Source organism: Tripterygium wilfordii, chromosome 10 (genome assembly GCF_013401445.1).
Source record: "Tripterygium wilfordii isolate XIE 37 chromosome 10, ASM1340144v1, whole genome shotgun sequence".
Taxonomy (NCBI): Eukaryota; Viridiplantae; Streptophyta; class Magnoliopsida; order Celastrales; family Celastraceae; genus Tripterygium; species Tripterygium wilfordii.
In genome coordinates, this window is record NC_052241.1 from 7,841,747 (window position 1) to 7,902,694 (window position 60,948).

At 35.9% G+C, this 60,948-nt stretch overlaps 2 protein-coding genes across 2 annotated transcripts; one reads left to right on the forward strand and one right to left on the reverse strand.

Annotated features, from left to right (window-relative positions):
- Window positions 1–20,134: 20,134 nt before the first annotated feature.
- LOC120007336 (serine carboxypeptidase-like 47) lies at window positions 20,135–45,692 on the forward strand. The gene is made up of 9 exons (XM_038857534.1): window positions 20,135–20,418; window positions 20,532–20,700; window positions 43,506–43,625; window positions 43,713–43,856; window positions 43,928–44,057; window positions 44,302–44,390; window positions 44,484–44,742; window positions 45,384–45,519; window positions 45,608–45,692. The coding sequence occupies exons 1-9, from the start codon at window positions 20,135–20,137 to the stop codon at window positions 45,690–45,692; spliced, it is 1,416 nt and encodes a 471-aa protein (XP_038713462.1).
- A 6,558-nt stretch (window positions 45,693–52,250) lies between these two features.
- Window positions 52,251–60,434, reverse strand: LOC120007337. Its single transcript, XM_038857535.1, has 8 exons — window positions 60,230–60,434; window positions 59,772–60,185; window positions 59,568–59,686; window positions 59,279–59,490; window positions 52,794–52,850; window positions 52,627–52,687; window positions 52,506–52,573; window positions 52,251–52,326 (listed from the first exon to the last, which is right to left on the reverse strand). The coding sequence occupies exons 1-8, from the start codon at window positions 60,432–60,434 to the stop codon at window positions 52,251–52,253; spliced, it is 1,212 nt and encodes a 403-aa protein (XP_038713463.1).
- Between the last annotated feature and the right edge of the window lie 514 nt (window positions 60,435–60,948).

Consider the following 60,948-nt stretch of genomic DNA (forward strand, 5'->3'; position numbering starts at 1 on the left):
GATGACGGTGCAGATGAAGTAGTCACACCCATACCGAAACCAGGGTAAGGAAATGGTAAACTACGGGGGTGCAGGCAGGGCAAGCAGAGAATGGAACTAATTCTGAATAATATTAGGCTAAAAGTGATGACGAGGAAAGGTGCCCAACTGAGGACTCCTAAACTGTTGTCGTATGCCAATAAGGTTTCCTCCTGCTTTTTTAGCAAGAGCCTGAGCCGCCAATGGAGACTGCGACATGAGCATTTTAACAGGAAGCCGGATCTCCTCCTTGAGGCCTCCCAAATAATAGCTCAATTTGTGTGTAGCTATCCAACCTAGAATACGGACAACCAAGGCCTCAAGCCGAGCTATTTACTCATTAACAGTGCCCGTTTGCCTAACTTCATCAGCTCTTCCAATGGATCTTCAAAGAGCCCTGGGCCAAAACAGATTTGCAAGGCATCGACAAAATCTATCCAAGAAGGTGTTGAGTGAATTGTATCCTGATTGGTCTTTTGTTTTATGGTTGATGTCTATTTTAGTCTTTTGCTTTAAGGGCTCTTTAGTCTTTTCCTTGTGTTAGGGTTTATTATGTATGCTCTTGGTTAGCCGCATTAGTGATGTGTACTGTAAGAGAACTATCTCTATGTTGAGACTTGCAGTAAAGAAAATTTAGAAAATTTGGTAAAGTTGTGTTTGAATCATTGTGTATTTGCATCTATTTGTGATTTTTGGTTCATACAGACTTAACAGAAGGAGCATGATCTAAAGTTTGAAATTCACTGGACCAGACCGCTGCCCACCTTTCTATATGGTAAGAGGCAATCAACACCTTTTGAGTCACCAGAGTGTAATAATAGGTGAAATACTGGTTGGCATGTTGAAGCCACACTATTGGATAGTCACCAGTATACTTAGGGAAATCCAATCGAGGATTCTGATTCTGCCAAGGTCCATTATCCACATTAGCCTGATTCTCCCTTCCCCGTTCAAGTACAAGACCTTCTATAGGGGGCCTGCAGCGATGGTGGGTCGGGGGTTGGAGTAGGAACAAGATGGTCTTTGAGAACTTGAATCGCCAAATTCTATGCATCCAAATGGGCCGTGAGGGCTGCAAGAGCTTCAAGGATATGGGACTGAGCTTCGTTTTTAGGCATCGTGCAAGTCTTCGTCATGAGAAGGATCGATGTCTTCGATACCAATTTGTCACACATCCAAGTATAATAGGAACCAATCAATAGGGTAACTTCACTAATAGGGACCAAAACTGATGTGTATATATATATATATTGCTATAGGGAATTATAGAAAGGATTACAAGCAAACTGTAAAGGAAACCAAGGTAATGCCTGTTCAAGAAGGCAACTCTCTAGAAAGCCAACACAAGACAATATCCAAGACAAGCCAACCCTAGAAACGTAAACAATATAAATACCAAGATAACAACTAATCCAAACCATTCATTAACATCCCATCTAATGGCTACTAGGCTAAGAGGGAACAAAAGAAACAGTGTCGCTTTATGAAGTTTGTGAAATGTGGACAGTCAAGAACAATCCAGTTGTTAGGAGGGTCGGTTGGGCTACCTTTCATAGTGGGTGCCGGTAATGTGGCCAGACAGTGTAAACGGGTTGTTGCCGGTGTGGGGAGGTATGTAAGACAGACGAAATTAGGTTAATGTTTTTTTTTTGTTGTGCATCATGAGAAAGAGAGAAATGATATATATTTAGGTTGAATTTAAGATTTTCTTTATTTCAACTTTTAAGCCTCTAGTTTTATGTTTTCCAAATTTAACCTCTCTTGTTTTATAGAAATTTCAATTATCCCCTTAACAAAACTTGGGATTTTACAGAATATCTCTTTGGTTTCTTTAGTGGTAAGTATTAATGTGGGGATCATTTTGTAATTGTTTTTCATCTCTTAGGAACAATAATTTTAAAATTTTTATTAATTTAGTTGCCATACAAAGTACCAACTATTTTTATTAATTTTGTGGATATGGATGTTGGATTTGTAGGTGTGTCAGGGCTTGCTGTCAGCTTAAAGGATTTGATAGGATTGTTGTAAGATTATTCATCAAATTTGACCTCTGCACCAAATAGATTATGCGTAGTTAGAGAACACAAGGCTGTTGGTTCGAGGTTTGACTTCTGCGAAAAGGACTTAAAATGTCAGGAGTGTCAATCTGGAAAAAAGGAGGAAACAAAATATTATCACGGGAATGAAACGAGCTTATATTCAAAGGAAATGAAAAATAACATATTGCTGGAATGCATCAGGATCTTCATTGAAAAGGGATGCATCCTGGGATCTAGGTGTACTTTACAAGCTTACACTAAAGACGTAGCTGCGGAGGTTGAAAAGATAAATCTAAGATCTAATTGGCGCAGAGCCATGCTAAATAAAAAGATATGTGGTCGGAGTCATGCCTAAGAAAACAAATAAGGATTGAAGACGTTGTGTTTGTATTTGACACGGGGTGATTTGCTATTTATTATTCTTCTTCTTTTATAGTGCCAAGTGATGGACACTTCTTATGTTCTTCCTCAAATATTTGTCGTGGTACATAATGGGGATAGTGGTAAGACCACTTTCTTGTTACTGGATGGAGTGACTGGATTAGTGGGCTTCATAACTGTAATCTTATTTTGAACATAGGAACAATGGTAGCATCTCTCTGGTCATACTTCTTCTTTGAGGAGGGAATGAACTCTCTTTGAAAGTCGTGGTATTCTCTGCTTCATGAGTTTTCAAGCATCATGATCGAAAATATGGGAACATGGCTCATGACAATCATTCTATTATAGCTTTTGCACGAAAGATCGAGTAAAAATGTGACCTTCTGTGCTGTCTAGGACGAACATGGTTTGAGATTCGTAGGGTCGTGCTTCAGCTGAAAGCAAGTTTGAGAGAAAACTGGGACGTTCAACTAACAAAATCTCGTTTCTCCAGGACACTCTTTGATATAATCCTGCTTAAATCTCGATAGTTACTCGACAAACCACATTTGAAAAGGATTTATCCATTAAGATCAAAATTCCCTTAATTGTAGCCTTTTGGATAGTAAATCTTGGACAGTCCTGATTTATGGGAACTAATCCTTGGATTATAGGTCAACAACCAATTAGAATGTAAAATGAACAATGGTTAGTAAAACATTCTCGTTGCCTCTGTCGCGTGTCCCCAAGAGATTGAACATTTTTTGTGTATTATGGGACCTACCTTGCCATGTGTTAACTGACGTGTAGAGTTTGATTTTGGTACAAACAATGCCCCCTTCAAACCATCCACTTGGAACAATAAAATGATTTAATTTTTGATACCTTCCATTAAATGCGCAGCTTCTGCAATTTTGAACCTATTTTCACCCAATCAGCTAAACTGCCACAACTTTCACTGTAGGTGTTTCACTTCCACACAAAGTCTAACAGGAGTAAAAATTTTTACCGCTTCTCCGAGCTTCCCTTCAACCATGTCCATGCATGGGCTACTTACTTCAAAACCTCTCCAATCCGCCTTTGGCCCACTGAGGACCCACGTTGTGGAGCCTAGTTGGGTTATCTATATCCCCATCTTGAACATCTATGGAAGAGACTGGGTATCCATGATTTCCTTCTAATTAGTGAGCAAAAAGTTCATGTTGAAACCCAATTCTAAGATGCGGGAACCAATTGTTTCCATTTTAGGGCTGGATTCATGAGCCCTACTCTCCAAGACCTTGCTTTTATTCTGGGAATAAAATTTTATTGTCCTGAAGCCAACAATGCTATTGAGCCTCTTGAGAAGGCTTCTTTTTCTTACCCAAAGGTGAAGGACATATCTTAATCCTATTGGCTGAAGACTTTTGTAAAAGATAAAGACAGTTTCAATTGAGGAGCATACCTGTTTCTTGATCTTTTGCTTCAACTATTCCAAAATTACTCAAGACTTTGCCAAGCTTGCTCTTTGTTGGGCTCACGGTGTAGTGTACTCCTTTGCTCCAATGGTTATGGCGCTAGTTTATCGTGCTAAACGATCCTTCATACACTTTGGCTTTGAAAGCTGCCCTGATCCCATTGGATTATGCAACTCTGGCTATGGGCATACTTCAAGCCATTATGCCCTGAGCAGAACCCTACCTCTTTAGACCTGGACTGTTTTGGTTTGTAATTCAAAGGAATGGAGCCTCTGGGTCATAGCTTTAAGGATTGTTTCTCCTATTTTTTACCAAGATTTCTCCTAAATAGCTATTTTTTCTTGGTTTCCCTTTGATCAAAGGCAAGCTCTAGATTGACTGAATACTGATCCTAGTGATATGGACCATAAATTCCCCCATAATTTGGAAGAACTCCTAGCCACAATGGCTCCTGATCCAGGGTTGAATGGCTCTGGTGACTCTGGTAAATTTCAAAAGTTTATTGTTACGACATTCTTTCTACTGTAGGTAGTAAATGTTGATGTTGTTTGTTGGTTTTGTTTAGGCCTCATCTATGGACAATGATAGTCATGAAGTCCATTCTGCCATGTGAACAAGAATTCCAGCAACTATTCAAAAATTTGGAAAAACCGTGGTTGTTTGGTCTTTGGCCAAAAGGTCTGGGGTTGGACAACGACTGAGAACCTCGAAAAGGGCTCTTCCTTCTATTAGTCCTCCAAAGGTTTACACCATTTTTGATTCTTCTGAAAAGGTAGCTCATCTGTTGTATGTGAACTATTCTACAAATTACTAACCTCGAGAGTAATCCCTTTAGTGACTTTTGCATGTTGATTATGATTCTCCTCCTTCTTAAGCTCCTCCAACTCTTAAACAAAAGAAAAGTACCCCATTTGTTACTCCTCCAAGGGTTGTTGATGTCCAAGGCTTTTTGGCCAAGTTGGCCAATCGGACTCTAGCCTATATTCCTCGAATTCCAATTGCTGGGACTTGAAGCTCTTGTTGCCTTGAGCCACTCTATAAGGATAAGATAATTGCAGCGAAGAAGCTTCTGAAGATTCTTGATGCCACTGAGCTTGAGGCTTGCCTGCACCATTCAATTTTCAACAATCTAAAGATTGCAAGAGAAGAGACTCTTCAAGCTTCAATTTTGTCTAACCCTATTCGTGGAAGGCTCCTGAAAATTTCAAAGGATCTTCCCATTCTCATCACTGACTTTAGCAGCAATAGTGCTCGTCTTTCTAAATTAAAAGCTGAAGAAGAAAAGAAGAACTTGATGTTAAGCTTCTGAGTTTGGGCAGTGAGTTGTAATCTTCTTTGCTTGCCGAGGAAGAGGAGTAGTGGACCATTAAGGAGTTGAAGCAAAGAATTGTCATCCTCCAAATTGAAGTGAGGCTGCAAGAAAAGACTCTGGCTAGGATTTCTCAAAAGAATGCTGTCACCTTCAAGGATTCTGAGGCTACGCATGCTCAGCTAGATGATCATGCAGCTACTATTGCCAGTGAAAAGTCTTTCATTGAGGTGAATATTATAGCTTCTATTGCTAAATGGGACCAGCTGAAGGATATATGTGATGAATATTCCTTATAAACAAGTTTCTCCTTCTACTACTATTGTGCCACTGGCTAGTGATGAAGCTGTTAAAGATATCTTTGGAGGTGCTGCCTGATAACCTTTCATCCTATTGAATTAATAAACTTTGATGACTGACCGACACCTAAGTATGTGTGTACTTACCCCAAGTGTAGGGTATTGGCAAGTAATAAAACCAGTGAGTCCAGTATCATATCCACTAAGAAGCAATGCAAATTTGGTGGTGAATGAAATGCAAACAACTCACTAACATTAAAAACTCAATGAATATCAAAATAAACACAAGTAAGAAATATGGTCGAATGACTCAGTAGCATAGGCAATTTGTAACCAAAATTAAACAAGATTTGATTTAAAACAACTAATTAAAAACCCTAATCTGTCCCAGTGGCTACACGGTTCTCATACTCAAGGTATCATTACAAACATGCACAACAATTTACAATTCATTGTGCTATACTATCAATCAAGCATATGCAAAAGGAATTGGGATGTCAGACTTCGATTCCTACATGGAGGCCATCGAGCCTCTTGGTCTACGATGAACTCAAAGGGATAATCATATAATTTTATGGATTAATGTCTCCCTTTGGGGCTCAGCTTATCTAACACCCTAGTTTCACACTCAAAGACCAATAAACCATAACTCTCCCATGCACATTCTGTAATTAACCCAAAACCCCATCATCAATACACATAATTAGTAGGTATGCAATGGAAAACTCAATTAATTAAGGAAATCATGCATTGAGATTTCACAATTCTCAACCAAACTCGTTAGATTAAATCCTTAGACTAGACAATCCAAGAATACAATTAAACATTTCATTCTCATAAACTCAATCACACAACTATCACGAAATTAAAAGAGAGAGATCGAAGCTATGACTCTTAAAGGATACCTTGAGCAATAGAAACCTTGTACCCACCGTTCTGAACTAGAAACTAGAAAGAGAACTTAGTCAATCATCATAATAAAGATAAATATCTATTTTATAGAAGAAATCCAATGTTTACAACCAAAATCACAAGAAACAAGGTTAAACCCTATACAAAACTACAATAAGGCACAATGTTGTAGAATGGAAACAATGATGCAAAACCCCAAACTTAGGGGTTTTTCCCTTTATTTACAATGGAAAATGCCTACATACCCTTATAAAATCATCCCCCTTTGGTTACAAATAAGATTTGCCCCAAACACTTAGTGGATGTGTCTTGAAACTTGCTCTTTGCCAGAATTTGGAGAAGACTCTACCATCGACTTTGCCTAAAGGTGTTCAAATGGAATATGGGGTGTCTGGACAGATGGATATGGTGTCTGAACACTTGAGCTGGATCAAAGATTGGAACGACTTTGTCTTGATTTCTTCATGAAGTGTCCATACGACTTGTTGTGGTGTCCAGACGGTTGGCATCCGGACAAATCTTTTTGGTGTCGAGACACTTGCTGCTTTAAATTCTATTGAAGCTACTGACTTTTTTTAGCCTGTAGCTCTGTAGGTGTCCAGACATCACTATTAAGTGTTCGGACACTTGATGAATTTCTAATTCCTTTCTTTAGCTCCAAAAGTCTCTAATTCAGTCGTTTTAGCTTGATTTTATTCAAAACAAAAGAGAAAAAACTAGAACATCCTAATTAAAGGATATTAGGATCTTAAAATAGAGGTCTGACCAATGACTTCTTCCCCTTATTTCTATTTTCCCCAGGTTTCCAATGAGGTTCATTTGAATGCTCTTGGTAACTTATTAGATTTTTATGTTTTTTGTTTTATAGGCTTCTTGGTGGTGTATTTTTGGATTTTTTTGAACTCTTCTGAATGGTTAATGGTAGAACAATTTGGATACTGGTTTGGCTTCCTGAATGACGGGATTTGATTGTGGATTGGGTGGAATGGATGGGGCTTTATTCTTGGTAAAGGTATTTTTTGGCTTTTTCTGCAAGGTAGAAGATTAGCACAAAACATACTTATTCATAACTTCCCATAGAATAGGATAATACCTTTTGAGATACTTCAAGTTTATACAATGCTTGTGTCGAGTTTCGTTTAGATCTTGTAACCAATAAACACCTCTTTTCTTCACTTCTGTCACCTGATAGGGTCCTTCCCAGGATGGTGACCATTTTTCATATGTTGAATCTCTTTGACTAATAGGGAAAATAGCTTTCCAGACCAAATCAGTTACAACAAATGTCTTTTCTCATACTATCTTATTGTAAGACTTTATAACTTTATGCTTCTGAACTTGAAAAGATGATCATAAGTAGTAAGTCTGACTTCATCAAGTCCTTCCAACTCTGTGATCATGCCTACCCTTGTTGATTTGGCTGCCCTTCTGAACTTGTAGGAGGTAATTGATTCTGCAAGGCTACCCATTTTGATTTGATCGCCATTTCTATAGGAAGAACTGCATCATGCCTATAAGTCATCATAAAAGGTCTAGCTCCTATTGTTGTCTTTTTTGATGTCCCGTAGGCCCAAAGAGCTTTTGAAAGAGCCTCATGCCAAGCCCTTGGCCTATTTTCCACCATTCTCTGAATAATATTTTTCAGCACTTTGGTTACTAGACTTTGCTTGGCCATTACCTTGAGCATAATATGGTGTAGAATGTAAAATTTCAAAATCAAATTGAAGTCCGTATTTTTGCATTCTAGCCAATGCTCACTTGAGATCTACAAGGTGTTCTCTATGAGAAGGGTACTTCAGCACCACATCATTAGTGTAGATTTCTATGAACTGGCCTAGCATGTCATGTAAAATAAAATTCATTGCTCTTTGATATGTAGCTCCTGCATTCTTCAGGCTGAATGGCATCACCACCCATTCAAATGCCCCCTAGACACCTGGGCACCTGAATGCTATTTTATGTGTATCTTGTGCTGTAATAAAAATTTGGTTGTAACCTGAATATCCATCCACGAAGGATAGGACTTGGTATTTTGCTGCTCAGTCCACCAGCATGTCTACCTTAGGCATAGGGTACTTGTACTTTGGTGTAACAAGATTTAGATTCCAAAAGTCACTATAGACTCTAATCTTTCCATTCTTCTTCATTACAGGGACTGTTAGATAACCATTCCACGTACTTTATAGTTCTAATGAACCCAACCTTGAGAAGCTTTCCAACTCATTTTTTCCACCAATGTCACCTTATTGACATTCTTTTGGGAGGTTGTTTGTGCCGTCTGTAACATTCCTTGATTGGTAACAGATGTTCAACAAGCTCCCTTGAGAGGCATGGTATCTCCCTGTATTCCCATGCAAAATAGTCTTAAAATTCTTCAAGTAATTAAATCATATCTTTTCTGATGTCTGGAAGCAAGAGTTGGCTGATGAACAACGGTGGTGAAGATTCTTTTATTCCAAAATTAATTTCTTCTACAGGATCTTGAATGTCAGTTTTCAGGTCATCTAGCTTAGTTGGAGCTGCTTCAAGTTCCTTTATCCAGATAGTATGATCTTCTAGTTGGTCCTCTTCAAAGACCATTTTAGTTGCACTTACTGGGGAGTCAGCCTGAAACAAACTCTCCTAACATTTTTCTCCTAAATAAGAGGTAATCTTTCGCATGGTGACCTTCAAGGCCTGAGCCTATTCAACTTATGTCAGTGTCTGGACATCATTAACTTCTTAGATGATAGGGGAAATCGACCTGCAAATTCTAGTCATTAAAGGTCTAAAAACCTAAGTATATATAGATTTTACCTCTTCCATGGATGAATCCTTCTTGAAGGTAAGTGATTTGGGTCTGCCTTGCTTGTCCAGGCTTGTAACTCTGAGATTGTCAATATCTTCATCATAAAGCTTGGCTTCTGCATAGTTTGCTAACGCTAAAAATGGATTATTGTTTGCCTTATCACTTATATGTCATTCTCATTCCAAAACACTACACATTGGTGTAAAGAGGATGGAACTGCCATGCAGGAGTGTATCCAGTCTCTTCCCAATAGGAGGTTGTATGAAGAACGTGAATTATCAAAAAGAATGTTACGATCATGGTCCTGTTACCAATAGTGAGGTTTACAACCAAAATACCCTGAGCTATAGATATACCTTGTACAATGATAGAATGTCACTAGCAACGAATAGAACTCCCTCTTCATTAGACTGCCTAGATGGGAACTGGGCAAGAATGTCACCAGCAACGTATAGAACTCCCTTTTCAATAGACTGCCTAGATGGGAACTAGGCAAGCTCTTCAAATTGCTATTGAGGATGGTTGGCAACATTCCTCTCTTTTTGCCATTTCTTTTTCAACCTTCTCTTCTGAGTCTTGGTAAGTGTGGGTTTGTCCTTTGGATATTGAACCTTTACCTAAACATTGACAGGAGAAGCTAGAGGTTTGACCATACTGGACCTTGGTCAAAATGAACGATGATGGACTGGCCTTCCACAGAACCTTCTAGCTCACTTGATCCCTTTTCCACTATTACCCTGTTGAAATCAGTTAGAACCTTCTAAGTTTACCTTTCCTGCATTGAACTTGCCCCCATATCTTGAACCCGAGCTTGAAGTTTCTAACTTCTGGAAATAAGTCTTCAGTCCCTTCTCTAGGTTGGGATGAATATTCCTTCTCTCTATAAAGTGTGTCTCTGATTGAATATCCTATCTCTGCATTCTCAGTAAATTCTCAGTCTTCCAGAAGGTCTCATTGGTTTCTACCTTTGTGAAAATTATTGATTGTACCGTAACTCCTTAGGATTTGGTGTCTGAACATGAGGTATCTGGTGTCTACTTGGAGGTTTCACCTTCTAAACATCTTCCAAATTCATCTTCGGTCTTGAGGTTGATATAGGCATGTGGCATATGTTGACTGAAACCATATGAGCTCCTATCTCCATAGGAAATGGATCAGAGTCACTCCATTTGATGGTTCGGGAATAATAAAGTATCTTCTCTCTATCCTTGCTTGAATTTTATTCCTGAAAGCCACACAATCATTGGTAAAGTGACTCCAATAATTGTGGTACTTACATTAAGTTTTCTTCTAAATTTCTTTATGGGGAGGAATTCTATGCCCAGGATGTAGTTTGATCATCTTGTCTACCAAGAGGCAGTCAAAGATCTTCTTCGTTTTGGATACATCATAAGCATAGAATTTGGTTGACTTGGATGATCTTACATCTAGTTGCTTAGGAGGTTATGACTTGACAATATCATTGCAAATGTAGTACTTATTGCTTAGAATCTCGGCTACAGCCACCTCCTAGTTAAGATCATCATTGACATTGGCAACCATATAGTTTGAGTCCCTATAGTCGGTTTCTTTAGATGAATTGGCCATGTCATGTTCTTCCTTAAGGACTTTTTTTTAGCGAACAGATCTGGCAGTCAAGTGAGAAAAGTCTTGGAAGTCAAAGTCGTCGAACTTCTTTTTGAATTGAACAAGCATCCCTTCGACTGCTTCTCCCTCTGAAATCTTAGTGTTGCATCGAAGTCTGGCTTCTTTGAATCTGGTAAGAAACGAATGAATTGGCTCTTTTAGAAACTGAGTATCCTTGACAAATCTGCCACTGTGACTTCTGGTTCTTTTTTATAGAATGCTTATGGAAAGAATCTTCCATTTCTATCCATGTATCAATAGAGTTAGCGGGTAACTTGATATACCAAGAGAAGACTACCCGTGAGATAGTTCTTAAACAATTTGAGCTTGTGATCGTCCTCCAGGCCAACTTTATCACACTGAATAGTAAAATGACTATGTGTTTCACGGTTGATTGTGCATCTTTTTCTGAGAACAAATAGAAATTAGGAAACCAAAATCCTCTTGGAAGTTGAATATTGTCTAATCTCTCAATTAAAAGCCTACGGTATATGGGTCTCCTTAAACACATAGGGTCTAGCATGTCCTCAACTATGTTCATGACCAGATCTCTATTCACCGCCTACTGAGGTTGTCGCTGCATCATCTGTGCCTGGTGATAATGTTGCACAAAGCCAAACGAACTCTGCCCCTTGAGCTCTGTATAGAGTTAAGGTTGGTGTTGCTTATGTTGTTGTTGAAAATAACGCTCTCTCTAAGAATCTCTAAGAGGTGTCACTTGAGGGGGCCTCTAGTTTGCCTCATTCATATCTCTTTGCTCGTTCACTGTTATTCCTAAGGGAACATTCGTGCTGCCAATAATAGGAACAACAGTAAGTGGAGTTAAGAAAGTAGGGCATAAAGGATCACCTGAAAACTCCTTTCTTGCGTTCCAAGGTCTAGAATATTCCACATTGGAGCTAGAGAAATAGCTATAAAAACTAAAGTTAGGTTGGTCACAACAGGGTGGTCATTGCTGCTACTGGGATTCGACGATGATTGGCTGACCTTCAGCTTGTTGGTTAGCACTGTTAGGAATTATTATGACTGCTAAGGTAGAGTTGGCTGTTGAATAGCCTACATTGACTACTGAGGAACATGTGCTAAAAATGCAACTTGAAGCGAGCTTTGCTGCATTGATTGAAGAACTTGTCGAAACTTTTGGGAATTCTGTTGAAGAGCCTCATGATTCTGTAAAAGAGTCTACTAACAAGCTTGCTGCATGTTCCTGGCTATCTTCTCCAAAGTCTACATCAAACTGTGGTTTGTCGAGAAGATTTCTCTGCTTAGAAGTTTGACGAGTACAGGGCCCATATTACCTACGCCTTTGTCGAAACGAGTGGGTTAGAAGTTGTTGTGTGATTCTCTTGGTAAAGGTAGTGAAAACGGGTCTTCGACTGGTTTACCTATTGTTGCCTTTCCAGTTCTCTTTGTTATGACTACAAGTAACTGAAACTTCAGGTCCCACCGGGTGTGACAAAAATATGTTGGTTATCTTCTGCTATGGACAAGAGATCTCACAATTTCAGCTATTGCGAACAAAAGTTTTGTGGATATTGATATTGGATTGCAAGTGTGCCAGGGCATGCTATCAACCCAAAGGATTTGATAGGATTGTTGCAGGATTCGTCTCATAATCTAACCTCTGCACCAAATGAACTGTGTGCAGTTAGTGAACACAAGGTTGATGGCTCATGGTTTGCCTTTAGGGAAAATGACTTAAAATTCTTGGAGTGTCAATCAGGAAAATATAAAGAAACGGAAGACTATCACCTGAATGAAAATATCTTCAATTGAAAGGAAATGAAAAACAACACATTGTTGAATTCATCAGGATCTTCATTGAAAAGGGATACATCCTGAGATGTAGGCGTGTTTTACAAGCTTAAACTAAAGACATAGCCGCAGAGGTTGAAAAGATAAATTTAAGAACTAGTTGATGCGGAGCCATGTTAAATAAAAAGATAAGTGGCCGAGCCATGCCTAAGAAAGCAAATAAGGATTGACTACGATAGGTTTGTGTTTGACGCGGGGTGGTTTACTGTTTATTCTTCTTCTTCTTTTACAGTGCCATGTGATGGACACTTCTTCTATTCTTCTTCAAGTATATGTTATGGGACATCATGGGGATTATGGTAAGACCATTTTCTTGTTGCTAGATGTTGTGATTGGGTTAGCGGGCTTTATAATTGCAATCTCATTCTGAACATGGGAACGATTGGCAGCATCTCTCTGGTCGTACTTCTTCTTTAAAGAGGGAATGGACTCTCTTGAAAGTTGTCATAGTCTTTGCTTTGTGAGTCTCATGCTTCATGGTCAAAAATATGGGAACATGGCTCATGACAATCATTTCGTTGTTGTTACTACACAAAAGATCGTGCAAAAATATGACCTTCTATGTTGTATAGGACAAACGTGATTTGAGCTTCATGGTGTCATACTGCAAATGGAAACCAGTTTGAGAGACAACTGAGAAGTTTAGCAAACAAAATTTTATTTCTCCAGGACACTATTTTTGATATCTTGTTGTAGCCTTTTGGATAGTAGATCTTGGACAGCTTTGATTTTTGGGAACTAATCCCTGGATTTCAGGTCAGCAACCAATTAGAATCTTGAAAAATTAATAATGGTTAGTAAAACATTCTCCTTGCCTCCGTCATGTGTCACCAGAAGATTGGCCGCTTTTTGTGCATTGTTCGACTCACCTTGCCACATGTTAGCTGACGTATAAAGTTTGATTTTTGTCCAAACAACTTTATAAACATTTAATAAAACTTAATTTCATGCTTTGAGAATTTGTCTAATCTCAATGGTTGGCATAGAGTTTTTTGTCAATAAACATCTAGTTTGGTCTAATCTCAATGTCAGGCATAGAGTTTTTGTCAATAAAAACATCTAGTTTTTGTCTAATCTCAATGTCTGGCATAGAGTTGTTGTCGATAAAATCTCTAGTTTTTGTCTAATCTCAATGTCTAGCATGGAGTTTTTGTCAATAAAACATCTAGTTTGGTCTAATCTCAATGGCTGGCATAGAGTCTTTGTCAATAAAAACATCTAGTTTTTGTCTAATCTCAATGCCTGGCATAGAGTTGTTGTCGATGAAATCTCTAGTTTTTGTCTAATCTCAATGTCTGGCATGGAGTTTTTGTCAATAAAACATCTAGTTTGGTCTAATCTCAATGGCTGGCATAGAGTTTTTGTTAATAAAACCTCTAGTTTTGTCTAATCTCAATACCTGACATAGAATTTTTGTGTGAGCTGTGAAGTTGAGTTAATGAGTTGTATATCACATTTTGGTTTATCATGTCCTAAAAACAACATATTGTCCTATGTATCCATTTTTAACGGTAACATTGAAAATAAGAACCTTAACATAGTTATTTGCTCCCGAATTCCTTTTTTAAAAATTCAAAAAAAAAAAAAAAAACTCCCTATCTCCCAATTTTAAGAGTTCATATTTGATTTTTTTACACACCCATCCCGATTAATAACCCAATAAATACCCAAGTTCTCAACTTCTTCCCATTCTTCTTCACTACAGGGACTGTTAGATAACCATTCCACGTACTTTACAACTCTAATGAACCCAACCTTAAGAAGCCTCTCCAACTCGTTTTTGACCACCAATGTCACCGCATTTGACATTCTTCTGGGAGGTTGTTTGTGCCGTCTATAGCATTCTTTGATTGGTAACTGATGCTCATCAAGCTCCTTGGAGAGGCCTGGCATCTCCTTGTATTCACATGCAAGACAGTCTTAAAATTCTTAAAGTAATTAAATAATCTCTTTTCTAATGTTTGGAGGCAAGAGTTGGCTGATGAACAACGGTGGTGAAGATTCTTTGGTTCCAAAATTAATTTCGTCTAGGAGATCTTGAATATCAGCTTTGAGGTCGTCTAGCTTTGCTAGAGCTGCTTCAAGTTCTTCTAGTATGATCTTTTGGTTGGTCTTCTTCAAAGACCAATTATGTTGCATTTGCTGGGGAGTCAACTTGAAACAAACTCTCCAAAGCTTCAAGGCCTGAGCTTGTTCAACTTCTGTCAGTGTATCGACATCATTCACTTCTTGGATGATAAGGGTAATCAGCCTACAAATTCTAGTCATTAAAGGGGCAAAAACCTGAGCATAGATAGATTTTACCTCTCCCAAGGATAAATCCTTCTTGAAGGTAAGTGATTTGGGTCTGCCTTACTTGTCCAGACCTAAAACTATAAGATTGTCAATGTTTTTATCATAAAGCTTGGTTTCTACACAGTTTACGAACACCAAAAATGGATTATTGTCTACCTTATCACTTATATGTCATTCTCATTCCAAAACACTACACATTGGTGTAAAGATGATGAAATTGCCATGCAGGAGTGTATCTAGTGTCTTCCTAATAGGAGGTTGTACGAAGAACGTGAATTAATCAAGAAGAATGTAGCGGTGATGGTCCTGTTGCCAATAGTGAGGTTTACAGCCAGAATACCCTGAGCTATAGCTATACCTCGTACAAGGATAGAAAGTCACCGGCAACGAACTAAACTCACTCTTCAATAGACTACCTAGACGGGAATTGGCCAAGCTTTTCAAATGGCTGTTGAGGATGCTTGGCAACATTCCTCTCCTTCTGTCGTCTCTTTTTCAACCTTTTCTTTTGAGTCTTGGTGAGTGTGGGTTTATCCTTTGGATGCTGAACCTTTACCTAAACATTGACAGGAGAAGCTAGAGGTTTGACCATCCAGACCTTGGTTGAGATGAACTATGATAGATTGGCCTTCCACCAAACCTTTTGCTTCCCTTGACCCATTTTCCACTATTGTCTTGCTAAAATCAGTATGAACCTTTTAAGTTTACATTTCTTGTATAGCTTGCCCCCCATGCGTGAACCTGAGCTTGAAGCTTCTAACTTATGGAAATAAGCCTTCAGTCTCTTCCCTGGGTTGGGACAAATCTTCCTTCTCTCTGCAAAGCTTGTCTCTAATTGAATATCCTATGTCTGCATTCTCATCAAATCCTCATTCTTCCAGAAGTTCTCATTGGTTGTCGCCTTTGTGAAAATTATTGATTGTACTAGAACTCCTTAGGATTTGGTGTTTGAACAGGAGGTCTCTAGTGTCTACTTGGAGGTTTTGCCTTCTGAACATCTTCCAGATTCACCTTTGGTTTTGAGGTTGATCTAGGCATGTGGCATATGTTGACTAAAACCATGTGAGCTCCTATCTCTAGTTGAAATAGATCATAATCCACTCCCTTTGATGGTTCGTGAACAATAAAGTCTCCTCTCTCTATCGTTGCATGAATTTCATTCTTGAAAACCACAAAATCATTGGTAACGTGACTCCAAGAATTGTCGCACTTACATTAAGTTTTCTTCTGAATTTCTTAAAGAGGAAGAATTCTATGCCCAGGAGGTAGCTTAATCATCTTGTCTGCCAAGAGGTAGTCAAAGATCTTCTCTGTTTTGGGTACGTCATAAGCATAGAATTTGGCTGACTTGGATGATCTTGCAGCTAGCTGCTTATGAGGTTATGACTTGACCATATCTTTGCAAATGCAACACTTCTTGCTTAGAATCTCAACTATAGCCACCTCCTGGTTAAGATCATTATCGACATTGGCAACCATTGCTTCTCCTTCTGGAATCTTAGTATTGCATCGAAGTCTAGCTTTATTGTATCTGGTAAGAAACGACTAAATTGGCTATTCTTAAAACTGAGTGATCCCTGAAAAATCTGCCACCATAACTTCTGGTTCTTCTTTGTAGAATTGCTTATGGAAAGCCTCTTCCATTTCTATCCATATATCAATAGAGTTAGCAGGTAACTTGATATACCAATATAAGACTATACCAAGAGATAGTTCCCAAACAATTTGAGCTTATAATCGTCCTCCGAGTCAACTTCACCATAGTGAATAGTAAAATGAGCTATATGCTTCATGGTTGGCCGGGCGTCTTTTTCGGAGAACAAAGAGAAATTAGAAGGTTGAAATCCTCTGGGAAGTTAAATGCGGTCTACTCTCTCAGTACAAGGCCTACAATACATAGGTCTCCCTAAGCACCTAGTCCTGAACTATGTTCACGACCTGATCCCTATTCACCGCTTGCTGAGGTTGTCGCTGAATCATCTGTCGCTGGCGGTAATGCTGTTGAATGCCAAACCTGTCTAGAGGTAAGGTTGGTGTTGCTTCTGTTGTGGTTGAAAATAATTGTCTCTCCAAGGATCTGCTGGAGATGTCACTTGAGAGGGCTTCCGATTTTTTGCTTCGTTCATTTCCCTCTACTCTTTCACTGTTGTTCCCAAGGGAACATTCGTGATGCCAATGATAGGAATAACAGTAAGTGGAGTTAAGGAAGTAGGGCCTAAAGGCATCACCTGAAAACTCCTTTCTTACGTTCCAAGGTTCAGAATATTCTACATTGGAGCTGGAGGAATAGCAACAAAAACTGAAAAATGGGTTGGTCACAATAAGGTGGTCATTACTGCTACTGGGATTTGACGATGTTTGGCTAACCTTCAGCATGTTGGTTACCTCTGTTAGGAATCATTTCGACGACTAAGGTAGAACTGGCTGCTGAATAGTCACATCGACTGCTGAGGAACATATGCTGAAAAGGCAACTTGCTACGAGCTTTACTGCATTGATTGAAGAACTTGTAGAAACTTATGGGAATTCTGTTGAAAAGCTTCATGATTCTGCAGGAGAGTCTACTAACAAGGTTGCTGCATATTTCTGTCTATCAACTCAAAATTCTGTATCGAACTGTGGTTTGCTGAGGAGATTTCTCTGCACAAGAGTTTGACTAGTACAAGGCTCATATTACCTTCTTCATTGTCGGAACGACTGCCTGGAAGTTGTTGTGTGATTCCCTTGGTAAAGGTGGCAAAGACGGGTCTCCGACTGGTTCACCTATTGCTGCTTTTCCAATTCTCTTTGTTATGACTATAAGTAACTGACACTTCAGGTCCCACCAAGTGTGCTAAAAATATGTTGGTTATCTTTTGCTATAGACAAGAGATCTCACAATTTCGGTTGGTGCAAACAAAAGTTTTGTGGATATTGATATTGGATTGCAGGCGTGCCAGGGTTTGCTGTCAGCCCAAAGGATTTGATAGGATTGTTGTACGATTCAGCACATAATCTAACCTTTGCACCAAACGAACTGTGCACAGTGTGAACACAAGGTTGATGGCTCGAGGTTTTCCTTTTGAGAAAAGGACTTAAAATGCTTGGAGTGTCAATCTAGAAAAAAGAAGGAAACAAAAGACTATCACAGGAATGAAAATAGCTTCAATTGAAAGGAAATGAAAAACAACACATTGCGGGAATGCATCAGGATTTTCATTGAAAATGGATACATCCTGGGAGGATGTAGGCTTGCTTTACAAGCTTAAACTAAAGACGTAGTCGCAGAGGCTGAAAAGATAAATTTAAGAATTAGTTGGCGCGGAGCCATGTTAAATAAAAGGATAAGTGGTCGTAGCCATGCCTAATAAAGCAAATAAGGATTGAAGATCATGGGTCTGTGTTTAATGCGGGGTGGTTTACTATTTATTCTTGTTATTCTTTTATAGTGCCATGTGATGGAAACTTCTTCTGCTCTTCTTCAAGTATCTGCCATGGGACATCATGGGGATAATGGTAAGACCATTTTCTTGTTGCTGGATGTAGTGACTGGGTTAGTGGGTTTCATAACTACAATCTTCTTTTGAACATAGGAACGATGGGCAGCATCTCTGTGGTCGTGCTTCCTCTTTAAGAGGGAATGGACTCTTTTGAAAGTTGTGCTAGTCTCTGCGTTGTGAGTCTCAGGCGTCATGGTCAAAAATATGGAACATGGCTCATGACAATCATTTCGTTGCTGCTTCAGCACGAAAGATCGTTTAAAAATATGACCTTCTATGTTGTGTAAGACGAACGTGGTTTGAGCTTCGTGGAGTCATGCTACTGCTGGAAACCAGCTTGAGTGAAAACTGGGACGTTCAGCTAACAAAATTCTATTTCTCCACTACACTATTTGATATAATCCTGTTGAAATCTCAGTAGTTACTTAACAGACCAAAATTCCCTGAATTGTAGCCTTTTGGATAGTTGATCTTAGGCAACCCTGATTTCTGGGAACTAATCCCTAGATTTCAGGTCAACAACCAATTAGAATCTTACAAAATGAACAATGGTTAGTAAAATATTCTCCTTGCCTCCGCCATGTGTCACCAGGAGATTGGTCGTTTTTTGTGCACTGTTGATCCGCCTTGCTACATGTCAATTGACGTATAGAGTTTGATTTTGGTACAAATAACTTTATAAACAATTAATAAAATGCTAAACCATCTTTTATGTCCTTGAAGTTTCACCAATTTCTCGATTATGTCCTTGAAGTTTAAAATTGATCTATTATATCCTCAATGTTACAAAAACCAACCCAATTCTATCCATGCCCATTTTCCGGCGATGTAGTTGATGGAAATTATATGCGTGGCAATTGCAGCCCGCATATTCACAGCGTGACATTACACATGTTCATGGCCAATTTTTTTAATAAAAGAAGCCACGTAAAATTATACTAATTTTTTAAACTTCCCTAATTAGATATCATCTCTGTTTTTCTTCTTCATTGCCAAATCATAGTATCGAACTTCTGTTACCGCCATCGCGACCGTTGTTGTGGTCTCTGAACAACCTTTATCTTCATCGCTCTCCTCCTCCTAATCGCTATCAGTGGGAGGCCGTCCTCTATGTAATATACTACCGATTTGTTTTAATGTAAATCTTTCATCGATTCTCCGATTTTATTGGGTTTACCCTGACCCAAAGGCATAATTTTTACAAGAAAAAAAAGGGGCAAAATCCTTAAAAAAAATGGTTAAGAGCACGCACCTGGGTTGTCAAGAACAAGATGGTGGGTCTTTTGAATTGATTGAGAATCTATACTGTTAACCTTTAGTTTAGTTTGTTTGTATTTATTGGTCTTTTAATCAATTTGGGCCTGACATAGAGTTTTTGTCTAATCTCAATGCTTGGCATAGAGTTTTTATCGATAAAAACTCTAGTTTTGTCTTATCTCAATGCCTGACATAGATTTTTGTGTGAGCTGTGAGGTTGAGTTGATTAGTTGTATATCACGTTTTGGTTTATCGTGTTCTGAAAACAACATATAGTCCTATGTATCCATTTTTAACGGTAACATTGAAGATAAGAACCCTAACATAGTTATTTGCTCCCAAATTTTTTTTTTTAAAAATTCAAAATAAAAGAAACTCCCTATCACCCTATTAAGGGTTAATATTTGATTTTTTGATACACACCTATCCCGATTAAGAACTCAATAAATACCCAAGTTCCCAACTTCTGTACATATAACAATGTCCCCAACTTCTGTAACCATCTTTCTCTCTTTGCTAGTTTTTTATCTCTTCTCCCCTTCATCGTTCACGTATGCCCGATATGATCCTACACCAAATGCCGAAAGAGTTATAAACTCGCTTAATTTATTTTCTGATCATGATGTCAATATCGTCAATGATGATTCCTCAAGTCTTTTGGAGAAGAGATTCAAGTTCCCTTCTCTTCCTTACTCCAAACCCAATATTGAAGATCTTGGACATCATGCTGGTTATTATCGCCTTCCAGGTACTATAGGTGCAAGGTAATTAAGAAAGTCTTATTTATTGTATGATAAATGAATGTTTTAGTTTCTTCAATTTATTTTATATATAAAAGATTAATCTAAATATTTCAAAATTTTCTCTATTTTTGAAGGATGTTCTACTTTTTCTTTGAATCAAGAAACAATGAGACTGACCCAGTAGTGTTATGGTTGAGTGGTGGACCTGGAGGCAGTACTAGTATTGCATTATTTTATGAAAATGGTCCATTTCATATCGCAGAAGACTCATCTCTCATATGGAATGATTATAGTTGGAATAAGGTACTGTGTTATGATATTATATCATTGATTTATGGATTAGAGTAACAACTATAATGATCATTGTCCTACCAAAATAAAACGATAAATTTTATATGATGACCACTGAATGTCTTAATGTAAATGTCAACCTCATGTTGTCACCAAAAAGTGGCCCAAGGTGGTGATGAGTTGCAAGTGTGCCAAGGCTTATAGTTTTCTACACTAATTTGAATAAAATGCACCGAATGTAAATAAGACTTCTATCTAGACGATTGAACGAACTAACTTGGAACCTCAATAGTTCTAGGTTCCCCAACTCCACTGTAGTGCGCTTTGTTGAGATTGGAATGAAAATGAATAGATAGACACCAAGAACAATTTCCACAACGATGGTTGGCATTGAAATTTGACAATGAATAAATACAAAGGAATTTGGAATAAACAACATGATATTTGCGCAAAATTGACAAGGATTTGGAAAGCAATTAGAATGCTAGAATGCTCGGAAGCTTGAAATTGTCTTTGGGCTTGAGTTTTTTGTCTGTCTGTCTGTCTGACTATTTGTGTGTGTGTCCCCTTTTTCTCTATCTGTCTATTAGCTTTTATACTTTCTCTCCTTTGCACGAAAATCTCCATGAAACCATGATCTTACTGCAGTTAACCTTGATTTGCTCCATGCTCTGTCAGTTTGAAATTAATACCACCTTCTCACAACAACTTTCCTCACTTCTCTCATATGCTGCCACCTGGACCACCTCCCTCTAACTGCCACAACCTTTTTCACTTTACACGGGCCACTTTCAACACACATCTTCTTGGACAGTTATACTCATCAATTGGGCCTCTTTTTATCAACAAAATGGGCTTATAGGCCGCAAGTATTTTGGACTCTAACAACTATAATAGGTTGTACATGCTACCTCTTGGACTTTATTATTGGACTGCACCGTGGGCTTTACATATGAACTAAACCCATTAGGCCCAACATATTTTTGGTGCCAACACCTCTACATGAGTTCAATAGAACGTTGATTTGTTTCCATCCATTTAGTGCTTAGTTGATGTTACATAGGTTGAACTTTGAGATTGGAACATAGTACTTGAACACCAAAAGGAGAATTAAGAGTGTCGATGAGGGTTTTTTTTGTTGGACCAAGACTTAGTGTCTAGTCAACATTGTGTTTTTGATGATTGTGTATGATTGTATACTAAAATGTGTGTGAGCATGCTTGACTTGAACATATCCTAAAATGCTAGAAAACATGCTTAAATGGTTATTTGGTTAATTGTTTAGTATCTTAATTGTGCATATACAAATGAAGGCTTATGCATATCTCTATGTGAATTTGGTATCTATATATTTTTTAGATAGTGCTGGAAATTAAGTTTTGAAAATAAATATACATGGACTAAGTTAGGGTATTAATCTTCTAATGATCATAATTTATCTTACTTAGGTCCAAATTACTTGAAACTTGAACCACATGCACATGAAGGTTTAATATATGTTCTAGGACTATAATCATGAGAAATTAAGTGCATCACATATATATTTGGTCATATGCTTAAATTCCGCCAAAACTAGGTTTTACCTAATTTTGTGCATATGTGTTCTTTGTGAACGTAGTGAACCAAATGAACTCCGATTTAAATGAAATTTCGTTTGCATCTTAGTTTCATCACTATGAACATATTTGACTTAGTAAAGTTCAAGAGAAAATGTCATTTACACTGAGTTTGCAAAATAACATTGAATTTACACTTAGAATTTATCGGTTTCACTATTAGTGACTTATTTGCTTGGTTGAGTGACCAAACGATTTCCAATTGTTATGAAATTTTATGTGGACATTCTAATATATATAAAATGATTTATCATGCAGTAATACGAATTTTCTGGGTTGTTTTTCTAATGTAATTAACCTATGCGCTCTATATGAAGCTCTTTGAGCTTACATGCAATTGGGGAGTTCTACCTCCTATTTCTTTGTAGGTTAATCATCATGAGGATGTTATATCACTCAGAATTCAGTTTGCTCAAGGGAATTGAAGTCCGGTTTTCAAGTATGAGCTTGGATCTCTAGAAAACCAAGAAAAACCTATGTTCATCAACCTTCCACTAAGGCATTTTGATTGATGATTGGAACTAGCCTTAGGGCTGTATAATATGGATATATTGGTGCTGCCAAATTCAGAGTTTGAAGTCAAGATTGGAGGGACATGTTTGGTCATGTGAAGGATCTCTTATCTTCATCAAACAAGATCTTGCACATGCTTCCTTTATTGAGGTCAATGATAAGATTTTTGTGAGAAGAAAATTGATGAAGCTAAAGGACAAATGCAATGGTTGAAATTTGTAAGAGATGAGAAAGTATATTTTGCAACTAGACAAGACTTAGATTATGAAGATATTCTTGAAGACTACAAGCTCCAACGGTACACTAATCTATGGCCGAGATTGAATTGTTTTGAATTATGAATGGATCAGATTACAACAAGACTTGAAGGGTTAAGATGACCATTTAAAAGGTGAATCCAATGGTTGTGCATAAGACCATATTCTTGCTTGCAATTTTTGACTTAAAAGAAGATCTTACTTGATTTTTGGAGTCAAAGATGGTTGCAAGTTGCTACACATTTTGTAGGAAATCATTGGAGATACCAAGGCCAAGATTTAGTGTAAGTTTGATCAAATGGTCAAAGATGACAAAATTGTTGGAGATACCAAGGTCAAGATTTGGTGCAAGTTTGATCAAATTGTCAAAGATGGCTGCAAGTGCACATGACAACTCAAATCTTGGAAAGCTAGACTTGGAAAATAATGCAAGTGCAACGGCTACATATTGTAAGGTCAAGATTTAATGATCTATTCATTCAATGGCCAAGATTTGCACATGTAATTGAAGGTCGAGATTTGAAGATAGAAAAAGATCCAATGGTGGAAATCACAAGAGCTTGGTAAATTATAAAGAGGGGTTCTTCCTCATTCCAACTTGGAGAAGCCAAAATTATATTGAAGAAATTCTTGCTCTCAAAGCTTTCAAGCTAGTTTGTGCCATTGAATCCAAGCTTCTACCCAAAGCCACTCTAAAGGCTTCCTCACTATTTTGCTTTTGCAAAGAGGGAGTGCTTCTCATTTGGCTTCTTATTTTCAGATTCGAAAATCCTCATTATTCTTCATTTTCTATCCAACCCGTGAGGTTATATTGTGATTCTTGAGTGTTCCTCAACCCTATTTGCTTAGTGCAAACCTTGAGTGAACTATTTATACCGAACACTTGTAAAAGTCCCTTCATTGGGCAAAAACCTTGTTGAGGTTGAGTTTAAGGGAGTGCTTGAAACCCTTGGTTGTAAAGTTTGAAGATTATCTTGAAATCTTCAGTTTTAAGGGTGACCTAAAAACCCTTGTGAGTTTTGTGGAGCTCTTGAGAAAACCACATCCTTAGTGGAGGTTGAAAAATCCTAGGTTGGTGAACCTAGGTAGTAGATGTAGGAGAAGAGTCTCCGAACTACTATAAATTGCTGTGTGGACTTTCTTGATTGCATTGCTTGCTTGTTGATTGATTAAGTGTTTTGATTGCAGAATTTTCTGAACCACTAGTCTGTCCGTGCACTGTTCACATAGCTAAACTTTGAATTTTAATCTGAATTTTTGATATAGTATTCATTAGGGTGTTGTGATACTGCATACCAAATTTCATTGAATTCTGACTTGATTTGCTAGGTGAAATTTGAGTTGTTAAATCTATGCGCAGTGTGTTGTTTAAAAAATCTGTTTTTGCAATTCCTTGATTATTTGATAATTGATCATTCACCATATTGTATCACATCTTGCATTGAAATGAATATTGATTAAGATAATCATTAGAGTCCAAATTTGTGTGCTAATTGTTAATTGACATTGATTTCCTTTTAAATTTTAAAAAGAGATTCCTATCGGAATTTGGGGACACAATTCACCCCCCCTCTTGTGTTAAGTACGATCCATCAATTGGTATCGGAGCCGGTTTGCTAAAACATAGGATTAACACCCTTATTAGCATTTTTATGACTTACACAAATTTGCATGTTGAGGCCGAAAGCCTTTCTATGGATATTCCACCTATCTTTGATGGTGACTATCCATTTTGGAAGAATAGAATGCGAATATTTATTAAATCTAGAGGCATAGACGTATGGAGGGTAGTAAAGGATGGTCCTCATTGTCCTAGTAGGAGTAGAGGAGATGAATGGACAAATAAGGACATTGAATTAATGTGCTTAAATGTTTATGCTATTAATCTCTTTCATATCTCTCTTAGTAGGTGGGGACTTGACCATATTTCCGGATATACAAATGCAAAGCAAGTTTGGGAAATGATGGAAAGAAAGTATGAAAGGTCAAATGGCGATGTGTGCCTAGTGACCAAAGTGGAGGAGATCTCTAGTGATAAAGAGGAAGAAATCAAGGCCAACCTTTGCTTGGTGGCAAAGGAAGAAGAGTTATCATCCATTCCGGATGATATGGTAAATGATTCTACACTACCCACTTATGATGAATTGAGTAATGTGTATGATGAATTATGTGATGCTCATAGTGACTTAATTTCTAAATACAAGCATGCTACAAAAGAAATATCTAGGCTTGTGAAAATTGAGAAATCACATGTGGATGAGATTAATGACTTGAATGATAAGTATGTTGATCTAAATGCAAAGCATGATAATATATATTTATCTCTTGATGCTTTGATGAAAGAAAATGAAAATCTTAGAAAGCAATTATCTATGCATGCTTCTAGTAGTAACATGGCAAATTGTAATACTTCAAAGATTCATGATTTGGATGCCTTGCGTGCTAGAGTGAATGAGTTAGAACAAGAGTTGAGAACATGGAATGAACATGAATGTATAATTTTGAACAACTCTACTTCTTTGCAACTTGAGCTTGATGATGTGAAAGAAAAGTATAGGATGTTAGAAATTCAATTTTCTAAATTCTCTATGAGTTCATCAAAGCTTGATGAGTTGCTTGCCTCTCAAAGACACTACCTTGATAAGAGTGGACTTGGATTTGATCCTACGAAACTCAAAGAAACCTTGAGTAGTGTTAGTACCATAGCCAAGCCTTCAAAAGGCAAGGCCAAGCTAGCTCATCCCATGGGTGAGACTAGTACCTCTAGGGAAACTCATCCTAGACTAAGGAGAGTTCACCTAAGGAGGTTGTGGGTGCCAAAGGGTTTGTGTGATATTGATGTGAAAGCATATGTGAAGAATTCTTTTAATATTAATGTATATGCAATTGTGGCCACTAACCCTAAAGGATCCAAGGTTTGGATACCTAAAACGTCTTGATCACACTTTATTTAGATGTGCTATCCATTGATACTAGACTTTATTGATTTGTTTCTCTTTAAAAAAAATAAAAAAAAAAAAAAAAAAAATTGAATGCTAGAATCTAAATGAAGGGGCTGCCCAAATATGATTTTTAATGATTGTCATTGAAAACGATTTTATTAGGTTATATGATGCTTGGTTGTTGTATGAGAGTTATGCATTTATACTATTTTTAATCTTTATTGAAAAAGATTGCAAATTAAGCATGAAATGCATGATATGTATGACAAAGGTTGAATATGAGAAAATCATTGAACAAATTATTTTTGTAATTTTTGTATGAAGAGAAAACCTAAAGTTATCCACTTTAGGAGTTTTAATTTAAAGATGCTACTTCTTGAATACAAAAGAAAATCTGGAGAATTTTGATGATAAAAGTGATATTTGTATGCTTCTTGATTACTTATCTCTTTCTAGTGCACACAATGCTTTTGATGCTAAGCCTAGAATGGTTAAGGAAAGTGTTTGTGTTAATTTTTATGATATATCCACACTTGAGGTCAATGTGCTTGTAGAGAAATAATTTTCAGATTTGAAGGACCTTGGACATCCCAAGGAGTTAATCTCAAATGGTACCCGTGGGGTACTTATCTTGGATGAGGATGCACCATTGGTAAAGAGCTCAAAAGAAGATGAAGATCTCAAATGATGAAGCAACACCAATTGGTGAGGAAAGTGTGCAACCCTTGGGGGAGCAACTCTAAATCAAGGAAAATATATTCAAAACATGGACAAGCACAAACACTCTAAGGAAGGAACAAATATTAAAGGAATATCATCAAGATGCTCAAACAAAAAGCTAGGAGGGTTTCGACGGTCATTTCTTAAACCTTTAAACTCCTTTGCATTATTTTTGTTAGATGCTTAACTTTAACTCAATTGCATTTGGAATGTTTGATTTTGGATGATATATGCTTTAGACATGATTAAATGATGATGATACGTGCATTAAGTTTGAATGAAGCATCATGGGTGCATATTTGCTTAATTGGTATCTCTTGTTGTTTTTCAATTCATTGGTATGCATGATTGAAGGGGGAGCATGCCCTAAGTCTAGAAATTCATGTTTTATCATTAATTGAAAAAGATAGAACGTATGTTAAGTTTTTTAAGTGAACTTGTTACATCTCTATAATTTGGAAGCAATATGTGGAATACATGACTTCTAGTGTGCTTTTATTACTATTCATGAACGCATGTATTTGGTTGGTGTCAACTCCTCTCCCTATTCCCTCTTGATTGACTACATTATAGGGAAGAGATAATGATTAGAAAAGATGCATTAAAATGACATATTCTAAATTGGTATACTTTCATGCGATATTTAGTATTTGAACTTTTATTGACGAAACATACTTATCTTGTATCAACCATGATGCATCCTTAAACTAGTACTTGAACTGATATATGAAATGGTTTATAGACCAAAGTTTAAGGGGGAGTGCATTTGGCATGTTTTGGTGAGAAGTATGTATGCTACTATACTTGAAGTGAGGGGGAGCTAATATGAACATTACTTTGTACTCGATCTATAGCTCACTTCATTTGCATGATTGAAAACAATTAAGAATTTGAGTATAAAATGAGAATTTCAATTAAACCTTAAGATCTTTTTGATAATTACAAAAAGGGGGGAGAAAGAATATAGTTTTTGGATAAAGATTGTAGTTCTTAAAAAAAAAAAAATGATACATCTTTAGAAAACTACATTGCACATTTTGGAATCATCAAAAAGGGGGAGATTGTTGGACCAAGACTTAGTGTCTAGTCAACATTGTGTTTTTGATGATTGTGTATGATTGTATACTAAAATGTGTGTGAGCATGCTTGACTTGAACATATCCTAAAATGCTAGAAAACATGCTTAAATGGTTATTTGGTTAATTGTTTAGTATCTTAATTGTGCATATACAAATGAAGGTTTATGCATATCTCTATGTGAATTTGGTATCTATATATTTTTGAGATAGTGCTGGAAATTAAGTTTTGAAAATAAATATACATGGACTAAGTTAGGGTATTAATCTTCTAATGATCATAATTTATCTTACTTAGGTCCAAATTACTTGAAACTTGAACCACATGCACATGAAGGTTTAATATATGTTCTAGGACTATAATCATGAGAAATTAAGTGCATCACATATATATTTGGTCATATGCTTAAATTCCGCCAAAACTAGGTTTTACCTAATTTTGTGCATATGTGTTCTTTGTGAACGTAGTGAACCAAATGAACTCCGATTTAAATGAAATTTCGTGTGCATCTTAGTTTCATCACTATGAACATATTTGACTTAGTAAAGTTCAAGAGAAAATGTCATTTACACTGAGTTTGCAAAATAACATTGAATTTACACTTAGAATTTATCGGTTTCACTATTAGTGACTTATTTGCTTGGTTGAGTGACCAAACGATTTCCAATTGTTATGAAATTTTATGTGGACATTCTAATATATATAAAATGATTTATCATGCAGTAATACGAATTTTCTGGGTTGTTTTTCTAATGTAATTAACCTATGCGCTCTATATGAAGCTCTTTGAGCTTACATGCAATTGGGGAGTTCTACCTCCTATTTCTTTGTAGGTTAATCATCATGAGGATGTTATATCACTCAGAATTCAGTTTGCTCAAGGGAATTGAAGTCCGGTTTTCAAGTATGAGCTTGGATCTCTAGAAAACCAAGAAAAACCTATGTTCATCAACCTTCCACTAAGGCATTTTGATTGATGATTGGAACTAGCCTTAGGGCTGTATAATATGGATATATTGGTGCTGCCAAATTCAGAGTTTGAAGTCAAGATTGGAGGGACATGTTTGGTCATGTGAAGGATCTCTTATCTTCATCAAACAAGATCTTGCACATGCTTCCTTTATTGAGGTCAATGATAAGATTTTTGTGAGAAGAAAATTGATGAAGCTAAAGGACAAATGCAATGGTTGAAATTTGTAAGAGATGAGAAAGTATATTTTGCAACTAGACAAGACTTAGATTATGAAGATATTCTTGAAGACTACAAGCTCCAACGGTACACTAATCTATGGCCGAGATTGAATTGTTTTGAATTATGAATGGATCAGATTACAACAAGACTTGAAGGGTTAAGATGACCATTTAAAAGGTGAATCCAATGGTTGTGCATAAGACCATATTCTTGCTTGCAATTTTTGACTTAAAAGAAGATCTTACTTGATTTTTGGAGTCAAAGATGGTTGCAAGTTGCTACACATTTTGTAGGAAATCATTGGAGATACCAAGGCCAAGATTTAGTGTAAGTTTGATCAAATGGTCAAAGATGACAAAATTGTTGGAGATACCAAGGTCAAGATTTGGTGCAAGTTTGATCAAATTGTCAAAGATGGCTGCAAGTGCACATGACAACTCAAATCTTGGAAAGCTAGACTTGGAAAATAATGCAAGTGCAACGGCTACATATTGTAAGGTCAAGATTTAATGATCTATTCATTCAATGGCCAAGATTTGCACATGTAATTGAAGGTCGAGATTTGAAGATAGAAAAAGATCCAATGGTGGAAATCACAAGAGCTTGGTAAATTATAAAGAGGGGTTCTTCCTCATTCCAACTTGGAGAAGCCAAAATTATATTGAAGAAATTCTTGCTCTCAAAGCTTTCAAGCTAGTTTGTGCCATTGAATCCAAGCTTCTACCCAAAGCCACTCTAAAGGCTTCCTCACTATTTTGCTTTTGCAAAGAGGGAGTGCTTCTCATTTGGCTTCTTATTTTCAGATTCGAAAATCCTCATTATTCTTCATTTTCTATCCAACCCGTGAGGTTATATTGTGATTCTTGAGTGTTCCTCAACCCTATTTGCTTAGTGCAAACCTTGAGTGAACTATTTATACCGAACACTTGTAAAAGTCCCTTCATTGGGCAAAAACCTTGTTGAGGTTGAGTTTAAGGGAGTGCTTGAAACCCTTGGTTGTAAAGTTTGAAGATTATCTTGAAATCTTCAGTTTTAAGGGTGACCTAAAAACCCTTGTGAGTTTTGTGGAGCTCTTGAGAAAACCACATCCTTAGTGGAGGTTGAAAAATCCTAGGTTGGTGAACCTAGGTAGTAGATGTAGGAGAAGAGTCTCCGAACTACTATAAATTGCTGTGTGGACTTTCTTGATTGCATTGCTTGCTTGTTGATTGATTAAGTGTTTTGATTGCAGAATTTTCTGAACCACTAGTCTGTCCGTGCACTGTTCACATAGCTAAACTTTGAATTTTAATCTGAATTTTTGATATAGTATTCATTAGGGTGTTGTGATACTGCATACCAAATTTCATTGAATTCTGACTTGATTTGCTAGGTGAAATTTGAGTTGTTAAATCTATGCGCAGTGTGTTGTTTAAAAAATCTGTTTTTGCAATTCCTTGATTATTTGATAATTGATCATTCACCATATTGTATCACATCTTGCATTGAAATGAATATTGATTAAGATAATCATTAGAGTCCAAATTTGTGTGCTAATTGTTAATTGACATTGATTTCCTTTTAAATTTTAAAAAGAGATTCCTATCGGAATTTGGGGACACAATTCACCCCCCCTCTTGTGTTAAGTACGATCCATCAATTGGTATCGGAGCCGGTTTGCTAAAACATAGGATTAACACCCTTATTAGCATTTTTATGACTTACACAAATTTGCATGTTGAGGCCGAAAGCCTTTCTATGGATATTCCACCTATCTTTGATGGTGACTATCCATTTTGGAAGAATAGAATGCGAATATTTATTAAATCTAGAGGCATAGACGTATGGAGAGTAGTAAAGGATGGTCCTCATTGTCCTAGTAGGAGTAGAGGAGATGAATGGACAAATAAGGACATTGAATTAATGTGCTTAAATGTTTATGCTATTAATCTCTTTCATATCTCTCTTAGTAGGTGGGGACTTGACCATATTTCCGGATATACAAATGCAAAGCAAGTTTGGGAAATGATGGAAAGAAAGTATGAAAGGTCAAATGGCGATGTGTGCCTAGTGACCAAAGTGGAGGAGATCTCTAGTGATAAAGAGGAAGAAATCAAGGCCAACCTTTGTTTGGTGGCAAAGGAAGAAGAGTTATCATCCATTCCGGATGATATGGTAAATGATTCTACACTACCCACTTATGATGAATTGAGTAATGTGTATGATGAATTATGTGATGCTCATAGTGACTTAATTTCTAAATACAAGCATGCTACAAAAGAAATATCTAGGCTTGTGAAAATTGAGAAATCACATGTGGATGAGATTAATGACTTGAATGATAAGTATGTTGATCTAAATGCAAAGCATGATAATATATATTTATCTCTTGATGCTTTGATGAAAGAAAATGAAAATCTTAGAAAGCAATTATCTATGCATGCTTCTAGTAGTAACATGGCAAATTGTAATACTTCAAAGATTCATGATTTGGATGCCTTGCGTGCTAGAGTGAATGAGTTAGAACAAGAGTTGAGAACATGGAATGAACATGAATGTATAATTTTGAACAACTCTACTTCTTTGCAACTTGAGCTTGATGATGTGAAAGAAAAGTATAGGATGTTAGAAATTCAATTTTCTAAATTCTCTATGAGTTCATCAAAGCTTGATGAGTTGCTTGCCTCTCAAAGACACTACCTTGATAAGAGTGGACTTGGATTTGATCCTACGAAACTCAAAGAAACCTTGAGTAGTGTTAGTACCATAGCCAAGCCTTCAAAAGGCAAGGCCAAGCTAGCTCATCCCATGGGTGAGACTAGTACCTCTAGGGAAACTCATCCTAGACTAAGGAGAGTTCACCTAAGGAGGTTGTGGGTGCCAAAGGGTTTGTGTGATATTGATGTGAAAGCATATGTGAAGAATTCTTTTAATATTAATGTATATGCAATTGTGGCCACTAACCCTAAAGGATCCAAGGTTTGGATACCTAAAACGTCTTGATCACACTTTATTTAGATGTGCTATCCATTGATACTAGACTTTATTGATTTGTTTCTCTTTAAAAAAAATAAAAAAAAAAAAAAAAAATTGAATGCTAGAATCTAAATGAAGGGGCTGCCCAAATATGATTTTTAATGATTGTCATTGAAAACGATTTTATTAGGTTATATGATGCTTGGTTGTTGTATGAGAGTTATGCATTTATACTATTTTTAATCTTTATTGAAAAAGATTGCAAATTAAGCATGAAATGCATGATATGTATGACAAAGGTTGAATATGAGAAAATCATTGAACAAATTATTTTTGTAATTTTTGTATGAAGAGAAAACCTAAAGTTATCCACTTTAGGAGTTTTAATTTAAAGATGCTACTTCTTGAATACAAAAGAAAATCTGGAGAATTTTGATGATAAAAGTGATATTTGTATGCTTCTTGATTACTTATCTCTTTCTAGTGCACACAATGCTTTTGATGCTAAGCCTAGAATGGTTAAGGAAAGTGTTTGTGTTAATTTTTATGATATATCCACACTTGAGGTCAATGTGCTTGTAGAGAAATAATTTTCAGATTTGAAGGACCTTGGACATCCCAAGGAGTTAATCTCAAATGGTACCCGTGGGGTACTTATCTTGGATGAGGATGCACCATTGGTAAAGAGCTCAAAAGAAGATGAAGATCTCAAATGATGAAGCAACACCAATTGGTGAGGAAAGTGTGCAACCCTTGGGGGAGCAACTCTAAATCAAGGAAAATATATTCAAAACATGGACAAGCACAAACACTCTAAGGAAGGAACAAATATTAAAGGAATATCATCAAGATGCTCAAACAAAAAGCTAGGAGGGTTTCGACGGTCATTTCTTAAACCTTTAAACTCCTTTGCATTATTTTTGTTAGATGCTTAACTTTAACTCAATTGCATTTGGAATGTTTGATTTTGGATGATATATGCTTTAGACATGATTAAATGATGATGATACGTGCATTAAGTTTGAATGAAGCATCATGGGTGCATATTTGCTTAATTGGTATCTCTTGTTGTTTTTCAATTCATTGGTATGCATGATTGAAGGGGGAGCATGCCCTAAGTCTAGAAATTCATGTTTTATCATTAATTGAAAAAGATAGAACGTATGTTAAGTTTTTTAAGTGAACTTGTTACATCTCTATAATTTGGAAGCAATATGTGGAATACATGACTTCTAGTGTGCTTTTATTACTATTCATGAACGCATGTATTTGGTTGGTGTCAACTCCTCTCCCTATTCCCTCTTGATTGACTACATTATAGGGAAGAGATAATGATTAGAAAAGATGCATTAAAATGACATATTCTAAATTGGTATACTTTCATGCGATATTTAGTATTTGAACTTTTATTGACGAAACATACTTATCTTGTATCAACCATGATGCATCCTTAAACTAGTACTTGAACTGATATATGAAATGGTTTATAGACCAAAGTTTAAGGGGGAGTGCATTTGGCATGTTTTGGTGAGAAGTATGTATGCTACTATACTTGAAGTGAGGGGGAGCTAATATGAACATTACTTTGTACTCGATCTATAGCTCACTTCATTTGCATGATTGAAAACAATTAAGAATTTGAGTATAAAATGAGAATTTCAATTAAACCTTAAGATCTTTTTGATAATTACAAAAAGGGGGGAGAAAGAATATAGTTTTTGGATAAAGATTGTAGTTCTTAAAAAAAAAAAATGATACATCTTTAGAAAACTACATTGCACATTTTGGAATCATCAAAAAGGGGGAGATTGTTGGACCAAGACTTAGTGTCTAGTCAACATTGTGTTTTTGATGATTGTGTATGATTGTATACTAAAATGTGTGTGAGCATGCTTGACTTGAACATATCCTAAAATGCTAGAAAACATGCTTAAATGGTTATTTGGTTAATTGTTTAGTATCTTAATTGTGCATATACAAATGAAGGCTTATGCATATCTCTATGTGAATTTGGTATCTATATATTTTTGAGATAGTGCTGGAAATTAAGTTTTGAAAATAAATATACATGGACTAAGTTAGGGTATTAATCTTCTAATGATCATAATTTATCTTACTTAGGTCCAAATTACTTGAAACTTGAACCACATGCACATGAAGGTTTAATATATGTTCTAGGACTATAATCATGAGAAATTAAGTGCATCACATATATATTTGGTCATATGCTTAAATTCCGCCAAAACTAGGTTTTACCTAATTTTGTGCATATGTGTTCTTTGTGAACGTAGTGAACCAAATGAACTCCGATTTAAATGAAATTTCGTGTGCATCTTAGTTTCATCACTATGAACATATTTGACTTAGTAAAGTTCAAGAGAAAATGTCATTTACACTGAGTTTGCAAAATAACATTGAATTTACACTTAGAATTTATCGGTTTCACTATTAGTGACTTATTTGCTTGGTTGAGTGACCAAACGATTTCCAATTGTTATGAAATTTTATGTGGACATTCTAATATATATAAAATGATTTATCATGCAGTAATACGAATTTTCTGGGTTGTTTTTCTAATGTAATTAACCTATGCGCTCTATATGAAGCTCTTTGAGCTTACATGCAATTGGGGAGTTCTACCTCCTATTTCTTTGTAGGTTAATCATCATGAGGATGTTATATCACTCAGAATTCAGTTTGCTCAAGGGAATTGAAGTCCGGTTTTCAAGTATGAGCTTGGATCTCTAGAAAACCAAGAAAAACCTATGTTCATCAACCTTCCACTAAGGCATTTTGATTGATGATTGGAACTAGCCTTAGGGCTGTATAATATGGATATATTGGTGCTGCCAAATTCAGAGTTTGAAGTCAAGATTGGAGGGACATGTTTGGTCATGTGAAGGATCTCTTATCTTCATCAAACAAGATCTTGCACATGCTTCCTTTATTGAGGTCAATGATAAGATTTTTGTGAGAAGAAAATTGATGAAGCTAAAGGACAAATGCAATGGTTGAAATTTGTAAGAGATGAGAAAGTATATTTTGCAACTAGACAAGACTTAGATTATGAAGATATTCTTGAAGACTACAAGCTCCAACGGTACACTAATCTATGGCCGAGATTGAATTGTTTTGAATTATGAATGGATCAGATTACAACAAGACTTGAAGGGTTAAGATGACCATTTAAAAGGTGAATCCAATGGTTGTGCATAAGACCATATTCTTGCTTGCAATTTTTGACTTAAAAGAAGATCTTACTTGATTTTTGGAGTCAAAGATGGTTGCAAGTTGCTACACATTTTGTAGGAAATCATTGGAGATACCAAGGCCAAGATTTAGTGTAAGTTTGATCAAATGGTCAAAGATGACAAAATTGTTGGAGATACCAAGGTCAAGATTTGGTGCAAGTTTGATCAAATTGTCAAAGATGGCTGCAAGTGCACATGACAACTCAAATCTTGGAAAGCTAGACTTGGAAAATAATGCAAGTGCAACGGCTACATATTGTAAGGTCAAGATTTAATGATCTATTCATTCAATGGCCAAGATTTGCACATGTAATTGAAGGTCGAGATTTGAAGATAGAAAAAGATCCAATGGTGGAAATCACAAGAGCTTGGTAAATTATAAAGAGGGGTTCTTCCTCATTCCAACTTGGAGAAGCCAAAATTATATTGAAGAAATTCTTGCTCTCAAAGCTTTCAAGCTAGTTTGTGCCATTGAATCCAAGCTTCTACCCAAAGCCACTCTAAAGGCTTCCTCACTATTTTGCTTTTGCAAAGAGGGAGTGCTTCTCATTTGGCTTCTTATTTTCAGATTCGAAAATCCTCATTATTCTTCATTTTCTATCCAACCCGTGAGGTTATATTGTGATTCTTGAGTGTTCCTCAACCCTATTTGCTTAGTGCAAACCTTGAGTGAACTATTTATACCGAACACTTGTAAAAGTCCCTTCATTGGGCAAAAACCTTGTTGAGGTTGAGTTTAAGGGAGTGCTTGAAACCCTTGGTTGTAAAGTTTGAAGATTATCTTGAAATCTTCAGTTTTAAGGGTGACCTAAAAACCCTTGTGAGTTTTGTGGAGCTCTTGAGAAAACCACATCCTTAGTGGAGGTTGAAAAATCCTAGGTTGGTGAACCTAGGTAGTAGATGTAGGAGAAGAGTCTCCGAACTACTATAAATTGCTGTGTGGACTTTCTTGATTGCATTGCTTGCTTGTTGATTGATTAAGTGTTTTGATTGCAGAATTTTCTGAACCACTAGTCTGTCCGTGCACTGTTCACATAGCTAAACTTTGAATTTTAATCTGAATTTTTGATATAGTATTCATTAGGGTGTTGTGATACTGCATACCAAATTTCATTGAATTCTGACTTGATTTGCTAGGTGAAATTTGAGTTGTTAAATCTATGCGCAGTGTGTTGTTTAAAAAATCTGTTTTTGCAATTCCTTGATTATTTGATAATTGATCATTCACCATATTGTATCACATCTTGCATTGAAATGAATATTGATTAAGATAATCATTAGAGTCCAAATTTGTGTGCTAATTGTTAATTGACATTGATTTCCTTTTAAATTTTAAAAAGAGATTCCTATCGGAATTTGGGGACACAATTCACCCCCCCTCTTGTGTTAAGTACGATCCATCAATTGGTATCGGAGCCGGTTTGCTAAAACATAGGATTAACACCCTTATTAGCATTTTTATGACTTACACAAATTTGCATGTTGAGGCCGAAAGCCTTTCTATGGATATTCCACCTATCTTTGATGGTGACTATCCATTTTGGAAGAATAGAATGCGAATATTTATTAAATCTAGAGGCATAGACGTATGGAGGGTAGTAAAGGATGGTCCTCATTGTCCTAGTAGGAGTAGAGGAGATGAATGGACAAATAAGGACATTGAATTAATGTGCTTAAATGTTTATGCTATTAATCTCTTTCATATCTCTCTTAGTAGGTGGGGACTTGACCATATTTCCGGATATACAAATGCAAAGCAAGTTTGGGAAATGATGGAAAGAAAGTATGAAAGGTCAAATGGCGATGTGTGCCTAGTGACCAAAGTGGAGGAGATCTCTAGTGATAAAGAGGAAGAAATCAAGGCCAACCTTTGCTTGGTGGCAAAGGAAGAAGAGTTATCATCCATTCCGGATGATATGGTAAATGATTCTACACTACCCACTTATGATGAATTGAGTAATGTGTATGATGAATTATGTGATGCTCATAGTGACTTAATTTCTAAATACAAGCATGCTACAAAAGAAATATCTAGGCTTGTGAAAATTGAGAAATCACATGTGGATGAGATTAATGACTTGAATGATAAGTATGTTGATCTAAATGCAAAGCATGATAATATATATTTATCTCTTGATGCTTTGATGAAAGAAAATGAAAATCTTAGAAAGCAATTATCTATGCATGCTTCTAGTAGTAACATGGCAAATTGTAATACTTCAAAGATTCATGATTTGGATGCCTTGCGTGCTAGAGTGAATGAGTTAGAACAAGAGTTGAGAACATGGAATGAACATGAATGTATAATTTTGAACAACTCTACTTCTTTGCAACTTGAGCTTGATGATGTGAAAGAAAAGTATAGGATGTTAGAAATTCAATTTTCTAAATTCTCTATGAGTTCATCAAAGCTTGATGAGTTGCTTGCCTCTCAAAGACACTACCTTGATAAGAGTGGACTTGGATTTGATCCTACGAAACTCAAAGAAACCTTGAGTAGTGTTAGTACCATAGCCAAGCCTTCAAAAGGCAAGGCCAAGCTAGCTCATCCCATGGGTGAGACTAGTACCTCTAGGGAAACTCATCCTAGACTAAGGAGAGTTCACCTAAGGAGGTTGTGGGTGCCAAAGGGTTTGTGTGATATTGATGTGAAAGCATATGTGAAGAATTCTTTTAATATTAATGTATATGCAATTGTGGCCACTAACCCTAAAGGATCCAAGGTTTGGATACCTAAAACGTCTTGATCACACTTTATTTAGATGTGCTATCCATTGATACTAGACTTTATTGATTTGTTTCTCTTTAAAAAAAATAAAAAAAAAAAAAAAAAAATTGAATGCTAGAATCTAAATGAAGGGGCTGCCCAAATATGATTTTTAATGATTGTCATTGAAAACGATTTTATTAGGTTATATGATGCTTGGTTGTTGTATGAGAGTTATGCATTTATACTATTTTTAATCTTTATTGAAAAAGATTGCAAATTAAGCATGAAATGCATGATATGTATGACAAAGGTTGAATATGAGAAAATCATTGAACAAATTATTTTTGTAATTTTTGTATGAAGAGAAAACCTAAAGTTATCCACTTTAGGAGTTTTAATTTAAAGATGCTACTTCTTGAATACAAAAGAAAATCTGGAGAATTTTGATGATAAAAGTGATATTTGTATGCTTCTTGATTACTTATCTCTTTCTAGTGCACACAATGCTTTTGATGCTAAGCCTAGAATGGTTAAGGAAAGTGTTTGTGTTAATTTTTATGATATATCCACACTTGAGGTCAATGTGCTTGTAGAGAAATAATTTTCAGATTTGAAGGACCTTGGACATCCCAAGGAGTTAATCTCAAATGGTACCCGTGGGGTACTTATCTTGGATGAGGATGCACCATTGGTAAAGAGCTCAAAAGAAGATGAAGATCTCAAATGATGAAGCAACACCAATTGGTGAGGAAAGTGTGCAACCCTTGGGGGAGCAACTCTAAATCAAGGAAAATATATTCAAAACATGGACAAGCACAAACACTCTAAGGAAGGAACAAATATTAAAGGAATATCATCAAGATGCTCAAACAAAAAGCTAGGAGGGTTTCGACGGTCATTTCTTAAACCTTTAAACTCCTTTGCATTATTTTTGTTAGATGCTTAACTTTAACTCAATTGCATTTGGAATGTTTGATTTTGGATGATATATGCTTTAGACATGATTAAATGATGATGATACGTGCATTAAGTTTGAATGAAGCATCATGGGTGCATATTTGCTTAATTGGTATCTCTTGTTGTTTTTCAATTCATTGGTATGCATGATTGAAGGGGGAGCATGCCCTAAGTCTAGAAATTCATGTTTTATCATTAATTGAAAAAGATAGAACGTATGTTAAGTTTTTTAAGTGAACTTGTTACATCTCTATAATTTGGAAGCAATATGTGGAATACATGACTTCTAGTGTGCTTTTATTACTATTCATGAACGCATGTATTTGGTTGGTGTCAACTCCTCTCCCTATTCCCTCTTGATTGACTACATTATAGGGAAGAGATAATGATTAGAAAAGATGCATTAAAATGACATATTCTAAATTGGTATACTTTCATGCGATATTTAGTATTTGAACTTTTATTGACGAAACATACTTATCTTGTATCAACCATGATGCATCCTTAAACTAGTACTTGAACTGATATATGAAATGGTTTATAGACCAAAGTTTAAGGGGGAGTGCATTTGGCATGTTTTGGTGAGAAGTATGTATGCTACTATACTTGAAGTGAGGGGGAGCTAATATGAACATTACTTTGTACTCGATCTATAGCTCACTTCATTTGCATGATTGAAAACAATTAAGAATTTGAGTATAAAATGAGAATTTCAATTAAACCTTAAGATCTTTTTGATAATTACAAAAAGGGGGGAGAAAGAATATAGTTTTTGGATAAAGATTGTAGTTCTTAAAAAAAAAAAAATGATACATCTTTAGAAAACTACATTGCACATTTTGGAATCATCAAAAAGGGGGAGATTGTTGGACCAAGACTTAGTGTCTAGTCAACATTGTGTTTTTGATGATTGTGTATGATTGTATACTAAAATGTGTGTGAGCATGCTTGACTTGAACATATCCTAAAATGCTAGAAAACATGCTTAAATGGTTATTTGGTTAATTGTTTAGTATCTTAATTGTGCATATACAAATGAAGGTTTATGCATATCTCTATGTGAATTTGGTATCTATATATTTTTGAGATAGTGCTGGAAATTAAGTTTTGAAAATAAATATACATGGACTAAGTTAGGGTATTAATCTTCTAATGATCATAATTTATCTTACTTAGGTCCAAATTACTTGAAACTTGAACCACATGCACATGAAGGTTTAATATATGTTCTAGGACTATAATCATGAGAAATTAAGTGCATCACATATATATTTGGTCATATGCTTAAATTCCGCCAAAACTAGGTTTTACCTAATTTTGTGCATATGTGTTCTTTGTGAACGTAGTGAACCAAATGAACTCCGATTTAAATGAAATTTCGTGTGCATCTTAGTTTCATCACTATGAACATATTTGACTTAGTAAAGTTCAAGAGAAAATGTCATTTACACTGAGTTTGCAAAATAACATTGAATTTACACTTAGAATTTATCGGTTTCACTATTAGTGACTTATTTGCTTGGTTGAGTGACCAAACGATTTCCAATTGTTATGAAATTTTATGTGGACATTCTAATATATATAAAATGATTTATCATGCAGTAATACGAATTTTCTGGGTTGTTTTTCTAATGTAATTAACCTATGCGCTCTATATGAAGCTCTTTGAGCTTACATGCAATTGGGGAGTTCTACCTCCTATTTCTTTGTAGGTTAATCATCATGAGGATGTTATATCACTCAGAATTCAGTTTGCTCAAGGGAATTGAAGTCCGGTTTTCAAGTATGAGCTTGGATCTCTAGAAAACCAAGAAAAACCTATGTTCATCAACCTTCCACTAAGGCATTTTGATTGATGATTGGAACTAGCCTTAGGGCTGTATAATATGGATATATTGGTGCTGCCAAATTCAGAGTTTGAAGTCAAGATTGGAGGGACATGTTTGGTCATGTGAAGGATCTCTTATCTTCATCAAACAAGATCTTGCACATGCTTCCTTTATTGAGGTCAATGATAAGATTTTTGTGAGAAGAAAATTGATGAAGCTAAAGGACAAATGCAATGGTTGAAATTTGTAAGAGATGAGAAAGTATATTTTGCAACTAGACAAGACTTAGATTATGAAGATATTCTTGAAGACTACAAGCTCCAACGGTACACTAATCTATGGCCGAGATTGAATTGTTTTGAATTATGAATGGATCAGATTACAACAAGACTTGAAGGGTTAAGATGACCATTTAAAAGGTGAATCCAATGGTTGTGCATAAGACCATATTCTTGCTTGCAATTTTTGACTTAAAAGAAGATCTTACTTGATTTTTGGAGTCAAAGATGGTTGCAAGTTGCTACACATTTTGTAGGAAATCATTGGAGATACCAAGGCCAAGATTTAGTGTAAGTTTGATCAAATGGTCAAAGATGACAAAATTGTTGGAGATACCAAGGTCAAGATTTGGTGCAAGTTTGATCAAATTGTCAAAGATGGCTGCAAGTGCACATGACAACTCAAATCTTGGAAAGCTAGACTTGGAAAATAATGCAAGTGCAACGGCTACATATTGTAAGGTCAAGATTTAATGATCTATTCATTCAATGGCCAAGATTTGCACATGTAATTGAAGGTCGAGATTTGAAGATAGAAAAAGATCCAATGGTGGAAATCACAAGAGCTTGGTAAATTATAAAGAGGGGTTCTTCCTCATTCCAACTTGGAGAAGCCAAAATTATATTGAAGAAATTCTTGCTCTCAAAGCTTTCAAGCTAGTTTGTGCCATTGAATCCAAGCTTCTACCCAAAGCCACTCTAAAGGCTTCCTCACTATTTTGCTTTTGCAAAGAGGGAGTGCTTCTCATTTGGCTTCTTATTTTCAGATTCGAAAATCCTCATTATTCTTCATTTTCTATCCAACCCGTGAGGTTATATTGTGATTCTTGAGTGTTCCTCAACCCTATTTGCCTAGTGCAAACCTTGAGTGAACTATTTATACCGAACACTTGTAAAAGTCCCTTCATTGGGCAAAAACCTTGTTGAGGTTGAGTTTAAGGGAGTGCTTGAAACCCTTGGTTGTAAAGTTTGAAGATTATCTTGAAATCTTCAGTTTTAAGGGTGACCTAAAAACCCTTGTGAGTTTTGTGGAGCTCTTGAGAAAACCACATCCTTAGTGGAGGTTGAAAAATCCTAGGTTGGTGAACCTAGGTAGTAGATGTAGGAGAAGAGTCTCCGAACTACTATAAATTGCTGTGTGGACTTTCTTGATTGCATTGCTTGCTTGTTGATTGATTAAGTGTTTTGATTGCAGAATTTTCTGAACCACTAGTCTGTCCGTGCACTGTTCACATAGCTAAACTTTGAATTTTAATCTGAATTTTTGATATAGTATTCATTAGGGTGTTGTGATACTGCATACCAAATTTCATTGAATTCTGACTTGATTTGCTAGGTGAAATTTGAGTTGTTAAATCTATGCGCAGTGTGTTGTTTAAAAAATCTGTTTTTGCAATTCCTTGATTATTTGATAATTGATCATTCACCATATTGTATCACATCTTGCATTGAAATGAATATTGATTAAGATAATCATTAGAGTCCAAATTTGTGTGCTAATTGTTAATTGACATTGATTTCCTTTTAAATTTTAAAAAGAGATTCCTATCGGAATTTGGGGACACAATTCACCCCCCCTCTTGTGTTAAGTACGATCCATCATTTTTTACAAGAGATAACATATAAATGAAAACGTACTGATTTGGTGTATTCTCTAAAAATATTTCATGAAATAACTTTATCATAAATTTTTATAGGTTTTAATTTTTACTAGTGTAATACCCAACACGAGTGGCAGGGCCACAAGTCTCTGTAATGCAAGTTTGGTGGTATTTGCCGAGTCACTGAGTGGCAAAGGGGTTGTCTCTTGTCCCACATCGCCCAGACAAAGATGTGAAATATATTATATAATAGGTCAAACTTCCTAACTAGTAACAAACACTTTTCCTAGGCTCAAACTAGTATATATGGATTGGTGTTGGACATGGGAAGACAAAGTCGTGTGGACGAATATGGACTTGCCTAAAGCGAACAAAATATTACTAGTGCAGAGGGGGAGGTGTTACAGATGGTATCGGAGCTGAGGCCACAGGGTTTAACGTGTGGGCACTCACAGACATCTATTAGCATGTGGACCAGACAGGGACGTGAGCCCTTAAGGGGGAGTCTGTAACACTGAGCTTGAGTGGGCAGGGACATAAGCCTCTACAGTGCAAACTTAGTGGTGCTTGGCGAGCTACTAAATGGTGAAATAGGTTAATTCTCTTGTCCCACATCGTCTTGGAGAAGATGTGAAATACAATATATAATGGGCCAAACTTCCTATCTACTAACAAGTAATTTTCCTGGGCTCAAACTAGTTTGAACTGGTGTTGGGATTGGGAGACAAAATCGTGTGGGCCAGTATGGACTGAGATCAAAGTGAACAAAGTGTTACTAGTGCAGAGGGGTGGGCTCACAACTAGATATGAGTTTTTCCAACCTAGCCATCAACCAAACCTCCTATGCAATAAAAAATAAACATCATCAAAGCAGTCTCTTTAAAGAATAATTTAATATAATTTTCTCTTTCAAATACAGGTCTCAAACATTATATTTGTTGACCAACCTATCGGAACTGGTTTTAGTTATTCAATTGATGATACGGATATAAGACGCAATCTAGTTGATGTCACCAAGGATTTGTATAACTTCTTGCAGGTTCATATATTCTCTCATTTTATCTATATACGAATATTGAATTACATTTTTTCTTATTGTTTTATTTTTATTCCTAAATATTGACAGGCCTTTTTTAACGAACATCCTAAACTTGTTCAAAATGATTTTTTCATAACTGGACAATCTTTTGCTGGACACTATGCTCCAGTTTTGGCATCTCATATCCATCAAGAAAATAAAGCCAACCCAAAAATTCATATAAAACTTAAGGTATCTTTTTGCCTCAATCCATAATCTTCAATATTAAACTTGATTTGAGTTTGACTTATATCACTTTACAGGGAGTTGCCATTGGTAATGGACTTACAAATCCTAGACTCCAATATGAAATATTACCATATTACGCTCGACGTTGTAAGTTAATAGAAGAAGAAGATTATTTGCATATAAAGAACACGATGCTTCCAAAATGTATGAAAGCTACTGAAGATTGTGGTGAATACTACCCTCTAACTTCTATTTACGTTTCTTATTTATTTGTATATGCATTTTATCATATTATATTGTATGAATCAGGATGTTTATTTTCTTTTCGATAAACAATATAGTTTTTGACAGAAAACTCATTATTCGATGAACTAATTATCTTCTATAAAAAGTAAATTCTCATACTGAACTTGAGTAGAAGTTTTTCTTCTTTTGGTTTTTTCATCAGACATGGGTAATGAAACTGATTGCCTCATTGCATTTGATAGTTGTGATGGTATGTTTGGCGAAATCCACAGAAGAACCCAAAATATAAATGTAAGTAATCATTAGACTTTTGTGTCTACCTATACATATATTTTTCTAAGGATAAATTGCAAGATGTTAACATTAATGTCCCTTGTGATACAGTATTATGATTATAGAAAGCCACGTATTGGCCACTTGAACTATGACTTCTCTCGCTTGGAGAATTTTATGAATAATCAAGAAGTAAAGGAAGCTCTAGGTGTACCAGACATACCATTTGTTACATTAAGCTCTAAGGTATATGAGGCAATGGAGGGAGAATATATGAAAAATTCTGATACAGGAATTCCAGCTCTACTTGCAGATGGAATTAAAGTCCTTATCTATGTGGGAGAATTTGATCTCGTATGCAACTATGTTGGTAAGCCTCACCTTGGTCTATTTTGTAAATTTTCATGTGTTTATGATTTTTATATTTTTATATTCCTGGCAACGTCTTAAAACCCGAGCTCGGTTGGCCGGTAAAATCAGTTAAACCGGGTTACCAAATGTAGTTCGGTTACAATTCCAATCCAATCCCTTTGATCCTCCTTAACCCGGATTAACCCACTAAACTAGACGATCCAGAAGGGTCTCGATTATAAATTTCTCAAATTACCAATTTTATTCATTAATTAATGCAATATTAATTCTTAGTTAATAAAATATTTTCATAATAAATACACTATCAATATAAACATGACTTATACTTAGTATATTTAATTAAATTGATAAGTAAATGTATCTAAATTTGAAATTATCAAATACGGTATACATGGTAAAATGCCTATTATCATATTAATTACCAAATGGCATTAAAATTTTAACTTCCATAAGCCAGTCAAATAGGAATTAACTTCGCAAAACAAAAGTTTTGTATATAAATGAATTTTAGAATAATTATAAATCGAAATATTAATTAGCAAATTAACTTAAATAAATCACGCAAATTAATGCATCCAACCGGGTCAGAACATGTCCCAAGTTTTCAAACACTAATTCTTAGTATTTATATTTGAAAAGGAAATTTTAAACGGGTCACTGAAATGGCATGGCATGGTAAGGAAGAATTTCTTAAACCTCAAAGTCTTGTGTCATTTTATGTTGATGGTATCGAAATGGGAGCGTTGAGAAGCCATGGACCTTTATCGTTTCTCCAGGTTTGTAAAATTTTTTTGTATATATAATTTAATATATATGTGTTTAATATATAATTTAATATGTCTGGTTACTCTCAATATACATTTGGTTTATGATGCTGGTCATATGGTTCCAATGGATCAACCAAAAACTGCCTTACACATGATTCAAAGATGGATGCAAGAAGCATAGAGTATTTTCTACGATATGGTGTGTTGTATATTGGCTTCCATACATTTTAGTTTAGACGATAAGCGTATGTGACATGATTGAAGCCTTCGAAACCGCCATGTAGAATTAGTGTGAGGATCCAATAACTTGAATCGAGCCATAAGTGTTATGGAAATTTGAAATTTTACTATTGAAACTATCTTGTCTTTCTAAGTCAAGAATGATATATATTCTACAAGCATTTCCTAATTATTATAATTTTGGAAAGACTTTGGTTTCTAATTGCTTTAAGGTAAGAAACCTTCTTCAAGAGACATTCTTAGTGATCGTCATTACCATTAAAAAAATGGCAAAAGGCAAATGTCATTGAACTCCCAATTTCAATTATGGAAGAGACTAAAGAATTCTCTACTTTGTTGAACCATTCTGGTATGACAAACTTGACGAATCTTCTAGACACCAAGATATTATCGTGATTTGCTATCACAATAATATTTGATTCTGCACATAAAGATCTCTCCTCCATGATTTCTTCTTTGATCTCTTCTTGCAGCAATAGATCTTTTTCATCTGGATACTCATCGAAAATTGGCAGCAATAATTCCTCATCTTGTTCATCCACGAACTTCACGAAAGGCTTGGTTAAACTTGCCACTTCTTGTTCCTCTTCATTAAAGATTGATGTTGATGGTGCATCAAACCTTTCCTCGATCTCAAAATAATTGTCATAGATTTGTAATCCTACCTCCCACAACATTAGATTAGGATTCCTGACGTGGCCCCTTCCCTTAACACCTTCGACGCCAAAAGAATTATCAAAGTCATCAAGAACTAAACGAAAGTACGTTTAGAGAAGAATCTATGTTTTTCTTATCATTCAACAAAAACTAATCTCTAATGAGAGTTTACAATTTTTAAATAATAGAAGGAAAATAAAACCCTAAGGAAACCCTAATTAGATAAAAGAAAACTCTAATTAAATAAAAAAATAAACCAAATTTTAAAAAAACACACTGGCCTTCCTCGAGGAAGGGCTGTGACCTTTCTCAAGGAAGAACAATCTGCCCTTGACGAGTTCGCACTGCTTCACCTTGACTTTTCTAGCCCAATACTCGGCAAGTTTCTAGCTGATACAAGATTATGAATGATGTCAACTTCAGCCATTACAAATACAAGAAATCCTAATTATTGTGATGACTTGCAGAAAATTATTTAACCAATATTGTTTGTGGTACAACAAGATTGTTTTGTAAAAAAAAAATAGTGCATTCTTCAATTGGTTTCTCCCTCCTTTTCTCCCTCCCACTCTCACAACATAACACTGCCACTCACCGGAGCTCCTCCGTCCGACCACCAATCGGAGCTGTCGACTCATCGAACGGAAGTGCCCGACCACCATGGTCATTTCCCGACCCTCCACACCACCCATTGTCATTACTTTTCTCCACCAAACCTAGCAAATCAAGTAAAAAGAAGACAAACCATATTGGCATATTCAAAATAAAACTCAATTGGAAAACAAACGTCTCAAATCTCAACCACCAGCCACAAAAAAAGTTCAAAAACACGCACACACATAAACACAAACACCTTACAGACAGAAAGCAAAAAAATAATGAATTTATTAAATTTCAAAGCATTGCTTTGGCTTTATATTTAATCATTTAGTGTTCAGAAGGCTGGCAGTCTAACCAGACCAACAACCAGTAAATAACAAGCAATGCATTCAAACGCTGTTGTCTTTTTCTGAACATTATTAGGTAAACTTTCTCTTTCAGACACTTCACCTTTTTGTCATTTTGTGCAACTACTAATGTCTCTAGTCATCAATTCAATAATTTATATTAACCCTCGTGTTTTTTTGGGTTATATCTGTTGAATCAAGCTTTAATCTTGCTCTCCTTTGTTAGATCACATGCTCCATTTTGCCAAAATAAGGTCTACAGATTGCTAACAGAAGCATTTATAGTTTTAGGAGCAAATAATAAATAATTAAAATAAAAGCCTTTAGAACTGTGGGACCCCCCACAATGCCACCACTAGAATACCTATATTCCAATCTAAACAATAGGTTCACTGCATACATATACAAATAGTATGTACACATTTTGAATGGTACTGTATATTTAATGATATCAAATGTGTATGTTTTCTAAATAAAGGTTCTGAAAACTAATCTACATGGTTTTTTAAGCAGTATGTACAAGTTTTCAAACACTATACATTGGCATGCCATGTACATGTAAAAAGCTCACACATTTATTGATATTATGCTATAAACGTGCAGTTTTGACAGCCTACAAGGAAACAGTTGATTTTCATGACACAATTAGCAATGGAATTGCAATTCCGTCATTAATATGATTTATACTACAGACAAACTTTCTTCTTACCTTCATTCTCATTTGCTCCCTTCTCTATCATTTATCATCCTCTCATTTCTCTGCTTCATCTTCCTTACTACCTCTTTCTCTTTCTTCTATTCACATTTGGTTTTTTTTTATCATAGAAGTGCTTGAGTCTCATACGTGGATGTAGAACAGAGTTGGACCCCAATCGAGTTGGAATTACTGAAGAGTTCTTGAAAGGGGTTTGAGGAGTTCATTGATTATGCTTGTAAAAATAATTCAACTTTCAAAATATAGAAACAATAAAGTGTCCATGTGTTAGGTGCAAGTGCACAAGATTTCGAGGGTTAGAGGATGTATGGATGTACTTATATATAAAATGTTTTGAACCTGGATATCACTACTGAACAAGTCATGGTGAAGAAATGTCGAATATTGCTCCTGTGGCGGTTGTCGATGTGTAAGCAGATGCTGCAAATTACTATTGGCAAAGCAATTATTGGGCTAACTTCAACCCATACGAGCATATTGTAATGGACGCTATTGGATTGTTGGTTGGGGAGGAGCTTTTACAATGAGATAATTACAACAAATAGTTCATGCCGGAACCACCAAATCCTGAGGTGCAAAGTTTCTTAGACATGTTGTCTACTACCCAAGCTCCACCGTGGGATGGATGCGACTCATACTCGGAGTTTTCAGCTGCGATGACACTTTTAAGCATTAAGCTAACTATAATATGCCACAGAGTTATTTCGCAAACGTCATTCACCTTATTAAAGAGACGATGCCTGCAGATAATAGGATGCTTGTAGATTTCTATCAAGCCAATAAGTTGGTGTCTAAACTCGGACTTAAGTATCAATTAATCGATTGTTGTACAGATGGTTGTATGATACTTCCTCTATCCCAATTTGTTTGTCATCCTTTGAAAATCTAACTTTTTAAGGAGATATGATTTAATACAATTCAACTACACAAAATAGCCATGTTATTCTAGATTTACCCTTACTTATGGTGGTATTTTTTTCCTTGAAACAATGGTCATTAAAGTTACAAGGGTAATTTTGAAATACAACGACAAAATTGTTAATTAATGAAGAAAAGTGACACCAGTTTTGGGACAACCCAAAATAGAAAGGAGGACTAAGAAAATTGAACGGAAGGAGTATACTATAAGGATGACACTAATTTGGCACATTGAAAATTTTGCGAGGCAAACTATTGTAAGCCTCGGAGAACTAGATGTGGAAATTTGAAGGAGATTTCAATTAAACGCATGTGGTACCTGCTATTGATTCCCAGGTTTTCGAGGCTATTTAATTCAACAGTTACAACAAAGAAGATGAGGTGGCATTATGAGCATCAATGTGAGTCCAACATCCTGTGTCATCCATTTGATGGAGAAGCATGGAAATACTCTGACAGAACATATCGAGATTTCACTTCAGATATGTAGAATACAAGACTAGGTTTGTGTGCAGATGATTTCACTCATATCACACAATCTGGCAAGAACTATTCATGTTGGCTTGTGATTTTGGCTCCTTATAATTTATTGGTTGGGATGTGCACAAAAAGAGAGTTTATGTTCCTGACAATAATCATTTCGGGTCCTCATAATTGGAAGAGAAGAATCGATATTTATCTCCAACCCTTAATAGACGAGCTCAATCAGTTGTCATAACATACGATATGTCAATGAAAATTTTTTTTGTTATAAGAGCTACGTTGACGTGGACTATCAATGACTTTCCTACCTATGATATGCTGTATGAATGAATGACACAGGAGAAGTTAGCATGTCCTTGCTGCATGAAGCGTTCAAGGGTGTTTACCTTGAAAAATGGTTGGAAAAATTTCTGATTTGATTGTCATAGACAATTTTTGCCTACGAGACATCAATTTATGCGGAACAAGGATGTATTTTCCAAGAATCAAATGGAGATATCAAAATCTCCTCCACATTTGAATGGAGAAAAAGTATTGTGTCAGTTTTGAACTTTCCAAAGATTATTGAGACATGCCCATTATCATCGTCGGGATATGGCCAAAAACATAATTGCACCAAAAAGAGCATCTTCTTGGATCTACCTTATTGGCTCAATAATATCATACAACATAACCTCAATGTCAAGCATATTGAGAAGAACATGTTCGATAACATTTTCAATATGTGTATGGATGTTAAAGGAAAAATAAAGGATAATGCTAAGTTTGGATTGAATATTTTGCATTATTATAACACAGAGCTTTAGAGTTAGTTGAGTATGGCAACAGTAAATCTTTCAAACCAAAAACACAATTTTGTCTCAACATGGAGTAAAAAAGGGTTGTTTGTGCTTGGGTCTCTAGTTTGAAGTTGTCAAACGGTTATGCATCTAAGCGAGGCAGGTGTGTAGATATGAGGGAAAGAAAGCTACTTGGGATGAAAATTCCTTGTCATATTTCTTACTGGAGCAAATGACCTTAAAAATACTCAATATATAGTACATGGATCTGCATTACAACGGCAATACATTAACATGATAATGTAGGTCAATATTAGTCTAATATTAATTTTTGCAACAGTAACATGATGATGTTACTGTTTGAAACAGTAACTTGAAAGAAAAAGTCTCAAATCCAGACGATTTCGGCAAGGTTCGCTACATCACCACCGCCATTAGAGTCCCCTCACTGAGATGCACAATACCCAACCATATTTTGTCTAAAATGGCCACTAAAAAGGGAGACTCAGAGCTGATACATTTTGCTCACGTAATGTTACTATTTCAAATAGTAACATACGATCTCAAATCTATATTAATATTGAAACAGTAACATACGATCTCAGATATAACAAGATAAAGACGAAAACTAATAAAAATAAGAAGGATAGTAAAAAAAATGAAAAAGATGATTGTGGAGGTGCGATGATGGTGGAAGAGCGACGGTGGTGGTGGTGGCAGTAGTGATGGTGGAGATGGAGGCGGATAGTGGCAGTGGTGGAGATGGAGGCAAACATGGCAATGGTGAAGATGGAGAGCAGGTGTCTTAGATATGAGTTTCTTTTTAAAAATTCATATCTATTGGAGAAGAATGGTAAATGTGAGATTATGTAATTATCAATTTTTAAATGAGGTATTTATGTGGAAAAAGGTACTTATATGGAGAAGAGAATTTTTGTTTGACTTATGTGTCCAACATTTGTCAAGGTGGGTATTAAAATGACATTTTTCCAAATAAATTTATCAAAGTCCAAAGCCCAATTGATTTTTGAAGAAACCCAATTAATTCAACCCAACCCAAAACCCAAAATCTGACAAAAACTCAAGTCCATACTATCCAAAGCCGAACTAATTCAACCCATAAAGACAAGCCCAAAGTCCAATTAATTTTGAAGCAAGCCCAATTCTTAACTTCTCACAAATCCAACCCAAGCCCATAAATTCGCAGCCCAAATGCCCAATTAATTTCATGACCCACAAACCCAAGCCTATGAGTCTAAGACCCAATTAGTTTCAAGACAAGCCCAAACCCCACACCCAAAAGAAGAAACTCTAAAAATGTTGGGATCAAATAAAGGGTGTGTTTGGTACCGCGTTGGTTGGGGCGGGCCCAATTTCCCTGCTCACCCCACCAAATGGGCTATTAAGTTAGTAGTTACCGCCGGGGCAGTAACCCTCCAAATGGAGCTTGTTGTGCAGCATTTTTCATAATACTGTAGCTTTTTGACATGGGTCCCACGCCAAAATCTATAGCCCTTTATTTTTTAAAATTTTTGTGTAGGTTCCACACATTTGGTATAAAGTACTTATATTTTAAGCATGGGACCCACCCAAAAATTAAAGTTTTAGCATTATTTAGTATTATACTACTTAATAACTTTTTAATAAAAATTGTGTTTAAACTTAATAACTGTATAAAAATTATAATTATATTTTAATAATAATTATAAATTCATTTATAATTATAATAATTAATATTAATATTGAAATAAAAATTTAAAATTTAAAACATACAAATAAAACGTCACGCCCTGACCCTCGGAGCGTGAGGAGAAGGAAACAGGAAGATAAATGACATCATGCACCACTAACTCCACACAACTCCAATAGAGTTGAGAGAAAATCGAGTAGAAAATCGGGCAGTATCTCCCCATAAATTGAAGAATGTCATCCTGCTCATATACAAAAAAATCAACCAGTTCATAATAATCGAATAACATCCAGAAACAATCAGAATCAATCTAGTCAAGACCCTCAGGGTCCACTACCACAACCATACTACCAGACACAGGAGTCTCAATATTCCGGAGTACCCTCCTAGTCATCCAACACAAATTCTGAAAACAATCTCATAATGTGTGTGTATATATATATATATAATCCCAAACTAACAGAGGACATCCAAAGTCCAACACATAAGCTAATCACTCGTTCAAGCCACCACGGTCACGCCCCCTCCTGTTGATCTGTAGTACCGACCTCAAAAACAAACTCACCTCAAATGATAGAAAAGAGGGAATGAGCCGAATGCCCAGTAGGGATATAAATAGAGTGTAATGAGAAGCTGAATTTAAAGATAGTAAATACAACAACATGTCAATACAAAAATATGCACACCTGGTCACCCATCCGAACCTCCAAACTCACCTCCAATGACTCCTCAATCATTATCACAATGCTACCATGCCAATCTCATAATGCCACACTAGAGCCGCCACGCAATTCTCTAGTACCGAGTCGATCACATAAAGCCACACTAGAGCCGCCATGCAGTTCTCTAGTACCTGGCTATCTCATATATCCACACAAGAGTCTCAATCTCAAGGAGCACCCTCTTGGCCCTAAAACCATAATAACCTCCAATCCACTAACACCTAAGTGAACCACCCAAGTCCATACTCAGTGATCCACCATGCCACTAATAATGTACAAAAGAGTGCAATGTCCACATACACACACGTTTCATGAAGAGCATTTTAAACATGTCAATCAAACTTGACATTTCCAAGGTTTAATATACAAAAAATAATCGATTGTAGGATTGACAAATAACATGGATAAAATAGGGATTTGACCCTCTTTGGAACAAACAAAGAGTAGCCCAAATGAATTTATCAACCAAACAATGGTAAGATATCAAACAAGAGGAAATTCAAGATATTTTTATGAAACTTGAAGAATTCAACAAAAATGGGGAAAATTCCCTACCTCAAAGCGAATTGCAAGTTCTTATCACAACCACAATGTATACTACACGTAAATTCATTAACTCATTCAATAAAATAAGCTTCATTAAATTTTCATATTCCTCAACCCATTCAACTCTCACATTCCATATTCTACAATCCAACCCATTTCTAAATATTCACATTATACCTTAATTTTTCAAGGTTTAACCATTAAAATTCTATGACAATATTATTTTCATCCTAACCCAATTTTAATTAGAACAATTTGAGTTATGAAATCTTACCTTGAAACTTGTTAGTTTCACCAATCAAGAAAGCAAAGTCTCCTCTTGAATTGGTTCAAGAACCACACTTGAACCTAATAATATAGGAAGATTAGAGCCTAATTTCAAGTTATTGAACAAAGAAAACTCCCTTTGAATCAAAATCCCCAAAACCCATTTAACTCCTAACCCTAGAACCAAGAATTTACCTAAATCCTTCTCTTTTCTTTAACCAAATAGAGGGTGCGTGTAGGTTTCAAGCTTGGAGCGCCCTTACCAGCCGGAGATTCGCCGGGAAGTCATCGGAAGTGGAGCGCCATTACTTTTTGTTCTTTTACTTATTTGACCCTAACTTTAGTTCAACTATTCTTTAAACCCTTATAACATTCTAATTTCATCCCACAAGTTTTATTATTTTCCACAACTAAGTCCCATTTATTCATTTTATTTTTATTATTCTATATTTTTCTTTTATTTTTATTAGGACGGGGTATTACATAAAATATACTTTTAAATTTATAATTATACTTAAAATTAATAATTATACTTCTAAATTATTTTGTTTATTCATTCGTAATAATTACAATACAAATAAGTTTTTTACACAGCTTAATCGCAAATAACATTAAAGTTTCACCAAACACTTCACAGCTTTAAACTCAACTTTTTTCTCACAGCTTAACAACTAATGTTGAAAATCAACACAACCGCTCTATCAAACACACACAAAAGGGGGTGGGGGCTGCACGGAAAAAGGGGAGGAAAAAAAGAGTGGGGTGTCTGGGGTTTAGAGAGGGAGGCGGTAGAGGTGAAAAAGGGGGAAAGGTAAAAGAGGGAAATAAAGAAGAAGGGAAAGAGAGAGGAAAGGAGAAAGGGAGAAAAAGAAGAAAGAAAGGGGAGGGAAAGAGTTGAAGAATCCTATTGTTTTTCTTTCCTTTTCATTATGTTTTTGTTCCCATAAAACTCATCTTGAGGGGATTCATTTTTGGAAACCCAAAGTTTCTTCTCATCTACCAGAAATCTCAATTTCTTCCACTATTTTTTCTTAACATTGTTTCTCTGTTTGGGTGTTCTTGGCAGAAAGAAAAATGGTTTCCTCTTTCGTGAGATTCTATCTCCGAATAGGAGGAAGCCCCATCCCCTCTTTGTCGAACAGTGACCGAATGAGTTTTAACCTTTTGAGCTTTCTTCATTCAAATGGAGATAGTTGCTTCAGTGCCCTAGTACACTACTTGGGTTGGAGTCTTTGGGCCCGTTTGGGCAACAATTTTAACTAGCATTTATACAAATGCTGGTTGTTTGCCAAACAACAATTTGTGGGCACATAATCTGAGAGTTTTTTCTGGAGCATTTTATACTACTTTGTAAATGCTACCCCTAACAAGCATTTGTGTAGCATTTGACTTTCATTCTCTTTTTTATCCTCATTAATGGCGGTTATTCCAATTTTACCCCTCATATTAAGGAATAGTTTTATTAAAATATTTTTCATTTAATAAATAAATAAATTAATTGTTATTAAAAATTTAATTAATTAATTTATTTGTATTTTTGGATACAGCGTATACAACTAAAATGTATAATACCCCTGTACGTAATTTATCACAATATGCTACACAGCACAAATGTTAACAACAAAAGTTCAACCAAACACCTACTCAGCATTTAAGCAGCATATCTGCTACAAAAATTGTCCAGCATTTCTGCTACCACCATTTCTGCTGGCTTATCTGCTGCTTTGCAAATGATCTACCAAACTAACCCTCTGTTTATATGTGTTCTTTCATTCTATTCATTCATCTCACTACCTGCTTTGTTTTTCTTCCTTTGATTTTGTTCAATTTTTTTTCTTTTTCCTTTGCTGGATGTTGGCCTCAAATTGACGTCTCATCTTCATGGAATTATGTCCCCGCACAGAATAGACTTCCCCGCCATTTACTAGTAAGGGATACCCTGCTATCCTAGTGCAAAGATGTTTGGTTTTATTCTTCAGTACCTACTATGTGTGTCACGATTTGCAGGTATGGGAAGAGTAAGGATTTAGTGGGCTGGGCTTAGTCTAAAGTGATTCTAGATTGAAATATCTTCGTGGGCCAAAAACGTTTTGGGTTTTAAGTAAATTTGTGGGCCAAGGTTGTTTTGGTTAAATTTTCTTTTGTGGGCCAAAGATGTCTTGGGTTCTTGAATTTCTTGATGGGCCTATTTCATTTTGGGCTCAAATTTCCTTGTGGGCTGCGCCTACTTTGGATTTAAAGTTTCTTTGTCTTTTGTGAATCAACGTGTTTTTCAAGATTTTGTTCATTTTTGGGCCAACACTTGATTTAGCATTTATTTTAAGTTCTTTTTACAATCAGGATAGTTGTTGCCCCGAACAAAAAAAAAAATTTATCATCCACTCGAGAAAAATGATTTTAATCGAAATGATTATTGTCAAATTTGAAAGTGGGGCATAAAAAATAAAATTTCAAAAAATACCTTTCAACGAAAGTTTTGTGAGCTTCTTCTTTCGTGATATTTTATTACAGTTTTGTAAGTTTTTACTTCGTGGTATTCTATACCCTTGTAGGAGGAGTTTCCAAAATGTTTTCAAAAAATCAAAATTACATTAGCCCTTATTTTACATGTTGGTAACAGCGTGAGCGGGTATTGTAGGGTGTTAATACCTTCCCTACACTCAATTAACCCCCGAACCCAATTTTCAAAACCTTAGACCAATATTTTTAAAGGTGGTCAATTACGCCTCCAAAACAATTGGTGGTGACTTTCTATTTTTTAGTAAGTTCGCCTACGTCGTGATTCCGGTTGCCACAATCATGCTAGGTAAACAGATGAAATATGCTTAACTGAGAAACATGACGAGATAATTATGGGTTCTTCAACTCAAACTTGTTGGTACCACAATATGGTTAATTATATGCACAAATACTCGAGAAAGAATGAGACATGTGATAACTTGTTTGATTTCTCTTTTTTTTAATGGTAAAGTCATACCCCACTCTCCACACTTAAAATCAACATTGTCCTCAATGATAGAAGAAAATCATCATCATCAAAACCTTTATCTCAAAAGTTTGGGGTCAGCTACATAAGTTTATGAGAACATCAACGGGAATCCACCATGTGTATTCGTTTTCTCCATTCATTTCTATTATAGATCATACATTCATCCACTCCTATTAACTTCATATCGTTTCTTATTACCTTCAGCCATGTCTTTGTAAGTCTTCCTTGTCGTCTCCTACTTTCTCCTATACAAATTCTCTCATTCCTCCTTACCACCTCACCGCTATGTCTACCTTGAACATGTCCATACCATCTTAAATGATTTTCTTGTAACTTATCTTCAATAGGTGCTACTCGTACCTTAGATATAATAATCTCATTTCTTATCCTATCTTTCCTAGTGTGATCACACATCCAAATAAAACATTCACATTTTTGCTATATGCATTTTTTGGATATGTCGTCTCTTGATTGCCCAACACTTGAAATCATACATCATTTAAGATTGTAAAAGCTCCAAAATGCCCACCAATATGTCCCTCGCTTTGTGCTGTCTAGACTTTAGTCTTTTGCGTAACTCCATAAGATTGGTCTCATGTCTCTCGAACTTAGTTAAAGCTCGACCAAAGGAAAAACACAGGAAGAGGTTTCCAGTGGTGGTCACTGGAATAGAGTTGTCGGAGGTGTTGAGAAGAAAGATTGTAGATGAGAGAAATGATAGAACAAAGTGGAAAAAAATAAAAGAAATGAGAAAAATGGTTAAAGGGCTGTTAATGTAGTCCCTGAATTTATTGTTTTATTTTATTTATTTTTCACTTTTTATTGTAAATCACCCTATAGGGACCATTCCCTAGGAAATCTCTCAGACCTATTAGTAAGTTGAAGTGTAACACTAGTGGGTCTAAGATTTTTCAATCCTTCTTGATAAATAGAATAGCGGATGAGGTTGACATTAGAATCCAGATCTAGAAGTGTTTATTTGATCTTATGTTCACTAATGACACAAGGCAGTGTAAAAGCTCTGGGGTCCTTAAATTTAGGCGGCATGCCTGAGATGATTATGCTACTCACTTTTTCGGTGAGTTGAACCTTTTTTTAGAATTTATGCTTGAGCATGACGTTTTTATGCACACAAGTCTTTTAAGAACTTAGCATAGGTAGAAAATTGTTGAATAACATCCAAAAGAGGGAGATTTATTTTCACTTCTCTGAGAGTGTCTATTATAAAGCTGCTCTTCCTAGGGTCACTCTTCTCCATAGGCTTAGTCAAAGTCAAAGAAAATGGGACAACATGTTCATAAGGTGAACTTTTAGGTAGTCCTAATGTTTCTTCCACCATAGGAGCGATTAGATTACTCTTTGCTTTGTCACTATCAAAAATTTCCTCATTAGATGTATCATTCTTCTCAAATCAACTCTCTCCCTACTTTATGCTCTTGATTTTAAGCTTTGAGTATCCAACACCCAAATATTGCTAACATCTCAAATCCATGACTTCCACCAATCGTAGATCAGAACGTGATATCACAAGGGTTATTCCCTCTATTTCCAATTTTGCGAGAAGGAAGAACGAAGGTTTGCGAAGAAGAAAATGACTTCGCATTACTCTATATTCGTTTATTTATTTATTTATTTCAATGGATTTGGTCAATTTGCCTTCATGTCCCCACTTAAAATATTTATCCCTAATAGGTCCTCTCACTTGTTTAATTTTACAAAACCACGCTTATGTCTAATTAAAACAAGTTTAGGAACCAGGTGTTACAATTCTCCCCACCATAAGGAATTTCGTCCTCGAAATTCAAACTCCATAAATAGATAAGAATGTAATTAGATACACCATAGTATTAATACCCTTTCGGCAACATTTATACCCTTTCGACAATTCAATATGGAATTCAACTATTGCTTAATCATATCACCCATATCTAATTACAATTGCTTGATATGGTTCTAAAGTTCCCTTAAAGTAACCTGATAAACTTATCTCTGTAAACAAACCAATAAAAACTCAATTCAGAGTTTAAGGATCAACTTCAAAGTTGAAGAGAACTTAATACACTTTTAATATCCTTCATCTCTGTATTCAAAACTAAAAATTAAGTACGTACCCTACTTTCAAGGTCGTTAAACATCCTCACAATCTAAAAGAAACCATCAACAAGGTATTGCACAACTCGCCATCATTTTGTAATAATATAACACCTATTCACATCTACAACCATCCCTAAAGAGATCCAGTACTCAACCTAGGTATGTTGTTCTTCAATTCTCTATATTTTTTTGCATTTGCTCAAGTTGTTGCGTTAATTGTTTAGTTTTTCACGATAGCAACGACTTATATCTTCCTTAATTTACATTTTTTCTTTGCCAGTTTCGATTTTGGCGATAAGCCTCTTCCAACTGTAAGGTAGGATATGCTTAAGCTTAACCCATCATTATAGTACAAATAGCTATCACCATTGTAATCATGAATTTCACAATTGTACGCTGTCTGTAATTTATAAATCATCTTATGCATAGCTCGTTCTTACAATAACTTGGTGTCTTATTCATTTGGTCGACACAACCAAGAATTGTATGCATAATTCTTTGATGTGAATCGTAATGTCAATTTGATAGAATCTTCATAATTAAAAATCCATTCAAATCCAACAGTACACACACAAATTACAAAAACAAAAGGAGCATAACATACCAATATATCATACAAGTTCAAAGCTTTAAGTATCATTCATTAATCATCTCTCTTATATTCTTAGTGCTCCTTCTAGGTTGAAGCATTTCATTAGCTCCTACCGCTTGATCAAGTACCTCCCATGTTGCTCCGATATGGGATCAACATCACTCTCGTCGTCAACACCATCAACCAACCAATGTTGAGCTTTTGTACAATTATCCGCTTGAAAGACATATTTATCATTACTCACTCTTCGCTTCTTATAGAGAAATTTTGCATTGAATTGAACATACACCAAGTTGTTCAATCTTTCCGAGTCAATTCTATTTCTCTTTTTAGTGTGCACCTATAAGATAATGTGGTTGAAAATTAGATGAAAAAAATACAAAAAAAAATCATATAAAAAACGTCAAAGTTGCTTACCCCGTCGAATGTACTCCAATTCCTCTCATAACCTGATGAAATTGTGGTCAATGAGAGAATTCTAGTTGCCATCTTCTTCAAGTTTGGTGCACTACCACCATAGTTACTCCACCACCCAGCTAACATTCATTATGATAAAAAATACTAATCAATTCCCATTTATGAAAAAAAAATTGATCTAGGAGTTTAGGAGTTAGGACTTGCCGGGATTGAACTCATTGACACCTTTACTTTCATAAGCATAAATGGCTTGTTTTCTTCCAAATATTCCCTCCAATTTCTTATAATTGATCAATTCATCATCAGACACTATCCCTTGAGTGGTCCGATCATCGAGGAAGAACTTGTCCACACAATCGAGATATGCTTCCATTATAGTTGCATCATCTCCTATTTCCACCTTATTCTTTGCAAAGTAGTATGGATTAAGCAAGTAACCCACCAAGTGCAAAGAGGAATCAAGTCTTCCTCTGGATTTACTCTCCATTATGTCAATTATCGGTTTATAATTCTTTTCAAGTCCACTACATATGTCTTTCTTGATCTCTCTTATCGCCGCTTGAACTTCTCGATACAACCATGACATAGATGGTCTGTCACTATCAACAAACCAAAGTACTTTCACCAATGAACGAAAAACAACCAAGCAAGAGTTCACGGACTTCCAAAGGATATGCTAACAACTGTTGCATATGCCACTTTTCCCTTCGCACTCTTAGAATGTGAATTCTGAGCCCATTCTTCGGAAGCAAACATAAGTCTTAGTTGCTCTTTTTTCTCCACCAAGCTTTGCAAACAAAGGTAATTAATAGCAAAGCGTGTCACACCAGACCGTACTATGTCACGCTTCTTTATCATCTTTCTCATCGTGCTTAGGGTTGAGTGATGAGTATATATAAATATGGTTAAGGCTCTTACCTTATCAATTGCACTCTTGAACCTTAGAAGTTTATCAATTGCCTCAAACATAAGATTCACCGTATGTGCGGCACAAGAAGTTCAAAATAAATTGGGTCACTTGGTTTCCATCAAACTTGCAGCTGTCATGTTATTAGAAGCATTATCCATCACAACTTGCACCACCTTTTTCGGCCCTACGTCTTCAATGCATTTGTCGATATAGTCAAATATGTAGGTTCCCGTATGGGATACATCGGAATCCTCCCTTGAGGAAATGAAAGAGATTCCTTCCCTATAATGAACACACAAGTTCATAATACTCCTTCTTTTATGGTCAGTCCAAGCATTAGTCATAATGGAACAACCAGATATGACCCACTCATCTTCATGCTTCTTTAGCGAGTTCTTAACTCTCACAACCTCCACTTTCAAACATCGACTACCCAAGCAATACTGACTCGACGTAGGTAGTCCTGGACCA

Excerpts from the sequence above, each read along its gene's own strand:
- LOC120007336 (XM_038857534.1), top strand. The coding sequence starts at position 20,135 with ATGTCCCCAACTTCTGTAACCATCTTTCTCTCTTTGCTAGTTTTTTAT. Across the intron at positions 20,419-20,531 it reads CCAGGTACTATAGGTGCAAG|GATGTTCTACTTTTTCTTTG; the intron begins GTAATTAAGAAA and ends CTATTTTTGAAG. Across the intron at positions 45,520-45,607 it reads GGACCTTTATCGTTTCTCCA|GGTTTATGATGCTGGTCATA; the intron begins GGTTTGTAAAAT and ends CAATATACATTT.
- LOC120007337 (XM_038857535.1), bottom strand. The coding sequence starts at position 60,434 with ATGAGAAAGATGATAAAGAAGCGTGACATAGTACGGTCTGGTGTGACA. Across the intron at positions 52,574-52,626 it reads AGGTTCGGATGGGTGACCAG|CTTCTCATTACACTCTATTT; the intron begins GTGTGCATATTT and ends CTTTAAATTCAG. Across the intron at positions 52,327-52,505 it reads CCTCTTTTCTATCATTTGAG|GAGGGTACTCCGGAATATTG; the intron begins GTGAGTTTGTTT and ends TTGGATGACTAG.